The following is a 54593-nucleotide window of genomic DNA, read 5'->3' on the forward strand; positions in this document are numbered from 1 at the left end:
CATGATCTAATTAGTGTGGAACCGACACGGAAGTAAATATTATCCTTTGTCAATAAATCATCAAAATAGGTTTGGATTTTTAGTAAATAATGAGATAAAAGAGGATTTCTTATATGTTTTTTTATGTTACCGTACACACACAACAGCAGTAAGTTTGACGATTTCTCTAGCAATTACTAAATACAATTTGCATCCTGGTCGGTCACAATAAATTCATTATTAAATTATGAAAAATATATATTATATTATATTTGAGGTTTAGGTAAATTATGTCAGTAAAATGTCAAGTACAATTACAATTCCTGGGGAATAGTCTATGCACTTTATTTTACAGGAATATAACGCAGGAATGAATGTCACAAATTTATTTTGTATCACCGGTGGCAGTCAAATCATGCCATATCTATAAGCGATGGTCACTTATCATTAGGTAGGCTATTAGTTTGTTTGCAGTACAAGTTACAAAATATCATTGAATCACTAATACATTGATCTGCACAGTTCAGAATCATCAGTGAGATTATTAATCAGAGACAATACTCCAATCTCAGCTTTCCATCACGTTTGGAATGGACGGTTTATGCTCTGGTGGCACTATTTTTTTTTATGAATGATAATGGAATGGAGCACCCACCTGCGCTAACGGTTTACGCTGGCGGGGCACCAGTGAGGGATGATAAGATGAAAATGAGGTCAGGCCAGTTAGCTCATCGTAACAAATTCACCAGGTATTTATCACGATGGTTTCCAGGGGGAACCGCGTGAAGGTCAACCTGACATGGTACATTGCTAGCAATAGGGTCAGCAGTCCACGTTACTAACAATCACCTTACCCAATGGTGGCACCGTTGGAGAGTGATAAGATGAGCAAGTTTTCGGGTCAGTTAGCTTGTGACAAATACACCAGTAATTTATCAAGATATTTTCCAGGGAGAACCGTGTGGAGGTCAACCTAACATGGCAAATTGTTACTAATGTGGTTGCTATTCCTCATTACTAACAATCCCATTCCCCCGCTCCTCACATATTGGGCAATGGCGATTACCTAATGATTGGTGCCTAATTATTGTATATAACTGAGGATACACGAGTTCTATTCACGTTTGGGTCAATTTAAGATTCTAATACAAACAGGATTCTAACACAAATAAGATTATAATACAATAAGATTCTAATACAATTAGTACTCCATGTTAATCCACTACCATCCAATTATCAAAGATTTTAAGAAATTAATACAAATTTACTTCAGAACTCCATGTCAATCTATTCACGTCCAATAATCATACAATGATAAAAATAAATCTGACGATATGATTTTAATAACATCCACAAGTACACTTTCTTTTCTGCGACGTGACCTAAATTAATATCCATTAAACTTCTCTCGCATGCTTTATTTTCTTGTGACAATAATATCATTGTTTGACAAGTTTTAATTTGAGTAAATGCTATAAAAGAATGTCAATGTCTTAATCCATTGTTGACTGCCCACGTCGTCACGGCCTCGGGAATAAACGCGATCTATCGGTCAAGTGCGTTCACCTGTCTCACCCGTAACTATTGGAACTCGTTTATAAGTCGAATAGATAGATAGATAGATAAATTATTTATTTAGAATAATACAGATTTTATTTTATATGCCGTAAAATTACAACACTTAAAAGGAGCAATACAAAACAGTTGATATTAGTTCTAGGCAATCAAATGACAAAAAACGTAATGCAATATGGACACCCTGATAACCTAAATTAAGTATTACATCTGAGCCATAGGTTGCAGTACAACATCTCCACCAAATATACATATAACAATAAATAACACTATAAATTAAAAATGAACATAACACAACAAAATACACTTCTTAACTTCAGACAACATACGAGTAGAAATAAACGTAAAATAAAATATATCTACATAACAAAAAGAAAGCAATGATAACATATACATATGTTCTCACTACTTTGTTTTTGTTATGTGTTATATGACGCATATGAATGAAATAAAAAAAATATTACGCATAATTATTATTACATACAATGTGAGTAGATATTTATGAATGGAATCTATATATAAAACATTTCTATAGCCATATCTCAGAGTATATTGTATATTTTGTAGCAAAGAATATTTGCAAATATTAATTTTCCTCGTTCTAATATATCCTATAATGTAGAAACTTATTCAGAATATGTAACATGTAAAGATTATGTTTATATTTTAACTACTTCAATTCTTTATTATAATGAGTTGATAATTTTAAGGTGACTTCTAAACTCGTCATAGAAAAAGTTGTTTGAGGAACACTTTTATCGAGATTCGAATGAGATTCTATCGTAAAGGCTTGCGTTTGCGCAGAGTGAAACAGAGACAAAACATGCACAGTGAGAGCATTCACCATTGCAATCTCTCCAAGGCAACTCGTATGGACGTAAACAGTAAGAAATACAGCCAACGAAAGTTACATAGGTGACATACGACGTTTTGTCAACTGGTGATGTGATACGCGCAGACACAACTGGCGAAGAAACTGAGTTCGGCATAAATCAAATCCGCGTGTGCTATCCAAGGATATATTAGAAAGAAATATTGTGTGTGCAATTATTAGTGTCTCCAAGTGTATCTTATGACTTTTTTCCACGACATTTTGTGTGCAGTAAAAGTGACGAGACATGTAATCGGCGTCCGACGCAAAAGGAGATAAAAAACTGGGTTTGCGAATTTCTCTTTCGATCCGTTCGTATTTTCGGCGAGTTTAACATGGATTCCGATGGATTTGCTATGTAAGTATTTGCATTGTTGTTCATTAAAGTTTCTACAGTACGTTTTTCACAGTTAACGGGTAATTCAGAATTGTTTACATATTACTTTTTCTAGAGCGTGTTTGTTTTTTATATGAATTTTGTAAACGTAATAGATAATTATGTACCGATGAGTAATAGTTATATATTTTTATAAATTAAACATATATTTCATTTATATTTGTATTAGTCATGTCTTCCATCATGATTACGTCAATTGATAAGTGCTTAAACTATATAGAGTAAGTAATTCATAGATAACGAGGTTATTTATAGATTATAAAACATAATAATTGTATATGCCAGCGATGCATGAGTAGGGGATGATAGAATAGTCTGGTCAGTTAGTCCATCGTGGTGAAAGCACAAGGAATTAACAAGATGATTTCCAACTGCACAGCAAGTCCTCAAGTAGCCACTACACACAACCTTTTTCCCCCTACCCTTCATAATTTTGGATAGTTATTATATAATTAATTTTTGAGAACACGTCCATAATACTGTTGTATATTTTAAAGTGTATATTTAAGGAATTTCGTATGCCTTATAAAACAATTTAAAAAATAAATAATAAACATTTATAATTTGTATTTCTGTTACAAATTGACAGAAATATTAATATACTACCTGACCAAGGCAACTTCGTCTGCATTATCATTATATGTCGCCCGTATGGCCTATATGTTATTCTGATGTATACGCTGTATTGTTGCAAAGTTTCATCAATTTTCATTAAGTAGTTTTTGCGTGAAACAGTAACAAATATGCATCCATCTATCCTTCCTTACTCACGAACTTATGCGTTTATGATATTACCAAGATATAATATACACAGTACTCAGTCCATGGTTACTAATCAAACCTACACGTTCGTAATAATTTCATTGGGCCTCTTGTCCTTTAAACCGTAACATAATTCAATGCATGTTAATTGATACTAGGAAATAAATAGAAAGTTGGACTATAACTACACGTTGAGTACTAGAAATGCGTGTTTTAACAATCACCTGACATATATAGAAATTTACATATTTCTGTCTCTAGCAGTTGTGTCTATTTTTGTAGCTGTGTATTTTTGTAGCACAATGCGGCTGGTGAGCTACCAATTTTTTTTATATGAGGATGAAATGGTGCACCCGTTGTGACAAATTCATCTGGGATTTATCACGATGGTTTCCAGAGGGAACCGCGTGGAGGTCAACCTAACATGGAACATTGCTAGCAATAAGATTATCGGTCCATGTTCCCTCCGGTGAGTGGAGGATGATAAATTGAGCCTAAGTTAAACCGATTAACTCGTCGTTATGAATTAATTAATTAAGAAATGACCAATACTTGCCAGGGAGGATCGCCCGAAGGTCAATATATGATGTATTGCTAGCAACAATACCAGTGAGTTCCATTTCTTGGACTTTTTCTTTCGATTCAATGGCAATTAAATGTTTTTATCGCAAAATGTTAGGACGACTTTTGCGCATTGGGTGCATTTTCAACTCTTCTTTAGAGCAGAATGATAGGCACAAAGGACAGGAAAGTAGGTGAGTCATAGTCTGAGATAGTTCTCCGTAGTCGCAAGCTTCCCTTGAAATGAAACCCCATTTCACTAAATTGTTCCTCCAACGGCCTACCTGGATACACAGTCTATTAAGGAATTTCCCATTAGGCCATTGTAGGTCGCTGTCTGAGGGCAGGTGTTCGGCTGGTTTGACTTCCACAGGTTGTTGGTTAGAACTCTTGCCCTTCTCAAAAAGCTCTTCCTGCCTTTTAACGGATATTAGGAAGACAGTTCAAATTCAAATTCAAAATCATTTATTCATATAGGACATTTTAGCCACTTATGAACGTCAAAGTTTTACATAATAATTTTAATTTTTTCCTTACCGTCCAGGCCGGTATATAGATTCAATTGAGAAGAACTGGCAAGAAACTCAATTGAATTACTTTTTTTTTAAAAGCCAGTTTATTTACAATGTATATTTATATAGGTGTCTATGTCTAACATTAAATTATTATGAAATTGGTAACGTGAATCGGTATCTTGTTTCCTTTTCTCTGGTTTCGCCCGATGCCAAATACTTTCTATATTGAAGGGAACGTATGTGTATATTGAATATCAAACCAAACACCTCCGTACACTTCTTGACATTCAATATATTCAAGATACCGATAACAATAATTCCGAAAAATTACACAGCGATATCTAATTCCAAGCTTATATTATGGGTACTAGACAACTGATTTAAAAACATAGATTATATTTTTGTAAATAAACATATATACATAGATACATAATATACATAAAAAACACTCAGACCGATACAAATAATCATACTCATCGACACAAATGTTTTGGACCGTGGGAGTTATCAAATCTGCGACCATTGGAAGTAAAGCGAAGTGTCGTCATAAAAACAAAGGTAATTGTGTCGTCTGTTTCTACCTCTGTATTTAATACAAACAATTAATAATTTCAATAGAATTCTAAAATAATTTAAAGCAAATAATTAAACGATTTAGAGAAAAGTTTAGTACAGAAATTTATTACATCTGTTTATATTTCCAGCTACGGATTAGGAACGAATTCCGTCTATTTGAAGTGTATTCGTGGAAAACTCGATTTGAAACTTATTTTAATTGGTATAAAAGTTAAAATTGAATAAATTGTTTCCCTTATCTTATAATAGAACTGATTATTTTTGACATTTGCCTTTATAAAATGTCGCATATTGTCTGCATTTCAATAATCATATTGACGAAAAATCATTCATTACGCTTGATTCGATTTTTTTAAGAAGAGATTTTTTTTATAATTGACTACGACGCCATTTAATATCTAATATTTTATGAATAAAATTGTAGGTGGCCTTTTTGTAAGCTATATTTAGTCTGTTGTGCCATACATGTTGAATATATTTTGTTAAAATTTGACCCTAATTCTAACAACTGTATTTAAGTGAAACCTTACAATAAAACCATATTTATGTCGTCACGATTTTACGATTTTATTATAATATATGTAAGGATAAAAAAGTAAAGTTAATTAGAAGATTTCACTAAGTACATTTACATGTTTATACTATTGTACTAACTTATATAATTAAGTTATAATTAAAATATTATGTAAAATAGTACTACTTAGTTTACAAAAACATAAAGGTACTTTCTTTTGAAAAATATTTTAATGGAGTAGGCACAAACGTAAAACTCGAAAATAATTACACAACATTTAGTAATCATTTATTCATCTTTGAATAATTCAGCTACGAACAATCTATTAGGGTAAAAAAGGTGTAACTCCCATTTTTTTTTGTAGATGATAATGGAATTACACACCCGCCTGCACAAACGGTTTACGCTGATGAGCCACCAGTGGAGGATGATAAAATAAGCATGATGTCCGGTCAATTGGCCCATCGTAGCCAATATTGTTCCTTTCTTCCTTTTTTCCTTTGACAATTCACACAGCGACATCTAGTACCAAGCTAAGCAGAGCTTGTGTTATGGGTACAAATAAATATATACTTTTTTGTAAATACATATATATAAAAAAAGTAGATACGTATTTGTAAAGACACACATAATATACATAGAAAACACCCAGACGGATACAAACAATCATACTCATAAATACAAATATTTATACCGTGTGAGGAATCGAATCCGCGACCATCAGAATTAAAGCATTGTGCTAAACCGTTAGACCACTGAAGCCATCTAATTAATCATATACCAATTTACCACGATGGTTTCCAGAGGGAATAACAAAAAAAATAAGAAAAAAAAAAAATTAAAAATAAAATAGTGAGGAGGTCAACCTGACTGTACTATACATTGTTAGTAATGGCGTGGCTATTAGTCCACTTGCTAACAATTCCCTTCCCTCTATTATCCCATTTGTAAAAAACGTCGTCCATATAAAAAAGGACAGACTGCACAAAGCCTGTTGCCGAATTAGATGATTAAGTTCACGATTCACTAGGATTGAAACTATTAATCAATGATTGTTGGGATTCAGACCGATTGATTCGTTCTTAACCTAGCTATGGCCTTGTTTAATCAGTTTAATCAATCGATCTTATTGATATTGACTGAATAGATACAATTTTAGTTCTTACGTATTTATGTCATAAAGCAGATTTTACATTGACATGTTTCAGATTGAAAGGCATGATACCAACAGTAAACTTCAACACCTCTCAAAATTACATGCTTCTGAATAATATGATACATGCCGTCGCTGTCTGAGAAATTCACTTTACAGTTCATGTTTATCAGTGATTTGCTTTAATAGGATTTTGTGAAACGGGAGGAAAATCAATTCAGCATAAACGATGAATCTGTAATCCTTACTAATATTATAAAGTAGCTCTGTCTGTCTGTCTGTCTCGCTTTCACGCTAAAACTACTGAACTGATTTAAATTAAATTTTGTACACAGATTGTCTAGATCCTGAGAAAGGACGTAGACTACTTTTGAATACGAATATTTTTTTTGGGTTAGATTATTTAATATTTTTTCTTTATTTGGTTAAGGTCAATATAACACGTGGACGAAGTCACGGGCACAGCTAGTCTAAAATAAAACAGTTTGTGTAAAAGAACCTGATTGACTTCGCAATGATTTTTTTTATTATAGATGAAATTATTACTAACAATCCTATTTGAATACGTGTGACGGCGATAGGTTTACTCATTGCTATGATTAAACTAATTGAACGATGTATTTATTTTTTACATTTTAAGAAAAGAACACATAAGATTTTACATACCATTTTTACATTCCATTTCCCGTTCAATTCAAATGGGGATCGAAATTACGTCAGCCTAAGCCGAAGTTCGAACCCCTAACAGTGCTCTCAGACTAAATCCGTCAGGCAAGAGTTGGCATTCAGCCGTTACAGAAGTCCTTCCGCGGGATTGGAGTGTATGTGCACTCGCCCCCTATCATCCGGTGAAGGTGTAAAGGAACAGCATTAGAGTAGTCCGAAAAAATTACATACCATCAAAGGCTGAAATAATCATAAAATACTACTATATAGATTGAAATTTATAATAGATCTTCAGGATACACAAATACTTATAATAACTGTATACAACTGGTATAAACTTTTCAGAAACATTAAGCATTAGAACATAACAAAATACCTACGCGTTTAATATATCACTTTCACCATATTACTAGAATTGCGTACATACAATAAACAGAATTATTCAACATTCAGCTTCCTATTCTCAGTTACATTTCAATTTCATTTCTGAGTGCTTACCTTAAGCGCTTATTACACGATATGCACAGTTTTAGTGATGAAAAATCAAATACACACACGCATATACAGCACGTCGTTTATCATCAGAATTTTGTTAAGAGACACTGCTTTTATTATGATTAATGAGTTGAAATTGGAAACCTTTGGAAATTCCTAAAATAATGCCTAAATATATCGAGAAACATTGGAATCATTACAAATAGGTGTAGACAGTAATGTATGTTTTATGCGAGAATTGAACCTGTAACCAACTGTAGGAAATCCAGGACCTACCATAAACCACCTACATCGTTGACAGTAAAGTACCAGAAAAGTGAATTAATTGGAAATTATCAATTTTTTTTTATATACATTTATATTTATACATGCAAGTAACATACAAATAAAATGCTTTAACAAGAAACCTAAGTTCTACTAAGCTCAAGGCTTGTGTGACAGAAATCAAATATCTTTAAACACAGAAACTTTTACCTTTTCACGGACTAGGATTCCACTAAACTAACTAAACTAAACTAAATTAATCAACATTACATCTGAACAATCTTTACATAGTATAAAATGAAGTTGTTACCGCTGTCTGTTCGCTTAGATCTTTTAAACTACACAACAGATTTTAATGCAGCTTTTAGCAGTAGATAGTGATTCAAGAGGAAGGTTTATATGTGTAATACATGTACACCCGTGCAAAGCCAAGGCAGGTAGCTACTAATATACAAAAAGAACAATAAAAAAAATACTATTTATTATTACTTGGATATCAAAGCTGACAGGTGAACTATAGTGTAATAAGGCCTTTATAAGCCGCTAATGATTCTGGTAGATTGTTTGTTTCTGTACACAACAGTTTAAATTACTTGTAGTAAGTAACTAAGTAACTATCAACGGTTTTCGTGGTGTACTGGTGTAGTTGTTTCGTATACTGACTCACCTTCAGAAGGTTACAGAATCGACTCCCACATAATACAGACATTGTTTTCTTTCGTACGTATTTTATATAGATTAGATATTTCCAAAAAGATCTTTCTTAATTTCTGTTTATTCATTCCGGTCGCCAAGCAGCTTGCTTTGTAAGATGTGTTTCGGATTAAGGATAAGATTTGATAGTGAAATTATATTATATAAGTCCAAATTTAATGTTATCTTAGTTCTCCGAATCTGTGAATGGTATCACGGGTATCACATGATGAAGATGAATGATGATCATGCAGTTCATCATTATAGGTAATGTGACCGTAAGAGAGTTTACCATTGCAGTTTAATAAGAAAAAAATACTTCCATAGACTCTCAAATCGTGTCAATATATTGATCAGTTCGAATTCGGCAATTTGATATAGATTAGACAGATGAAACCACTTACCCAAATCTTTTATATTAATGTTTCTTGGATGCTATAATGCATATTTCCATTTAATTTGCAGAAACTCGCTGTAAAAACACCTAGCAACACAAGTTTTGCATTATAACCGGTTCGCATGGAGAAAATATCATTTTGAACTTAGCCTACATCCAGTACGGAACCGCCCATTATATTAACATAAACCCATCCCATACGGTCCCATTGACAAATATACAACGTCATTATCAGCTATTTTTAATCATTAACATAGTATATGATATGAGACTACCGTTAGAAAAAAGTAATTGAAATGATTTGGCGAATATTCATAAACATAATTTAATAGACTATTGACTATTTATTAATATAATACAGAATCTCATGGCCTAGTTGTTATAATCTTCAGTACATTCCTCGTCTTCAGTCTCTTGATCGTGTGAAAAGGCTCCCAAGAACTATGTTGCTATGGATTAGGATGGTTAGAGAGTCGGTTTGTATATTTCATGTACCGCTTTATCTCGTCATGAAATATTGGCACATTTAAGTACTCTTCATTATTCTATTATCTCTACATTTTTGTATGATCTTGTGCATGGTAAATTTGATTGTAATACTCTAACAAGGCAAATTTATTATCGAGTTCCGTTTCGCACGAATAATCGAGCAACACGCAAACATCAACTGTTCTCTTATACTAAATGTCGTACTAATTCTGGTAAGCGCATACCACTTAATCGAATATCTAACAGCTATAATAGTGACTTTAGTGAAATAGATTTATTCTCCTGTAAACTTTCTTCTTTCAAAAACCAAATAACGAATGAACTGAGGCGTAAATATCATCTTTCGTAACTAACATAATAATTATTTGTAGTATTGTAATCTACAGTGTATTCATCATAAATTTTTTAGTTTTTTTTGTATTATTAATATAAAATAGTTTTGTTAAGAGTTGGTAGTGGTAGTTAATTAATAAGTAATATAATCTCTGTAACATCCTTAGGCAGTATTTGTTATAATTATAGTAATCAGTGGTTAACGTAGTGGGTGACACATTTGTTAAAATTTATTAGTAAATAGCCATAAGTCATATATATAATGTGTAACTGTTTGTTGACCTAAATAATTAAAAAAAAAAAAAATTATTCGAGAACCATTAATCATTTGCTCCAAATGAATGTAATAAGGAAGAAGTAGATGATAATGATGATGGAGCATTTGCTATAGTATTTTAGTATAAACAAAAAATATATAAAATAATAATAATAATAAAATAAGATAATAGTGAAAATAGTAATAACCCTGCACAGTTCACACAACGCCAGGTAATCAGAGCTTGTGTAATGGGTGGTAGTCTGAATGAACTGCCATCTGCGGCAGATTCATGATGGTTTAGTCCTCCGAAATAGCAACATATAAATGGTAGCATTAGTGTCCGGAGACTGTCATAATTTAATAGACTGGTTTTATGTTCCACTATAATATCTGTCGTAGAACAGTATGTAACAATGTTTTCACTCTCTATAAATAGCAACAAATTTTATTAGATAATAAAATTGTCTGTCACCAGTAAAACAGCTGTCGGTTGCACTTGCAACTTTATAAATACACGAGTGCTGACTAATGTACGCGTTGGCAGTTTATGTGACTTGACCATGACCCCCTTGACAGTAGAGTTGAGTAGCTAGTGAAATTTCACTTCGTATGTGTAGAATTTTCATATACATAATCGTTCTGATTGTATTTGACGCTTTGTTGTTAATAATGATGAATATTGTCATGGAAAAGATTATTCTAATTAGAAGCATTACACATGCTTAAAAAAGACTAAAGAAGTTCTATAACTATATATATAGTTTTATAACAAAATAACATGTCAACCGTTACATGTAAATACTAATATGTTGATTACTACAAAAATGCACACAATTACAAAATAATTCATTGATGGTTATACATTTACTTATCCTTGCGAGTATATATACGTACTGTCATTTGACAAATAACGTTTTATTTTTTTATTGTAACGTAGAAAATTAATAGATGCCACTTATTTTTGTTTTATCAATAAAAATAACAACCCCAGATTTCTTAGTATCATACGTACTGTGTAGGACAGATGTATGCAGGTTATACTGACAAGTTCTTCACTTTCTCATGAGAATTCGTGGAAGACTAAGTTTTTGTCTAAAAATATTTAAAGTTTAACCAGGTTTCAACAAATACCTCTCTAGTATTAGCATACGTGAGCATATTTATTTATTTATGAGTTTGAATCAGCGACCCCTGTAGAAAGTGACCTCTTTAACTAACCAGGTCTTCGAATCTATACATAATAAATTTACAACGACGTAAACGTCACAAGGTGAACTAGTATAGGCAGAAATATGTGACATCCGTGCCAATAAAATGCAAAATGAAAAAAGCTGGTCGTGAGTGTGTTGGACATGCTCTAGTAGGGTTCAGTAGGTATTTGAATTTATTTGTTAATATATAATTAATGTTTTTTTTATGGGCGATGGAATAGTCTTTATGATTACGTTAATGATTTACAATGACAGTCAACAGAGTGGAGAATAATAGAATGAGCATGAAGTCAAGTCAGTTACGCCATTGAGGTGAATTCTCCAGGAAATTACAAAGATGGTTTCCGGGGGGGATCACGTAGAGGTCAATCTGATACATTTCTAGCAAAGGGTCTATTATTCTCATTACTACAATTCCCTTCTCTCTATTTGTTGAGATTGTTAATTGAAATAGTTATTTTATATACTTTATATGCTGTGTTCGGCACTTAGTACCCGAGATTTAGTACAGACAATAGTTTATAACATTAATCTTCACAGTTTATACTGCACGCACACTCAGAAATAAAGTCACACTTTTATTCATCATTTTCTTTTCATCATCTTTTAATTTGTACAGTTTTTATTTCAATCATACTACATATTTTAGATGTTTTTGTATAAACTCAATAAATTAAACGCAGTATAAAATATTTCCTTCGAACTCCATTAAACTATAATATTACGTATTCATTTCATAAAGTCTGGTGAAAATATAAATATATTTACGAACGCACTCGCGTAGTACATGTAAATATACATACAAACGCGCGGTGTTCGGGAGAATTTATAAGCTATTTTTTTACCATTTGCCTGCGGAACTATAAAAAGAAGATACGGCTTCGCGCGCCTCGAGTGTTTCCTACTTTCAACTTGTCATTCGTTTGCAATAGATAACGTGTTTGAAGTAGGCCTACATACATATCTTGTCGAAATATATGTAAAATATGAAGTAATACTTTATGGTGAAACAGAAAAAAGTAAAAATAGACCATAGTGAATCTTCTACATACTCGTACATATCTCATCGAAATATAGTAAAATATGAAATAATACTTTATGGTGCGAAATAGAAAATGGTAGATAAAAATAGGAGGTAGTGAATTTTGTTATTTATTCCAAGAACTTTGTTGTCTGTACTTCACAAATAAAGCGCTCGATCTTGAATTAATATTCACAAATGGAAAATGCATTTAATAAAAGCATCACGGTTATACGTTTATCATAAAATAAAAATATGTTCATATAAATAAGTTAGAAAATTTAAAATATACATATGTAGGTATATATATGCTAGGTCTTTGCCATCTAACGAATAAATTTCTTTGAGGGTCAACAAATTTATTCGTTAGACTCTGGTTATTAGGTCTACTAATATTAATATACCGTTGACAGTCATAAGATATTTTCATTAATTCATAATATATGAACATAAATTGATAAATTGATCGCAGACAGACCGTCATAAAAAATTATTTAGCTTGAAAATCCTTAACTAAGCTTAAAATACTTGCTCATTTATATCGGAATATTAAATAATAATAAAAAAAATATTTTTCATAATGGTAAAAACAGCATCTAAACTTATTCTAACTGTAACCAGCGGTCACGGTGGGCTAGCATTTAGCACACCTCCTTACTTCAGATGATCGCGGATTCGTTTCCTTGCAGGGTATAAACATGAGTATGACTTTTTTTATCGGTCTGGATATTTTCTATGTATATTAAGTATGTATTTACAAAAAATATATACCTATATATTACTATTAGTTGTCTAGTACGCATAAAAGAAACTCTGCTTACCTTGGAACTAGATGTCGCTGTATGGTTGTCCTGAGATATTATTATTATTCTAAACTACAAATTCATAGAGATAGTAGTTTCTTAAATATAGTATATTGATAAATAAACAGGACTGATAAAGTTAAAATTTAAAATATAAATTGACACACGTCTTATCATCTGCATCTTCCTTATCCCATTTATTTGGAGTCGGCGTAAAACACAGTCCATCCATCTCTTTTTCGGCCTTCCTCTGCCCTTATATCCACAACAAATGTAATATTTTTGATATTCGCTAGATTCAAACTCCCGACCCTTGAGTTTAAATTAGTAAGAATATCTTTTATAAATGTTTTGTGTCACATAAAGGTACCTAACCAGTTTTTTCATCGTTTCTTGGCGATATTTGTCCGGGGAAAGTTAAATGGTGCGTTAAACGCCCGTTGGGTCAGCAGTCCGAGTAAGTGGTACAAATTGTTGTGCATCGTCAAGGGTAAAATGTTCGGTGAATACAGTGTTTATGGAGGTTCAAGTTCATATTTACACTAGACTAGAACATTGTTCTAAAATGTATCGATGAAAATAAAAGTACTTACATATAAATACTCAATTTAATTTCATACTGGGACGACCTGACGTGGTTTTGCGGTTCAGCACAACGATTTACATCAAATGGTTGTATTGATTTAATGCATTTTTAGTGTATAATTGTAAACCTATATCAAGTAGTAAGTAAGTAAGTAAATAAGTAATACAATAGAATAGAATAGAATAGAAGGTATTATTAATAAAAAAAAATGTTTCAGTGAGATAGACTTTATAAACAGTCATCAGCCTGAGTCTCACCTATTTTGACGGCCTCGGTAGGTTCGATGCCTCGCACGGCACAAATATTTGTAGTCATGAATATGATTGCTTGTGTCTGTCTGAATATTTTCGATGTATGCATGAATTAACAAAAAATATATATTTTAATATTTCTATCAGTTGTCTAACTCATACGTTAGCTCTGCTTAACTTGGGACTAGATGGTGTGTGACTACCGGAGCCCCCGGGCGTTCCTCCGAACGATCCCCCATCCAATTCAAACGGAGATCAAAATTACGACGGCCTGAGCCGAGGTTCAAACCCCTAGTGGTGCCCTCAGACTAAAATCGTATCCGTCAGGCAGAAGCTGGCCTTCAGCCGCTCCATAAATCCTTCCGCGGGTTGGAGTGCCATCTCCACTCGCCCTCTAACGTCCGGTGAAGCTGTAAAGGCCAGCTGCGGCCAACAGCATTAGAGTAGTCCGAAAAAAAAACGTGTGTGACTATTAGCCATGTGTGCTGTCCTGGCTTATTATCATTATTGTCTAGATATATATACGTGACTGAGTTTACTTTTTTCTGTCCTGCCCGTCTCTCGTCATACTCAACTAATTTCTTTAAGATCCGTCCAACCATTAGACATTGTTATGGATATTATATTGAATGTACCTATAACTTATATCTACGTGCCATAGAAATGAAAATTTATTATTAATACAAATAGTAGTCATAAATATAAATTGGCACAAATCGACGAATAACTTTGTGTATAAATTTAAATTTCTGACTATATATGTGGTGATGGAAACACCTAAAACTGTCGATCGCTGCCACGCTCAATTCAAACGACTAGTGCATTACAACCAGTCGAAGTAGGTAATTGACAATAATAATATATACCTCTGGATAATTCACACGATATTTGCTAGTCCTAAGGTAATCAGAGCTTGTGTTATGAGTACAGACTACTTATATAATACTTGAATGACGAGCGTGCATGGCAAGTAGTTCATGCGCGGGATTTTCATTTAATGTTAAACATAGACATCTACATAAGTACATAATGTAAATAAACAGTCTTTTGAAAAAAAGATATTCAGTTTCTTGCCAGCTCTTCTAAGTTTAATCTGTATATTGAATTGGACGGTAGGGAAAAAATTAATAATACAAATAAAATACATAAGCGGTTAAAATGTAAATATGAATAAATTATTTTTAAACAATTTTTAATTTTATTTCTAAATACATACATAATATACATAGAAAACACCCAGACCGATATAAACAATCATACTCATGAATGCAAATGTTTGTAGAAAATAACCCCCAGACCGATACAAACAATCATACTCATGAATACAAATGGTTGTACAAAATAACCCCCAGACCGATACAAACAATCATACTCATGAATACAAATGGTTGTACAAAATAACCCCCAGACCGATACAAACAATCATACTCATGAATTCAAATGGTTGTACAAAATAACCCCCAGACCGATACAAACAATCATACTCATGAATACAAATGGTTGTACAAAATAACCCCCAGACCGATACAAACAATCATACTCATGAATACAAATGGTTGTACAAAATAACACCCAGACCGATACAAACAATCATACTCATGAATACAAATGGTTGTACAAAATAACACCCAGACCGATACAAACAATCATACTCATGAATACAAATGGTTCTACAAAATAACCCCCAGACCGATACAAACAATCATACTCATGAATTCAAATGCTTGTACAGTCCGAGCAATAGAGCTGACGCCATCAAGACTGACAATGCCTCTGGTCACTCCATCTGATATAGTAATCGTGACGGTATATGATTGAATGAGACCAATGCCTCTGACCACTCCATCCAATATAGCCGTCGTGAAGGTATTATTGAATAATGAATGGGACTCTCCGTCACGTACTCCAAAACGTTACATATTAATTAGCAGACATACGGACATCCTACTTAAAAACAATCAGTATTGCAGTTAAACGGTGAAAGTAAATTCCGCTGTCAATGCACGACTACGAAAGTGGTCGTGTTAGTGGCCTGCTGTTACGAAAATCTTATATTATATATACCTACAATATGATTGTCGCGTATATATGTATCTATGTTATAAAGCTGAAGAGTTTGGTATAGGTTTCGAATAGAAAAATTATAAATCATGTATTATATATATATAGAATATGATTGTCGCGAATATATCTATATATACTATACTAATATTATAAAGCTGAAGAGTTTGTTTGTTTCAACGTGCTAATCTCAGGAACTACTGGTTAGAATTGAAAAATAAGCTATATAACATTACGCTACGACCAATATAAACGAAGCATCAGTGAAAAATGTCGCAAAAACGGAGAAAATTATTTCTATTTGAGGGCTTCCGTTGCATGCGCTGCGCAAACGAAGTCGAGGGCACAATTAGTGATAAAATATCAAATTCGCTCCTAAATTCTTTGAATAAATTATACAACTATCATCGATTTAAAAAAAATAGATAAAAGTAAGTTTCTATAGAAAGACTTGCTGATCTAGCAAACGTTGTTTTGCCGTGTAAATTAATATAGCTGAGTATTAATATAGATAACGAAATATGGGTTGACGGTAGTGAAAATTTTGGATTATAAATAGTTTTTAAATAATATATATGTACTTTTTATATATACATATAAAGTACATAACAACCTATTCTCAGACATACCGAATATATATACAAATTTTCATACTCGGTTGGTATATTGAATCTTTACATGACGATCCAAAAAGGTGTGTGACTTTAAACGACTTTCATTTACGAATTCGGAATATGTATGTGAAATATCTCATTCAAATTTATAACATCATAAGCCAGGCGGTTTAGCACACTGCCTTACTTTATATTTTGTTAAATTGATGTTATACCTACATAATACAGATATTTGTGTTTATAGTATACCTGTTTGTCTAGTATAATGTGAGTGGTTTTTTTTTGTGTATACATTTATGGAATATTATTTCGAATTTATTTATTACTCATTATTGAAGCTTAAAAAATACAAAATACTTAATATACTTAAATTAATTAAGTTTTTTGTATTTTTTAAGGTGTAGGTACAAATGTGTGTGTGTATATATAAATAAATATAAAATCATGTCTTCAAATCTGGCAGATACCAAAAAGAAAGCTTTTTGGTATCTTTGTATTTTTTTGGCATCGGGAAGGCAACAGTGTGATTACATTTAAATGTGGTTATATCAATAGTTATATTTTCACGACATTAATTGACAACGCCGCTAACCACCCCATATGAGTGTGAAGGGTGTTAGCAATATACACTAATATTCCAATTCAATGTACCACGTCAGGTTGACCTCTTGAAACCATCACGATAAATTTCTGGTGGATTCACGATGGGCTAAGTGACCTGACCTCATGTTCGTTCTATCATCCACTAATGGTGCCCCGCCAGCGTAAACCGTTAGCGCAGGCGGGTGCACCATTTCATTATCATCCATAAAAAATCACCCCATTTAGGTGAAGCTATTAGATTTCTTTCTTATTTTCTAAATTGATATGATGAGTTAATACCAATTTCACTATTATTAAAACGAACAACTCATAAATATGTATACAAATGTCAATAACCTACAAAACCGAGCAATAATAACATCTTCGCATTTAATAAATAGATAATCAAGCTACAGACAGGATTGGCAAATATTAAAACCAAAGCATTCTCGAACGTTCCACATTATTAACCCAACCCTTTGTTTATATGACGAGCATGAATAATGAAATATCACCAAAGTAAGATTTATTACAAGACTTTCTTGTCGTAACTTGGAAAATTGTGAAATTGCTTAACTTCGCCTCATCGAAGACGCTTTATGTCCGCAACTTATAAATTAATAGATTTCTACCCCTGAAAGACACTTCAATCAATCATTAACTTCTTGTTGACAAGATATTAACTAGTAGATTGAATTTAAGTACTCAAAGTTTTCAATTAAGCGTCTGGGTTTATTACAATGGTTAGTTAGGTCTACGAGTACACCCACAAGCTTCCACAACTGAGTAGGTCGAAACAGGTCGCCCTATAAACGAAATCGATCTCTTGCTTGCACTCTATCATATATAGCAGCGACGGTCCGCCCTGTAAAGTTACACACTCTTGTACCTGCGGCAATGGTGCTTCTAGGGACACCGTGTGATTTTTAGTGAGTAAGAATCCCACACATTCCTCGGAGGCAGGATCTTTTGAGGATTTTTCCACAAGATAAAAAAATATTTACAAGTATATTTATTATCACTATAAAAATAAGTAAGATGCCAAAGAAGCAGACTGTCCATCTGATATAAAATGTAAACAGTTTATATACAAGAACTTATCATGAAACTCCCAATAAACCACATATTCGTTGACATTTCATAGGATTAAAATATTATGCTTATATACCCTATAATTTCACTGCCACCCAACCATATTCCACTCTCCAACAGAAGAATGTGTCATCATCACATCAAGATTTTTGGCGGTTATATATATATATAATATATATTTACAAAAAAAATATCTAAGTATTTATATCCATTCTAGTACCCATAACAGAAGCTCTGCCTAGCTTGGGACTAGATGGCGTTGTGTATATTGTCCAGGGGTATAAAGAAAAGACAAAATAGACAAATCTAGTAGTTCATCTCTATTCGTCATGACGTGGTGCTTTACTAGCTTAACTTATATTAATGGTCATGAATTCCAATCTGCCAGACACCGAGAAACTTTTTGTTGATTAATCGGTGATAAATTTTATTGAAGAATTTCTTTAGTTTAATACTTGAGTTTCACTTCAACAGCAATCGTTAGAGTTTTAAGTTCTTTCACATACATAACCGCATATTTGCAGATTTCAGCAGATTCTGCAGCAACGATGTTTCGCTATCAAAGTCTCCTTCGTATTGATTTGTTAGTTTTCATATTACACCACTGTATGCTAAAATGTAACTACCGTCTATGCACTTATTCTCAAGATCATAAAACTTTAGAGTTCTATACAATGGGCTATAAAATTTACACGTGCTTGTCATGTATATATGTACTACATATATGTCACAAAGCGAAAGCGATCTGCCATGCTAGCAACTCGCTAGTATCAGCTGTCTTAATAATGAATTAAAAATATAATGCTAGTCAAAGGTGGATAGAAATAAAATGAGAAAGATATGATAAGGATAACGCCAGGTCAGCTCATCGTGCACCCACTAGGAATTAACCACGATGGTTTCTATGCGAGACCACGTGGAGATTGACTTTTCAGGGTACATTTTAAGTCATGCGACCACAATTAAATTAAAAACCCTTTGATAATCATTTAGATCTAGGTACTGCGACCTACTGAGATCTATGTGCTTGTCCTATTTCAGAGTGCGCTATCAAAATCTGTTAGGTAGGATAATTGAAAGATATTAGATAGAAGGAGCGGTGATTTTTATCTCCTCAATATTGTATGTGTGCTTTCCAAAGGTTATATTTCGTTTATTTATGAATGGGCTACAACCACAGAAGTGTAGTCCTTTATAGGTGAACAACTTCATACTAAAAATATTTAAATTGTCGTTCAATAACAAACCACACTGTTGTATAGAACTTTACGCTTTAACACTTTTGCACACTTTTTACTGTATGACTGCATATGACAGGATTCGATGCGGTTGCACTTTGATGAACCCGGTTTTAATTGGACCATGCCGCATTATAAGGTAGCTGGCCCACTGGCATACGGACGCGGTGCCGGCAAACTGGTTTAAATAGAACACGTATTATTTAATAGCGAATAGCTTTGGGCTGATTTATCTTGATTACGGGGGAAGAAGATAATAAGTAATAGGAACCACTATACAGTGGAGGTAGAAATAGATAAAAAATGCATAAATTGGAAAACCGTAATTCTTGGAATTTTTTTTATACTTCTATGGTGACCAACATGCAACGGCACATCTGATAGTAAATGGTTACCGTAGCCTATGGACGCCTGAAATACCAGAGGTGTTACGTGCGCGTTACCGAGCCTTAAGGAACCATAATATACGCTTCTTGAAAAACCCCATGCTGTAGTCTCATGAGAAAATCTCGGCAGGTAGTTCATTCCACAATGTAAGTGTATACTTATTTCTTTCTTCTATTATTTAGATTTATGGTTAACTTTACAGTAATAAGTGATGCAACAAATATAGATATTATAAGAGAAGAGGAAATTGTTACGTATGGGGACCAGTAACTCTATTACTAATAATGTCAGATGATCCCGATGTGGTCTCACCTAAAAACCTTATGTGGTTAACTATGATGGACCTAAGCTTATGCTCGTTATAGCCACTACATTCCATATATATCCGTCAAAACATTAATCTATTCTTCATACTACATCCAAAAATAAAGTACAACTCACATGACACTATGTGACTTCTACATCGAGTCCCAGAATATGTAGCCCTGGTACTATAGATTTTAGAACAAGTAATGGACATACATATTTCTGTAATTATACATAAGACTCATACAATAGTACCAGAAACTATTCACCAATACAAATGTAATTTTATTATAATCTGCATTCATTTAACAGAAAATTAGTATTTTATAATAAACTGCAAAAGTCAACAATATCGGCATCAAATATACCGTTATAATTCTGTTATCATATACATTGTTTGGTATGGACAAATAAATGGCCAGACTTCGACAGGCACTTATTTATTGTTACTGTTATTCTATACGAAGGTCAAGTAGGAAATGATATAAGGCCTCTTGTGACATAACCTACTACTTCCCCTGGGTTTACTTTCACATGTCTAACACTGAGGCAGTTTCTCTTTCTTAATATTCTATGAACTTGACCGCGCGTCACAATCGAAAAACGGGTTCTTCGACTTGTTTAGAAAGAATAGCTTTGCTACCTTTTGGCCATGGGTTGGTCCGAATAATGGAGACATTTTGATTGACTTCAGTGAAAATAATGCCCATTGTCGAACCGTATACTATATACCATTTGCCATCAAGTGAAAGAGTTTATATTAAAAAATCTATTCCAGTAAATCTACCAGTTGTCTAGTATCCGTAACCCGAGATCTAGTTAGCTTTGGACTTTGTGAGTTGTTCACAGTTATTTATTTATATCAATCCACCTCTCCCTTAGTGAGTAGAGATGAAAGTACGAGGAGAAAAGGAATTTGGAAGTAAATAAAGGAAGTTATTTCGAGGAAAAATTTTTGAAATATGAAGAAAATCTTTATTTATTTGGTAGGTTATTATTTTAACCTTGTTTAGGATATCGTATGTAGGTTATAGGTTAGGCATGGTAGGTTGTTTGTCTATATGGCGAAGAGCCAAATCGTAAAACCTAATGGAACCAATAATTTCTCAAACAAGGTTATGTAAATTGACAGACCAAGGTTATTGGATTTAAACAAGTAGGTACATTAATTAACTTTGAAGTGGGGTTGATTTAAGGGTGCCATATGAGTACTTGAAACTGGAGTATTGATGAAAAATCTATGAAGAACTTCGAACTAATATACATATTTTAATTATTTTACTGTTATTTGGAAGTATGAGGACCTTCTAGAATTCGTAAAGCTATTTTCAGCGTTGATAAAATAATAATATTAATATCTTAGGACAATTCAGACACCACCATCTAGACCTAAGATAAGCAGAGGTTGTGTTATGGGTACTAGATAACAGATACAAATACTTTTTTTTTGTAATTACATAAAAAACCCAGACTAATAGAAACCATGAATACTCATATACTATACGTGTGTTCCAACCGAGGAATCAACCTCGCGAATATCTGAAGTAAGGCGATGTGTTAAATCTAAACCACCGAGATTCCATCATTAGTCTAAAATGTTTGCAGTTTACATGTCAAATTTATGACATTTCAATTTTAGTTCTTCGGAATAGCAACACGTGTGTTCACGCGCACTACATGATAATGTGATGTCCTTAGAATAGAATATATCTTTCTTGCTATATATCTAAAAAAAATCCCTAAATAAAAGTGGTCTAAGTTACTCCTTATTACATAAGCTACCTGCCAAAAAAAGTCCCGTCAAAATCAGTCCATCAATTTCAGAGATTAACCGAAACAAACAGACCGACCGACAGACAAAAATTGTAAACAGTGTTATTTTGGTGTATGTACCGTATTTATATTCATATGCATGCAGTAAAAACAGTTATTTCAATAATACAAACAGACACTCCAATTTTATTTATATGTATAGATTACATTTATTAATTATGTCTATGAACTATGAACTTAGTGCTGTTAATATATATAAGCGATATTTACCACCAAATATATATTTCTCAAACACGGATCGAAATTACGACCACCTTAGCCGAGATTCGAAACCCTGGCGGTGCTCTCAGACTTAAGTCGTATCCGACAGGCGGCAGACTTGGCCTTCAGCCGTTCCATAAGTCCTTCTGCGGGTTTGAAGTATCATCTACACTCGCCGTCTATCAAGACCAAGATCTGTAAGGTCAGCTGCCGCCAATAGCATTAAAGTAGTCAGAAAAAAAAACTTACTCTTCCATCATAAAACATATCACAAGTTTATTTAAAATGAAGTATCACGTAAGCAACTATTTCGTTGAAAGTACGCTGCAATCGCATTTAATGGATTCATCTTTATTCATGTTTCTACTGAATTGAACACGGGCTTCACGGGACGCGAGGGATGGAAACCATGAAACTTTTATCTATTCAACGTCGTTGTTTCAACGGCCCACTATTCAATAGGACAACCATTTTTAATTTCTAAAAAGGTTTCATATAAAATTCGTTTGTTTTGGGAACTAATCGGTATATTACTACTATTGGTAGTGATAATACTTTAGTGAATTGGAAGTTTGAAACATAAATAATTTGTAGGTATATATTTATAAAAAATAAGTAATTTCTACCAGATGCTTAGTATAAGCTATGCTTAGTTTAATAGTAACCTGGTAATAATATTATAATATTATTACTACATACATGTAAAATAATGAAAAAGTAAATAATACCGAAAACTAAACTTTGAATTGTCGACTATACACGAATACTCGTAGAGTTAGCATCCCCTATGGTACACTATTCGCAATTTCTCTATAAATATACATACAATAGTGGGGAAATAATTATATCCAAATTAAAAATGTTTTTCTTTATGACTTACCTATAAACTCGCCAACAATTTTCTATCACTTTATATTTAGCTGCACATGAAATAATCAATATTCAGTAGCTATACTTATATTAATATTTGCTTAAAGGCTATTTTTACCATTTCTTGCAAATAACGACAACGTCGCTTTTCTGTTCGAAATTGTTCAAAGTGACATTAATTTGTTTGAAAAGTTTATTTTACTGAAAACGTTGTGATCTACAAATAAATTTAATTTTAGATTGAATCATTTCACTTTCATTGGGAAAATTTAATTTCGTAACATTCATAATTAATTTTAAATAACAAATGATATAAATAAGCCTTCACTGAATAAGGATTACACTGATGTTAATTCTTTGAACTTTTTAAATTTCTGAGTCACAAATAGATCTATTGATTACTGATATGTAAGTATTTAACAGGAGGGCTAAAGACCTTGTAGCAAAGCTTAAGATGAATGTCTTATTGTATTCTACCATTATTAAATAATAAAAAACTCGACACAATTTATAATGTAACAGGCAGAAATCAGTTTCAGGCAGGTTGATCTTGAGTCTGTAAGTCCTTAGGCAGGCGAAGTTCGCCACCTTTTCCATTCAGTAAATCTGTGAAGATAACGGCCAATATAAAGAAAGAAAAAGTTGACACTGCTTCTGACTAGTTGGGTAACAAAGAATATTATCTATCTACTAATAATATAAAGCTGAAGAGTTTGTTTGTTAGAACGCGCTAATCTTAGGAACTACTTGTTCGAATAGAATAATTCAAGCAAGGCTTTAAGCTATATAACATTACGCTACGACCAATAGAACTAAAAACAAAGACTCATCATTAAATAGCCCACCTCTATTTGTTTACCATTCTAAGTCATCGAAAAAAGCAATAATTTGAATTCCGTTTACACAGTTTTGTGGCAAACAACGGCTCACGTAAATAACACCCTAATAGTTCTGTAGATTTCCAGCAAATGGACTCCACAAACAATCTATTAACGTTCGGGCGAGGGTAACCGTTTTAGTACATTTCCACCGTAACATCTGCTAGATTCTTCAGGGAAATGGATAGGTATACTATATCGTAAATGGCATAGACCTATCTAATGAAGCGCGAATAAAAGAGGCATATATCAAAGAATCACCACGTCACGATCTAATATCAAAGTTTGCGTTTTTCCTTTATCTTTCATATGCTTTTATTATAATAATAACTTGCTTCGTTTTTGTCAATACATGATATGAGCGAGAAATGACAAACTTGAAATAAAAAGAGCGTTAAAAGATAATATGTTTTCTGTGATAATATTATGCTTGTAATAGTTTGTACTAATATTGTATGCCACCCAAATTGCTGCCTAAATATTAAAATCGAATTGCATGACATTCACAAAGTATATGTAAACGAGAATTGCAACTGTGTTTATGATTAGATTAAGGACATTTTTATTAAATAAATGTTACTATTCCGTAGAAGACTATTATAATGATGACCATAAAGATTTCAGTTGATCTATTGCACTATGCTTACAACTTGACATAACCAGATTTCTTGCTTAAGTTGCTATTATGTTGTAGACAAGAATTTACTGTATAAGTTCCTATTGTGTTATCCTACACAATTATTAATTACAATAAAAAAATATTATAATTAAGTTATTGAATAAAAAGCACTGCAAATTAATTTGTAAGTTGAACATTGTTTACGTGTTGCTAAGGTGTATAATTGATTGATTAATTCTTTGTCTCATGTTATGCCACGGTTACATATATTACAGCATCACCGTCGCCATGCGCATTTATTGCTGCCGTCCAGGTACATTCTGAGTCAATATAATATTTAGTTCAAAATAATAGTGTATATTGTATATTGACATTATCTTAACAAACTCTTAATATAATAACTTCAATTAATATCCATGTAAGAACTAATATTTATTTCACAAAGACACATTCATTGGAAGATTTTTAAAATTCTAAATTAAACATTTTACTTATACATAGTAATGATTACCTAATATTACGAACACAATATGGTCCGTGAAAGTACATGGAACTGTTACGAAACAAATAAAAAATTTTGCATCGCTACGCGTAACGGAACGCATTGCATACAGATAATAATACATCAACGTAAAATGAAACGTCTCACTTTCACTCAGGCAGCACATTGCATACTGATTAAATTTTTCTGTGGCACGCATTTATAAAACGAAAGACGCAGAACTGTCCAAGAAACGGAACGTTTAGACGCTGACAAGCATGCTAACGAACCACAGTACAATAATCCTTTTAAATGAAATCTAAACGTCATCCACACACTTATCACCAAACCTCTGAAATTCAGAAGCTAACGACGAAATTATACAGAGATTTTTTAATAGAAATATATGATAGAATATTTGGAAAATTTCCACGAGAACCGGAAATAATGAGTTCCGCTAGGATGACGCTGCTTTGTTTCTGTATATACCGGCTATAGACGCGTCTTCATTTACTTAAATTTCATTTTGCATATTGCATTCACGAAAACAAATTACCAAAGTAAAGAAATTCTCTAAACATATTTTTAACTATCTTTATATACCTATTCTACAATTTAGAAATTTTTCTAACTAATAGTATGCCCTCGTTTTGCGAATATTTCGGCGATTTTTACCACTTTTATCAATAAAATAAGAACTTTAAATACACAGGTTACCTAGTCCTGTTTTATAAGATTACAACAATAAAACAACAGAGTACTCTATGTTTTATAAGAGTTGGCATCGCCTTTATGAGAATTGAACCGAAATCAATGTATAAACCAGTACCTAAAAGTTCTAAAAAAGAAGGCTGAACACATATGCCATGTTTAAAGTAATAGTATCACAGTTTCATACGTAAAAATAATGATATCATGGACACCTGTCTTAAATTTTTGAAAACTCTTTAAAAAAACGAAGCACAGCACTATAATGAATTATAAAATAAAACAAACTTTTATCTAATCTTTAAATTTTATATCTCTGTAGAATTTATCCTATATCATATACAGAGATAAAGGAGCTAAATAAATACTTATATTCCTCACACTTCCCACGCACATAAACTTTAGAATTTAATTTCCAAAGTCGTAATAACTTCTCACCAATATCTCGATACAAGTCCTATAAATATATACCATAAATTTATTAATAGCTCGGATATTGCGTCTATGATATATATAATATACCGCAAAAAAGTTTTAAGTTAGAGTATATTTAGTCTGGCCATAAATACCAAAATAGAAAATAATACTTTTTAAATATGGAACACGTCACTAATTTTTTTTCTCTTTTGGCTCTGGCGAACACGTCACTGTTGTTCGTTTTTATTAATTTTTCACACTTTGGTGCGAATAATTGTTAAAATTTCTTAATTAAAATTTAATAAAATTTCAAAAATAATATTGTATTAAACGAACAATACTTTAATCATTTTACCATAATAATATTACCAACAAGCCAATTTTAATCGATATAGTTTACGTAAGTGGTATATTGAATAACTGAATTATAAAAAGTAAGAAGTTAAATATGAAAAATGATTAAAACCTTAAGAATATATTTCACATCTTTACATACATACTATAAAATTAAGGTCGCTGCCTTTAGCTTAGATCTTTCAAACAACGCAACGGATTTTAATGCAGTTTTTAGCAGTAAATAGGGTGATTCAAGAGAACAGTTTATATGTACAATATATTTATATTCGTGAAAAGCCGGGGCGATTAGATAGTAAATTATAAATTTTAGATATCGATTGCAAAAAAATATAAACTCTTTCTTCAATCGTGTAAAATTACTTTTTCTTCAATAGTTTTTGTAAAATTAAGTGATTTTGTCCATACAAAATCACTTAACATAAAAAAAACAAACGAAAAAAACAAGTCTCTAATTAGCGTCTTTCTCATTTTTGACTTTCTTTTTAAAATGGAGTTTCAATTAAGTTTTCTTAGAATTGTTTTTGATTTACACCCCTGCTTGCATTCTTTCTTTTTCCTTCATATCGAAACCTGAATTCGAATTTTCGAGGAATTTATCCTCGAAAATACGGGTGTCGGATTTTAATGAGTCTCTTCTCGCTTTAAAAAATAAAAATAAATAGTAGGTACTTATCGAAATATCGGGTTATCTAAACGTTGACATTACTTTATTTAGGTATGTTTTATTAAATTCGAGCTCTCGGACGCCCTTGTTTGTCTAGCGGATTAGCACACTTTACTTCCGATAGTCGAGGGTTCGATTCCTCGTACGATGCAAGCATTTGTATTCATGAGTACGACTGTTTATATCAGTCTGGGTGTTTTCTATTTATATGATATTGATAAAAAAAACATCTTTATATCAGTTATCTAGTACCCATAACACAAACTCTGATTACCTTGGGACTAGATGGCGCTGTTAATGTTAATGCTAAACAAAATATCTTTATTCATGGGTCTATTACAGACACTTCCGTAGAAGTCTACATCACCACATCTACTCAAATACATCAAAATTTCTACTTTCAAACATTATATACACTTATTTTTACTGCACTGAAATTGTTAATTGCTGTTACATATTTATTATTGAGCTTTATGTAATTAACCCAAATTTTTAATTTTTTAATATGTCCTTATATAAAGGCAATGAAACTATAGTCATACAGCTTTATATCATGTTATTGCTTTTCACATAATTTCCAATGAAGTAATTGTATATCACTTTCTATTGACGCATAGAGCTTCCGTCGCTAAATCTATGAAGTTTCTTGTTACAATGGAGTTCGATGAGACGATTTACGGCACAAAAAATATTCTCACTGTCACTCACGTTATTTATTATTTACTAGTGTATCCCATGGCGCTTTATTTTCGAAGTATTATAATGTTGTTTCCTATGGAAAGAGCCAGGTTTTTTACTATACACAGGTTTATTATTTTTGTATGATAATGGAATGGTGTACCCGCCTGCGTTAACGTTTTACGCTGGGAGATCACCGGTGGAGGGTGATATGATGAGTAGCTCAGAAAATTAAACATCGAAGGATAATTAAGGTACTTGACTGATCCATTACTAACGATCCCTTATTTTTTGATCCATGAATATGTAATGGTACACAGAAGTATACACACTAGCGCTGTCAGTATTCGCTGACGAGGTTGAAGTGGAGGATAATAGGATGGACATGAAGTAATTTCTATCAGAACTTTCAGTTTCCAGGCGGACAGTATCGATGTCGTCTGATGGAGTATATTTCTGGCAAAATACCCACTAGTTATCATTATTAGCAATCCCCTATTTCCTAATATAAAGTCATTAGAGTATGCGACTGTAAAAGAAACACACAAAAACAATTTTAATTTTAAAAATACGATACTAAATTTTGTATAGCAACTACCGTCCCTGGCTACAAGTCCTACAAGCAGGCTGTAGGTAAAATATTAAGTTTATGTTTATGTTTGTTGATATACAGAAATTATATTAGAATTTACTTGAAAAGTCTTATATAGATTATAATTTTAATTAAAATGAAAATTGAAAGAAACAACATTGTGATGGAGGGTGGATCAAAAAGGTTACTGAATGAAACGCTACAAACAGCCAATAGTTACTTTGACTGAGACTAACGTATATTATAATATTTCTAAACTTATAGAATGAAGTGGAACAATTTGTTTTTTGCTTAAAGTTAAACATAACATACCTACTATTCTTTCCCACATATTTTTCAATTCTACCTAAAGATTGTCTAGAAAAAACAGCTTAGTTACAAGACCGCCTTTTGTGTTACTCTTCTGTCTATAAACACTGTGCATTAAAGTGTAGAAATAAAGTTAAAATTTTCATTTATTTATACCTTTGCACACAATGTTGTATACATCGTGGACTCAACGCCTGGTATTAACTACAAGTTTATTGAATTCCATTTTATATATTAACTGACTGACTTTTATGAATCGCTGGTAATATGTATGTATACATATATATATATTATAATATTTATGCGATATAATCTGTATATCTAAAACTATACGTAATACTGCAAAAAATGATAAGCGACGCCGGGGCTTTGTGCTTGTAAAACCTGGTGCCTTTTATTTTAATAGAATAGATATTTTTAATATATTCTTGTTATCACTTTCCTTTTTGAACCGAGCTATTGTTTGCAAAATATATTGTATAAATATAGAAAATACACAACGTGTAATTAAATACAATATGGAAAGTATAGGTAATTAATATTAACTATGTTTTCGCAATATTGGTAAAACAATAGTACGCCTTACAATTGAAACTTTTGTAATATTATTATTGTAGTTCAAATATTAAGTACATATAAGGTTAATGTAGCAGAAATCCTTATTATACTGTACTACATGTTATATTGAAATTTACATTATCATCCATAAAGACCATTTTTCATTGGACACAATACAGAATTATAATTAGGGGTCATCCATAAATTACGTAATACCGATATCAGTATATTATACCCCTCTCCTCCTGCCCCCTGTCAAAGGGGCTGTGACCAGCTATGACGAAGGCTGAATGCCTTTGTCGTAGCCGGTCACATTTTAATAGTTAAAATTTCGTGTTTTAGTACTCATACGAAATTTAAGACGTGGTAAGCGTCCTGGATTTCTTGATTTTACACGTTACGAACTTTTGCTTTTTATTTTGTTTGTCACAGTTTATCGTCTGCTTGATGTTTATTACTCTTTCATGCAGAAACTACTCAACGAATTTTCATTAAACTTTACTGTAATATAGCTTATATATCAGAATAACATATAGGTTATAATTCAAAAACATATTATGTAAAATTAGTGAAATATACGTAATTATAAATGTCAAGTAAGTGTGATACAGACGAAGTAGCGTTGGTCACCTAATTATAAAATATTTTATTAAGATTAAAACAGTTTTGTTTATAATTTTAATCAAATATACTTTTTTCGTATTCATCTCATCACTCTTTACCCTTACATTCAATTTATTATTTTAAATATCGAATGTAATACACATCATTTTATATAGTATAAAACAAAGTCGCTGTCGCTGTCTGTCCCTATGTATACTAAAATCTTTAAAAAGATAGAGTAATTCAAGAAGAAAGTTTATATATATAATTCATGTACACCCGTGCGAAGCCGGGGCGAGTAGCTAGTACTATATAATTCTTTCGAATCATTGAATCAAAGTTTTTATTCGAGCGTTATATCAAATCCGTTCTATGGTCGGAAGGATGGGTCTGCTCTATATATAAAGGAGCATTCAAAATGGGTCCATTGTACCGTTTTCTATATAATTTGACGTTCACGGACTGTTGAAATCTTTGTTCGGAATTACGCAGGCGAAAGGGAATTTACTATGTGTATGTAGCCTATCTCGTATTAATAAGGCATATAATCTCTCATTCATAAAGACATTTTTTGTTATTTAACCAATATGTTCCTTTTCGTGATATCTTCCTTATGAAACATAAGTGACGAAGTACTCTAATAAATTAGTCTTCATAGGAAATTAAAATTTTTATGTAACAACTAGTTAGAATACAATATTTTCTTCTAGAATAAGGCCAACTTTTGGTAATAAAGTAATTATGCTAACAATATCATTATAATTAAAATATAGTTGAATTTGTGTAGTTTAAACTGTATAAATATAATAATAATATCTGAGGACAATTTACCCAACGCCATCAAGTCCCAGACGAAGCCGAACTTGTGTTGTGGGTACTAGACAACAGGTTAAAATACATTTTGTAAAAACATAAATAATATACATAGAAAACACCCAGACTCGTGAACACAAAGTTTTTACCGTTCGAGGAATCGAACCTGCGATCACCGGAAGTAAGGCTGTCTATTAAACAGCTAGACCATCGAGGTCATCAAATAAAATAGTAGTTGAAAAAAACTCCTACTTATTCAGATTTCATTATGAACTGTTATATATTTTATATAAACAATCTTTTATTTTATATTAAATGTTATTTATTTACTACTACGTAGTATTACATGTAATATATATTACAATTGCAATTCATTCTTAAATTTATTAGCACATGGTCAACAAAAATGACATAAAAATAGATGCGAAAATTACAAAAAAGGTTTTTAAACATTAATTAGGGACCGAACAAATTTATTTAGGGCTTATAGGTAAAAAGGGGCTTTTTGTGCGCCCGTGCAAAACCACACACTTCCCTTTTAATACAGTCGGTTTCTCGAGACCTTTCTAGCTGGGTAGACAAACAAATACAGCCCACATTAACTGGTTGCCTACCGCTTTGTCATTCAAGCCCGTGTTAAGTAAATAGACACTCTGTTTTCTAAAACTGCTCATTTTGTACTAGTTAACCTTTGTCTACGAGTAATATAGTAGTTCTGTTTATAGAGAACATTTCCTAGTAACTGTTATAGCGATGCAGATATTACGAATGCTATATTCAACAAAATTAAAACACTAAATATAGCACTTAAATTTCATATTCATTTTTATTTTTGGGCTTTCTCTAATGCTGGCCGGGGCTGGCCTTTACAGCTTCATCGGACGATAGGGAGCGAGTGCAGATTGCACTCTAAACCCTTATGACTTATGAGGGGCTAGGGGTACGAACCCCGGCTCAGGCCATTGTAATTTCTATCCCCATTTGAATCGATCGAAGGTAGTAAAAAATATTTATAAAATGTAATAATATTACTTAATTTGATAATTATGGATATAAAAGTGGCAAGGCACCAGATGATAATAATATGAGCATGAAGTCAGGTTTCACTTCCAATTCAGCAGAATTTACCCACAAGAGTTTCTGGAGAAACTGAATGGTATAGTATATTAATATACTAATTAATACCATTTTTTAATACATACTTAACATACATGGAAAATACCAAAGGATACAAACAATCATACTCATAATTACAAATGTTTCTGTCGTGTGAGGAATCGAACCCGCAACCTTCGGAACTAAGGCGATGCTTAAAACCGCTAGACCACCGACGCCGTCAATATGTATGTAATTGGGCCACTAATCTCCATTACTAACAACAACATTCAAACTTTGAGATGGCAAACAGGCTTGTAATACTTTTCGGTTACCCGGAGAACTAAGATATCACCAGTCACCGAAAGTTGACCTTCAGCCGCTTGTTTTCATCTGGTGAAACTGTAAATGGTAGCTACAGCCAGTATTAGAGTAGTCTAAAAAAGAGTTTCATTTATTCATAATTTAAGACATGTGCTCTTATCAGTGGAGCTCCCGCCACCTTACACGGTCATAAGTCTTTTCAGCTGTTGATACGACACGACTCCAACTTTTTCCTTAATTTGTTAGATGTCTTTCGTAGTGTCATATCATGCGCCCAAAATTTTTCCCCGTCTATTCTCAAGAATATCTATGATCTGTCTTTTTTCTTTAATCCTTTCAAGCACTTCCTTATTCCTTGTTTTATCTTTCCAGCTAATTCTTTCCATCCTTCTCCAACATTTCATAGGCTTCCAGTTTGTCTTTTTCCTTTTGTGTCAATGTCTACGTCTCACAGGCATACAAGGCTGTACTCCAGATGTTAATCTTGATATGTCATTTCCGAGAGGACTTTGATAGCTCTCAAAAGATGTTTTTGATCATAAATGAAAAAGAGTAGCGTGATTTTCTTAAAGTTATTAAAGTTTTACTTTAGGTAAAAGAGAAGAGACTACTATAATAAGAAGTCAACGAATCTGTAAACAGTAGAAAGCAGCGACCGCGCGTACATCGACTTAGCATTTGCATTAATTTACGCCTCTACTCACGCGCCATTTCTCTAACAGTCACAAGTTATGAGCGACCACTTATGTTCTTTTTCAACCGACTTCAAAAATGGTGGGAAATCTTAAAATCTACTGTATTTTTCAAGCATGTTACCTTAGAACTCGCTTGTCATGGGTGCTATATATCAGGAGCTGACCAGAAGTTATTGAGCTATCCTTAAGAATGCTATTAAAGACGGTTATTTTTCGTAGCTTTGAATATACGTATAATTATTTATCGTAATTATGAAAGCCACCGTCGAGATTTCTACAACGGCTTTATTTTCCGTTGTATTTCATTAACACTTACTGGAAATAATTTTACATGCTTTTATTGCTGATATGCTATGATAGACTAGTGATAGTTACGTATATCGAACTAATGGTATGATAATCATTAAAATTAATTGTTCCTTCAATAACATTCGTATTAAATTTAACGTATCTGAAATACCGACTATATGAACACTTTAATGACATAGACATGACCTTTCAATAATATACATTCTATCTCATCTTCAAAACCTTAAATATTTTCTTTCTTTCTTCAAACTGTTTTCTTTCAATCCCAAATTGGCTAAACATAATAATAATATAGCTGCGGAAACAGTAAGAAAGGTCAGGTTCAAATATATTTATTCTTTTATATTGTTGTGTCGCAATTGTTTCAAAGAAATTTCTAAATAATTCATGTTTGGTATTCACCTCATTTAACCTTAACAACCTATTGACATGCCATTAAATATGCACTACAAATTTCTTCTATCATAATGAGAATATAACCTACTATTACTACCATCGTTTAGGTCTAGAGTTTTCTTTTTTTACTGTAATCTATTTTATCTTTATAATCGCTTAATATAATATTCTAGAGACGAAGGGGAATGACGTACCCCTAAAATAATTATATATGACAATAAAGCACAGTATTATGTTCTATGACGCTACACACAATTATGGTATATAATTATTTTAAAAAATGAATAATCTCTATCTTTCATCATTTACTCCATACAATAATAATAATAATACACATTGTAGACAGTGGGTCGCGACGATTTAAGACTAATTTGTTACGAATAATAAATTAATTTGTTATTAATGTATTGCTGCATATTCAAAAGTTAAATGGTGACAACGGTTTAATAAATTACTTTGGGTTACTTTTATTGATAATTGACAACCAAGTCAACGGAATAATTTATTCTATATACTAGCAGTGCCCGCGGTTTTACCCGCATAAAATTTGTAGTATGTACATACTTGTTGTATGTGTTATTCTGATGTAGAAATTATATGACTGTAAAGTTTTATTAAAATCAGTTAAGTATTTTTTGCGTAAAACAGTAACAAAGCTCCATCCATCCATACTCACAAACTTCTGCGTTTATAATATTAGTAAGATAAAGTACAACCATGAGTAGTACGAAAATTAGTTCAAGATTAAAATGAAGAAATTTTAACTATCATAAAAAGGGACAACCAAACCTTTTCATTTGTATTTAGGGAAGAATCGCGTATACAAGAAAAAAATATATCTACTTTTTGGAAATCTTTAAAAATATAAAACATCTACTTACTGTAGCTATTCCGTCATCCGTTTTAATTTTTCAACCTATATAAAACTTTTTCCAATACGTACAGGAAAATTACATCACTTTGAATACTTTCAAATTGCTCAATCTAATTTCGAATTACTTATTAACAGGGCAATCAATCCTTCCATTCAAATGGAAATTGAAAAGGACGCATTAATCAACAATTATGCCTTTTTCAATCCCAAAGTTAATTCTAAATGTATTTCGTCTGTTATAATTATCTATATCTATAGAAATCTCAATTTTTTTTGCATTTCTTTATGTATTTGAAATAACAAATATTTTGACATATTTTATTGAATTAGGTGCTATTTTGCGGAAGTCTATTTCACTGAACGAATTTACATTATTTTGAATAATTCCGCTACAATTAGTATGTGCGTGAGGGTAAACACAAATATTCTGGCTATTCCCTAAACTTGGCTAGGCAACACTAGGTTTCCAAGTTATATCCAAACTCTATTCAATGTATTCAATGTCAAAATTCAAATGGTGCCTCATTCAGAGGCGGAACAGATATGGGTATATCATATATCAATAACAGACTGACTTTGATCACCTTTAGAGAAGGTCCTAACTATAGCCAAGTTTAAGCACAAAATATTTGTAGTATCACACATACTAATTGTAGTGGAATTAAACAAAATAAATAAATCTATTCTGTAGCAAATGTTGATGGCCCATATCATTACAAGTGGCAACCGTCATGAGCATACATAAACAGCTGCAAGGACAGACGTCATCATATGAAGTACCTACGTGGTACTTTTCAGGCATTGGCATTCCAGTATACTACAGTGCCATGTCTGCGTAAACAATAGTTTTACAACCTATTGATATCTTATACGATATCTTCTTCTTCTTCAACTAAAACAGCTGACACAGCAAGTTACTTGGCGGTTGAATTAGATGAGGCAATGACACGCAAACGATTTTATAATACGTCTGCCAAAGTTAAATAAAGAGCAGCTTCATTTAATATATATTCTTTATTGCACAGATAATACAGTAATAAAATAATTTAAAGAAAATGTGAGCAATAAGAGAGAATAAAATACTATTTTAGATTCTAGATGAGTCAGTGACTATGAATAAGTGAGTACTCGTGTTTTTACCCGATTCATATAGATAGATAACAAAGAATCCATCGTAAATAAGAAATTAGACAATCTACACATCTTAACTCGAGTGCTTGAGATCGTAACATCGCAGTCGTAAATGTTCAGTATTGGGTCGTAACGGGTTCTAACATTAAAGTGTCTCGATCGATGCCTAAATCCTGAACGATCCAATCTCTATCGTAGAATATCTAGTCTCGACTTATGACTATAATAGGATTGTCTGGAAATAATTTATTGATACTGTTTTTACGTGACTTCAAGAGGATTATGTTCTTGGACACATTTCTATGAGTATGTATATTTAAAGAATATACATACATTTTTGTATGCTTCTGAAACATGAACCTGGAAATCGCACTTAAAATCAAAAATAGTTTTTTTCGTGATGTAGTGATGGCGCAGATTGTTAGGAATTTCATTGACCAAGCGCCGCAATAAAGCATATATGGTATAACTGGGTATCAGAACTCATCTCTCTACTGTATGCTTCCAGCATCTGATATCTTTGTTCGGCCACGTGGGCCGATAATTTGAAAAATTGTATAATGCTATAACACGGATGGTAGAATGGGCATAGGTAGGGCGCCTACACGATTGACTGATTCAGTTTGAAATGCCGTCGAAATGAATATGGAAGTTCCGCGGGTTTAGATTACCATCTGCACTGACCCCCTATGGTCCGGTGAAGCTGTAAAGGCCAGCTGCGGCCAACAACATTACAGTAGTAGATAAAAAAAACATTCATCAACTTGTACCTAAACCGAATAATGAAGTTATATTCACCAAATTTTATGTATATTATATATTACCTAAAATTCATAACACTGCTCTAGTTTTACTTATGATTATTCAAGAAGGATGTATATTCCGCTCCAAATATTGCTACTAAATTTTCTGCCAATTCTCAAGGGTGACTAGGTACAGCACACAACCACTCAATAGCGCACACTATTGTAAAAAAGTAATAAATATAAACACACACTAAAACAAAAGTGTTACAAAAACATGACGTGAATAAAAGCAATAAATAGTTCATTTACTACGACGGAGGGGAAATCGTGCGCACAACAATTCAAGTCTTAAATCCTCTAAGGTTTATATCCGTTTCGTTACAGACTTTACGGATAAATAGTAAATGTACCTGATATCATAATACATGTATCATTTATTTATGGATATCCCAATTTAGTACTCATATTCCCGAATATATACAGATAAATATTAGACATATTATTAGTAACTAGAGTCTTATTCCAATTCTTAGAAATTTAAAATATCTAATCTACAAAATAAGCATGTAATACGCACACATAAAGATAATTTTTTCTGTAACCTGAATAATATTCGTAAACAAAACACATGGCGACATCTAGTCTCAAGCTAGGCAGACCTTGTGTTATGGGTACTAGACAACTGATACTAATACGTAAATGTATATTCATAATATGCATAGAAAATACCCAGACCAATACAAACAACCATAATAATGAATACAAATGTTTAATCGTGCGAGGAATCAAACCCGTAAGTAGTAAGTGAGCTTTAAAAGTAAGGCGATATACTAAACCGCTAGACTACTGATGCCGTCAAAACAATTATTGTATATAATTGTTTTGTTTATAATTGTTTTAATACTTCTATACATGTGTTTATCAGCCCCTCCAAACCAGCTAATAAAATTGATCCAGCTAGGATCAATTTTATTAAATTTTATAAGCCTATTTCAAAGTATTGCTATATGGTATCAAAATATAATATGCCGTGTTCACTTAATATTCATATATATAGTAATTGCAATATTTTAATCAAAACAACCGTTTACTATTTCGACCACAAGCAGCAACTTTTGCTTAGAAAAATAGAATAATCATCAAAATCTCTTTACAATTTACAATAATATCACGTAAGACTTATTAGAAGGGAATTGAGAATTTTATTTTCATTTTAAATTGGTTAAAAGTAATATACCACGAATTGATCAGACATACGCATTTATATTACCAAAGCGAAGCCACAAACTTGAAAAGTAAAATCAATTTGTCAGCCACAAAACGAAATTATTTATGAAAATCGCCCCAAACAAGACTCCACTTAACCGTGAAACGCTTTGAACAAAAAAGTTCTTTAATTCATTTCAACAACAAAATGATCATAGGGTTTCTGTTATTAACCTACACTTATAAAATGTTTGTTCTTATAATTTACTACGCACTTATGAAATTATGAAGTCTAGAAAACTATTTGGAACATTAGAGTACTCCGAAAAGCTAAGTGGAATCAAAACTTATTTTGTCATGTAGGACATTTTAGCTAGAAAAAAAAGTTTTATAGCTATCTTGACGTTCACATTTTCATCGTGCGAGGAATTGACTCCCTACCACCCTCGAGGTCGTCAAATATCGCAAAAATATGTATATAAATCCTTACCCTTCATATATGGATAAATTAATAGGATGGTCATCTCTGAATACTAAACTATCGCACAACTATAAACTAATTTAAACAATTCCACGTATTCAAAGAGAGTTTCAGCAAAAACCATAGGATTACATAAATTAATATCAACTAAATGGGGTTACGAATAGTTGATATTTAGTTTATTAATCAGATTTTGAACTCGGTGATCCGATTAATAATGAAAAGTTAAAGTACTGATGACTCCGTTTATAATTGAAGTGATAGATTAAGTACTTCATTTGCATCTCATTCATTCGCTGAAACTTTCACAAATAAATTATTTTTCTACGCATTATATCATCCTTACTAATATTATAAATGCGAGAGTAACTCTGTCTCTCTCGCTTTCATCCCAAAACTACTGAACAGATTTGAATGAAATTTGGTACACGTTATAATATAGTCTAGACCTTGAGAGAGGACGTAGGCTAATTTTAAATGCGAGAAAAGTGTTGTAAAGTTTTGCAGGAGGAGATGAAAAATGGTACAGAATTATCGTCATTTTTAAGGGTAGAAGCTTGAAACTTAATTCTTAATTAAATTTATAAAGGTTACTATTCCATGCTGACGATGTCGCGGGCACAGCTAGTTTATTTACATACTTTTTTTTACCCCGTGAGAAATGTTCAAAATACCATCACACCACAGCAGGGGCGGCGGGGTGCAGGTGTGTGGGACATAGAAAACATCCTAGGTACCCATTAACCAAATTGACACCATAACACCTAGTTACTGTTCGGTGTTAATCAGCTAGAAATCATAATTATTAATCGATTTTATATTATAGTTATCATAAATGATAAATGTCAATCGATTATAAATAAAGTCATAAACATAGACATGAAATAATATCGATCTTAATCAAGATATAAATCATTATTCATATTGTTAACTTCGCAATAAATTCAAGATGCTGTAAGCGAACAAACTTAACTGTTAGTCCATTAATAAGGTGGATTAATAGGGTGTTGGGCTTAAAATATGGTTGGAAGACAATAACGACTGGCTCATCTGTCATACTCGTGAACGGGTGCTGTTAGTAGGCAGTCTGCTTTAGTTAATTAGGGCAGATATATTATATTAATTAATTGTAATTGTACAAAAACAAACAAACCTTTACGACTGTTATCACAGATGGATAGGCAGTCTGGTGACAATACCTGACTGACTACTATTAATGTTGTAAACGCAACACTTAACATACCCACATGTCCCTGGGTAAACATGAATCCGATGTACCGCCGCCGCGCCGTCTCTCAAAATTTTTTTTAATTTGATACGGAACTAAATTCATGGTTTCGTCTAATCATATACATATTTACATATATTCCCAAAGAAGCAAAGTGTAAATTTGAAAGTATGTTATACACTATATAAAAAATGGAATTAAAGCTTAAAATTCTACTTTATACATGAGTTAAATGCGTAAAAATTGCACTAAACAGAGTTCCTATAATATCTACCTATTTAATTTAGATTTAAAGAGCTGTATGATGTAGGTTCCTTTGCCTGTAACGAATCAAAAAAAGATTGTTTTTTTGATTCGTCACAGGCACCTATAATAAATATCCTTAAAACGATAAATATCCTTATTTATTCGAACCTAAATATGAAATATCGTATCCCTCATACATTTACATATATCATGTACATTTTCCATTTTTATCCTCGGTTTATAGCCCATTAAATCTCCGATGCGAAGTTAAACAAAGAGTATCGATATACTGTGAAAGTATTATCGTAAAAGCTAAAAGCCTAACAATGCTATGTTCACACGTGTATAACTAGGTTAATGTCTAATTAAAAATCGTTTTCTTTTATCTATTACATTGTATCGAAATAAATATATTGACAAATTAACAGTCTCGATGGTCTAGCGGTTTGACTCACTGCCTTTAATCCAAAGATCGCAGGTTCTACTCTTACAAAATTCAAACATTTTTATTCATGTCTGCTCGTATTGGCCTATATTACTATATATAATATTCATCATTGCCTTGCCTCTATTATTATTGGGTGCAGTATTATTGACGGTGCAGTATGTCATCTTTTTCTACAGATCTCTATCGGGTCTCATAGTTAAACATATGTTTAAAGTATGTTTAAAAATATATATATTTAAATATTTTTCAGATGCTTATTTTTTCTATTTGGCGCTCTCTAAACTGCAAAAAAAAATATAGAGTAAACTCTATAGATGTCTAAATACACATTGTAATAATAATAAATAATTTTATTGCAGTTATGAATAGAAATTCAAACTAGCGACGTGCTTAAGGTTTAAATTAAAATTTAAAGTAACACTTAATAATAAATAACTTAATGGTAAGATGAATTAGTTAGAAAGAGTTACGATCCTCTTAACAAAAGAAACAACAATCATTATTAAGTAACGGTAGAAAAACAGCCGATCTTCTTAGCAAACCGAATAAGTTTTTACTAATTAGCGGGATGTTAGGAAAAATAAATTCTTAAATAACAGTTTTCTATGTAAACCAACGTACTTAAGGGGTGTTTTTAAGTAGATAAACAACAATCATCGCATAAATACTATATATATTGTCTTTGTAGAAATATAGTATAATCTCACAAAACTTTCAATACATACGAGTATATTACGATACTAGCTGTACCCGCGACTTCGTCCACGTGGAATTGAACTTTATTTTTCTTTATAAAAGTAGCCTAAGTTACTCCTTATTACATCAGCTACCTGCCAAAAAAAGTCCCGTCTAAATCTGTCCAGCCATTTCAGAGATTAGCCGGAACAAACAGACCGACAGACAGACAGACAAAAATTGTAAAAAATATATTTTGGAGTATGTACCGTATTTATATTCATATGCATATAGCATATGAATATAAAAACGTATGTACGTAATAATGCAAAAACGGTTATTTCAATATTATAAACAGAAACTTCAATTTTATTTATATGTATATAGATGAAGATATATATAGATGATAATATATATAGATGAAAGATGTATAGATTAATAAAAATAAACCTGGTAAATAGATAGATTTACATTATTTATATTATGTAAATATTATACATCCGGATTTTTTCTGTTATATCCCGTGTCACTAAGCTATGTTGAAAACAAAAACCTAAATGATAAGCAGCCATGAGGAAAATTGGGATTCACAATATATCTTATCTAATTAATGTATTCTCCCATGAGAGACGGTATTATCTTTGTTCTATGCTTTTTATTGTGACGGGACGACCGAATACTTTCTCGGAAAAATCATTTCTTTCAGCAGGCTTTTTGCTATTGTAATTAGTCTTACTAAGCTTGTCATTGCTATTATATACAATATACATTTTAATTTTAACTTTGATCTCTTTATTTATATTATTAATACCTATTATGTACCATATCATCCATTCCATCCCATTTACAGCTACTTTTAATTTATAATGTTACTACATATATATTACATTAATTTAACCTTATATCATGTAAAAAATATGATGAAATCTCCTTTTAAAAATACATGTCATAACTTTTAGTGCTTATATATTAATATCGTAAGATCGAATATGGTAATAAAATTTGGGAAACCGATTCAAAAGGGTACTACAAATATTATACCGGGCCACCTGGCCTGCTTTGTATCAAAAATTTAAAGGGGATAGAGCCGTAACTTTTCTATAGTGAAATGTCTTGTTTGAATTTTCAAAATCATGAAGTATGTATTAATAGAAACATAATTTCATTGTTACAGATGTTCCAGACAATTACTGTAGCAGACTATTCTTCTGAAGTAATCTAATCAACAGTCGGTGATGAAGTTAGCAATTATAACATTCGATGATGGATCTGATAAAAGAAAAAAGAGTTCTAAAGACGACCAGCACACGATACGAATGGAGGTTTGCGGAGAGAAACCTCCTAGTCACATTGTATATAATTTTATGTGCAATTCAATGTAATTGTCTAAATACGGAGCACAGTCAAAATGAAACTATAACCAAAACAGGTGTAAATGTAGATATAAAAGTAGATTCTAATCATTGCCATAGTTGTCAAACTAATAGTAATAAATTTAATAACGATAACAAAACTACAAAGAACAAAATGGCACCTACACAGGCCGAACATTTTGTAGACGATGTTATTATTACCTTAGGTACATTTACGAAAAGATATTTACTTGTTAATACGACTGAAAGCGAGCTTGAAAATGAAGTAGAAAGTATATTTGATAATGTATTAAGGAACGATCGATACCAAATTATCGATGGCGTTGAAATAAAACCAATTGATAAAGAAGAGAAAAGCCAATTACAAGATAGAAGCGCTGCTGTTTCAGAAGGCAGAGCTCTATTTAGTAAATACACATACGAATATAGAATGCTAGAGAAATTCAAGAATTTCGTAGAAAATCATGTTTTGTCAATTAATCTACCAAAAGCAGCTAAATATATGGGTTTTAGATGTAAGTATATTTATTTCATTTCGTATAATGTTTTAATGCCGTTTTCTGCTTTAATATTTTTTTAATTTCGTTCCAATATTTTTTTTTTATTTTATATGCAGAAACAAATATATTCATAAATTTGGAATATAAGTATTTTGTCAATATTTTACTCCATTTTATTTGTGAAATACCTGTATAATATTCAAAGTTATGTTAGGTATTGAAACTCAATATAGATCTCTTTTAAAATAGAAACACCGAATGTAATTAGAAAGTCTTCATTTAAAATAGTACAAAGTAGTAAAAGAATGTACCTAATTGTAGAAACTGAAACAAATGAGTTTAAGAAACTTTGATTCACAGTTCGTGTTTTTAACTTTCAGCATTCGGGCTCAACAAATTTTTTGTACCCTTACTAATTGGGGGACAAGTTTTGATCAAGTCCATTTTATTCGCAATGTTCCTGCCAAGCATCTTGGGAAGTTTTGGCAAGATTCTTGGCAAAGGTAAGCAAGAACAGAAATGCTTTATGTCCATTTAAGGTCAACTTTGCTTTTACGTTACTGTAACTTCTAATTAAAAGTGATTTCTAACAACTCAAAGGAGGAAATTGCTTTGCATCGCTAATACAAACTTGGAACAAACAGTCTGACGCTTAGTTTCTGAAAGCGAAACTTCTTCACAATACTGAGTATTACTGTTAATATCTAATTAAATTTAATCATATCTTTCAAGAAACAAAATTTTATCTTTGATGTATACTGAAATTAGTCATTGAAGGAGAATTAAATGTATACATAGGACATAATAATAATAATCTTGTTGTAATTTTTAGGCTACTTTAATATTATGAATCATTATAAATCTTATTTTATGTAATAGTAGATAGTAACAGTGATATATGTTTTAAAAAAGCGCAGAACTACATTTTTCATAGAAGTTTCGCTTACATGTATAAAGCAATCATAGAAATGTAACTGAATATATTGTCTGTTTGATTTGAGCTCCTTCCTTGATTTGACAGAAAATAACAAAATATGGAACTATATAGGGCATATATTTTTAATAAAATATTGTTTAAATAGTCTTTACTAAAAATCCAAGAAAATAAATAGTGCATTCTTGTACTTTTATGCACGTGTATAGGTAACAATTTTTGCTTTCATACAACAAATATAAAATAAAAATATATCTGTACCTCTGTTAATCCAGACGGGAGGTTAGGGGTATAGTAAACTATCACCGTCATATTGAACATAATACTTAACATGTCCAAAATTTCGTTGAGTATATTTACATCTAACGTGGTAGTGGACGTGTCTCTCGAATTATTTTGGTTTCTTATCATAAAATAAAAACTACGTACAAAGTCTTTAGTATCACACACCCACACTCGAAGCTTTAGCATCTGATTGGATTTTAAATCACTAATTAAGCCATGGCGTTCTAAATTTAAAATATTATTCAATTTAATTTCCAGGTATATCCCAGCTATCAGCTACCTCCAGTCAAGCGAGCTACCCACCAGCAAATACAGATGATCAAGCAGGATACAGCAATGATAACAAGGATTTCATGGGTTACGAGACAAACCCTGCAGGGTCGTATGCATACCCTCAAGACGGCAACGGATTCTACAACGCTGATCCTAATGATAACAATGATTTGTCTAATATCGATATGTCTAGGTAAGTCTGTATTTTTTGTGTTCATATATGGAATGCATTATCATTGTCATTGAGGTTTGGTTTTGTTAGTATTCTACCTAGTTTTTGGCTTGGAATACCCTCTTTGAAGAATAAGTCTTTATATTATAGTAATAAAGTTTCTCTCAACTTATTCAAAACATTGCTTCAAAAAATTTAACGCCAATTTTATTCCCAACAAGTGCATTGGCCATCAAATTTATTCTGCTCTCCAAATTACATTTCCACTTATTTATCCGTTCCGACCAAACATGTAGGCAGATTACCGCCTGTTACAGAAGAAGCCAATCTCGATTATCCAATAATAAGAACAATTTGCAAATAAATTGCCTACCAATGTACGTCGTTCCGTATTCAATTTGTGGATTTCGGCGGCATTTCATCAACCGTTTTACGTGTCTAGTATGTTGTTTACATTCTACCTTTGTTCATTACACCTAAACAATTTCGTATTTAGATACTTCATACGTACGCACGATTTCATTTTACTAATGCTGTAGTTAAGAATTTATATCGATAGATAAATGTGTGTGTTTGTAACAAATATACTTACATTCTTACTGTATAATACAAATCTATTCTTTTTTCGAAATGTAGAGAAAGAGAGCTTTCTGGCATCAACTCTCTGACTCATCAATTTCAGCAGATAACTTTGTCATATTTATTTCGATAGAAGAATGAGAGGAAACATAGGCTAAGAGGCATGACATCTTACTCTACAATGGCAACTTTTGAGTGGTATCACGGGCATTACATAATAATGGGATATACGCAATTCATGTATAGACGACAGATCGATCTAAAGAAAGGCGGTGCGTTAAGCGGCTAGGCCACCAAAGTTAAGCTTGAAAGTATAAAAAAACCCATTCCAAATTTGTTAAAGCGTTTATGTAAGTCGAGGTAGTGCGTTCTTTAAAATATTGGCCTGATATATCCGAAATATGCCGATAGCGAAAATTGAGCACCATTTTATCATGATGCATAAAACCCAACTAGTGTCCTTAACCAATTTGTCAAATCCGATCAAATCAGGCCTACCGATCGGCCGATTTATTCTGTAAAAGAGTTCCAATCTAATGACATCGGATTTCGCTATTTCGTACCTTTTTATACTCTTCCATACTATTTCGAAACTTTTTATCTCACGACATAATATTTTTTTATTTCGTAGTCTGGGTTAGTACCCAGACATTAGTATGTTTCAAAAGGACGGTATAACAATGGATTGGATTAAATTTTATATTGAGAATTAACTCCAGAGTAGACCTCCTGATGACAATCGTATCTGTCTGTGTTTAAAAATATATTTTCTATGTATAAAATGTCGTTAAGAATTTCTATTTATTTTTTTCAGATATGGCGACCAGAAGGCATCGTACCTCCCTACAAAGAATGGATATTACCAGAACCAAATAAATGCGGCTAGCAATAATTATAAGGTAAAATAGCATATGTCGATATCTACCTCGTATTTAGAGGGCCTTTAAAGACTGGATAGAAAGTTAAGATAAATACTATATTCACATCAGATAAAAAACATCGCTCCTAAGAATATCGTTCAATTCCTGTCCCTGACGCGTCTAGGTAGCAAACTCTATAAATGAGTGAGCACAATAGATTCTCTCCTCTTTCCTTTTACATATACTAATATACAGAAACGTTATACTAATATTAGTGGTAGTGTAATTGAATTATAAATGTATTTTAATTTTATTGCAGGTGTTCCATAAAATCCCGGCTTCTTCAATGATATTAAGTAATTATGATCCATTCTACTCGCCTCTTCTCTCGCGGCTTGATGGAATATTTGCTAGACTCGGTAAGTGAATTAATTTTATTAATATCAGTATTAAGGCCCGATCACATAGGTAAAGCGGAAACCTTATATACTCGTCCGACCGTCCAACACGGGCTTCTATTTCAAAACCTACTAACGCTAATGAATTTAAAGTAACATTTTTTAATATTGTTAGCTTAGTTATAATGGAAAAGTCACTGCTCTCAGCTTGCTTTGTGCAGTAAATTTACAGGGTACAGTTGATATAACATCTGCGTCCATAGTACTGTTCATGTATAAGTATAGTAACTGCAAGTTTTACCGATGACCGTAAGCTTGTGTGCCATATAAAGATCATGTACTTCTTCCTTATACCATTCATTTATAGTCAGCGTAATATGATTTTCTCTTCTATTCGTCATCGTTCTGTATAAATAATGATATGGCAAGAAAGGAAGTCAATAACGACATGACTGCACCATGTAATTCACTTCCTTTCTTGCCATATCATTATTTATACAGTCCATCCATCTCCTTTTCGGCTTTACCCTGCTGTTATAATCTTTATTCCTGCGTACATAAGCTTCTTTATCGTATCGCTACATGTCATACATGTTATAGCTATTTATCTGTTTTATGATAATTAAATAGGGTTTGCCTAAAATCTCATAGAGTTTAGTTATTAGTGTTTAACAGTATGTTGAAGTAGCTACCGCTCTAAGTTTTCAACATTAATCTATAGAGTCTCTTTAACGGGGCCTATTCATCAATGTCAAGCGTGACACGGCAATTTATAAACTTCTAATAGCCTGTTAACATAATTTACCAATCGTGCCCAATCGTGCGAACAGAAACCAATCCTTCGAATACCTCAAGTCCTGACTTTTCTATCGGTAACCTACTTCTGTTGAAGGCGATTAATCGATTACGAAACTTACTAGTAATTGAATATGTAACGCTGTATCTTAATTTAATTACAGCCTAGGTGGAGGCCTGGGTGGTCTAATGGTTTAGCACACCGCTTTATGTTCTTTAGCTGTGCCCGCGGATTTGTCTGCGTGAAATTTATAGTCTATATGTTATTTTGAGGTATAAGCTATATTACTGTAAAGTTACATCAAAATCCGTTCAGCGGTTTTTGCGGGAAAAAGTAACAAACATCCATCCATCCATACTCACAAACTTTCTCGTTTATAATATTATTAAGATAAGATTTGTATTTCTGAGTATGAAATTAAATGTAATTTTGTTTGTATTGGTCTGGTTGGAATATAATACTTTCTACCAAAATATGTATATTATAATATATGTTTATTCGGGACTGGGTGCTGGGATATGAATAGTGTAATATAAATTCTGTCATTATTAAACGATAACTTTTTTGACGATTTTATATAATCTTGTAGCGGAACGAAGTTAGCCAGGTCTTGTCCTGTAGGATTACATCCATCTCGCAATTAACTGAGTTCAATCTACATGTAGTCTGAAACATGACGATCTCGTTAATCTGCAAATTGGTGTTTCTTGCTTCGACAAACTCTAACAGCGATTATAGAGTTTCCATAAACCGATATTGGAAATTGCGTACGCCATACAGGCCGAAATTGGTTTCAAGCCTAAACACTGTCTTTCCATTCCTGTGTTAGTTATGTGTACAAAAATAGAATTCATAGTGTAGCATCTTCTATCAGTTTAAGAAGAATAATTGTATTTGACAGAAGATTTGGCAGTACGGTCTTGTATCTTAGCCTTTACAATAGTCGATACATTGTTATATTACTACTTACTATTTGTAATTATATAATTTAATGAATATCTTCTTCAAATAAATATTTTTGTAAATGTGTATGTACACAATAATTTTTTAAAATTACATTTTAACATGCTATAATTATATTCTTGTAGAACTATCCCTAAAATAGTAATGTAATTTTTATTACATAATCAATTATTTGGAAACCACGAACCATATATAAATATATATACTTAAAAGATAATTTTACTTACACAATATACTACTTGATCTTTAATGAATTTTTTTGTTCACTATAAGACTTTCTAATTTCGCTATGAATACCTTAATAAAAATAAACTAAACACCTACTAACTATTTCATCCCAAATTTCACATTTCACACATTTGTGTGGTATCTACCTAGACTAAAGTTAATGCATAGAATTTTTGTCGTAACTTTACTGGAGTAGCATATAATTTTATGTTTAAAATACTTTCACGTTGTAGGTATGTCTGTTTCGTCATCCTTTCATACGACATTCTTTACACATGCCCGAACTAACAAACAATGCTATTATTATATTGTTTTTTTTTTATACATGAACGTGTCTTGTAACTTCTAATATATACCTACCATAAAATACTGTCTGATCCGCGCAACTCTCTATGTGAGTAATATTTCCCCCGTTTTGACTACATTTTTCTTTGTAACTCCTCTCTTATTAGTCAGAGCGTGATTTTATATAGCCTACAATCTTCCTCGATAAATGGGCTATCCAAGATAGGACGAATTTTTAAAATCGGTGTAGTTAATCCAGAGATATCCCCCAAAATCTCACAAAGTCGCAAATTTTACCTCATTATATTTTTTTATTTTATTTTTAGTGTAGATTTATTTGAAAGATTCCTTAATTTACAATTAAATATACTTCTTTTTCAATTACGATTCAATAGAGAATTCAATCATTTCGATTCAAAATTCGAATCTGTTTAAAACAAGAAACATTTACTGTCTTCCATAATTGAATGTTCTATCCTCATTGCCCTAGGTCTGGCCCCGTCGGAGTCCATGGATGACCATGGGGGCATGCAGATTGGGGCGCAGAGCTTGAGCGATGTAAAGCTGGAATCTTGTCGGGAGCAGCTGATCTGCCTCATGTATGCCAGTCCCGCAAAATATGCACCATACAGCAATTTGATATCAGCGCAATTGAGCAGGTATGTATATAAATTAATGGTATAGTTAAACGAGTTTTAATACGAATCATTTTATGGTAAATAAAAGGCTAGTACAAACTAGTCGAAACGTCGATAGATGTAAATACTTTTATGTACCATAAAATTGTTCATGTTAAAACTCTATTAATATCGTTTAACTATTTTAATAATTTGCATAAAATGTTTACTTGTTACATAATGAAATACCAGACAACATAATGCAAGTTGAGTTTTGGGTATCTGTCTTGAAATAAATTTGTAACTTATAAAAAAATAAAATAGCTTTACAATAAACTGTATCTTACTTTATATTTTGCTACATACATAATATATTTTTAAATGTGTTATTCTGTTATATAACCTATATTACTGTAAAGTTTCATCAAAATCCGTTCAGTAGTTAAAACTTTCATGTTTATAATATTAGTAAAATATTTTAATAAGAAAGTTTAACAGCTGTAACACTTGTAGAGAACTGAACGAGCTTCGGCGACCGGTATCCGACAACCCTGAAATCCTGCGGTTCTTCCGATACATGCGGGCGGCGAGGCGCGGGCAGGAAGGTGTAGACTGCATGCGCGCGCATCCTGCTTGTTCCGCCAATGCTGCGCCCGCGCATACCATGATTGCAGCGTACCACGACATAAACAAACTCGTCACTGCTAGAAAGATTAAGAATTAATGAGTAAGTAATTAATTAATGAAATAAACAATAAACTGTTCAATTAAAAAAAAATATTAAATTAAAATAATTAATTTTAAGATTCAGATTTAATGAGTAAGTATTCAATTCTTAAAGTGAAATACACAATAACCCTGGACACTTTACACAGTGCCATTCAGTTCTTACACAAGTGGTAGATACTTAAATAATTTTTTTATAAATGTTATTAAGTAAAACTTACAGTATAAATAAGTTCAGGTCTTATCTTACACACGAACTTATATATGTGAAACATACAAGTGAAAATTAGGTTTAAGATTTACCAGCGTACTTGTAGCAATGGTTCTAAAGCCGCCCGAAAGTATCCATCCATATGAAGTTTTTTATCTTATTTTGAATGGAATAATTGTTTTTATACTTGTATAATAATCATTTGTTTTTTTTTTCAGGCACAAAAAGCGTCGCGTGTTTCTTTCGAGTGAACATTAATAAACCTCCTGGACTTTTGTGTGTAAATCTGAGTGTAAATTATATTATACATTTGACTTACAATTGCTAATATCTTCGTCAAGTTTTTTTTTTATTGCTCAATATCAATTCAGTGCCGGTGTTATATTTTATTTAATAATAAAATTGTTCTGAAGTAAAATCAGTGTATAAACTAATATATTTATATGGTTGTCTATTTATTTATCTGGATGGATCTTAATGAAATTTGTTGTGAAGATAGACAAGCTATCTACATAACGAAGATGGACATACTTTATCCTTAGTCTAAGTAACAGGCTACTGTTATATTTTTTACTTAAAACCTATTTAAGAACGTATAGGACGCTCTCAACGTTAAGACGTTATTATATTCTATTCAAAACTAGATTTTTTTTAATTAATTTAGAAATTATTATAATTAAAAAAAAATACGTCCATAAACGGCTAAAATGTCCTATATAAATAAATTATTTTTGATTTTATTTGTACAGTTATATAAACACTTTAATACTATGTCACTATAATTTTACTATACAATACTAGTATTTTTGCATAAATTTTCAATAAATCATTATTAAGACCAGACATAAGAATATTTGCATAAAACAAAAACTATATTTTACTATATAATATATTACTAAAGGCAGACAAAAACTTGTCCGTTTTATGGCTTAATTTATCAAAATGGCACTTAGTGACTGTAAAGGGAGAGAACGATAAATTAGTTCATTAATTAATATTTCTTACTTGCTTGTAATTTGATTTATATCGACTGAGTCACTGTATTATATAATTAACAAAGAAAAAAATCTTTACTCATATAAGTATTATACTTCAGATATTAACGAGAACTCATATCTACAATCAGTTCGTATTGTCGTTTAAGCGGAGAAGAACTGAAAAAAACTGCTCTAACTCTTTGATGAAATGAGACTATACATGGTGACAATAATTCTTATTTCCTTATTAATGTTATAAATGCAAAAGTAACTCTGTTTTTCTGTTTATCTCGCTTTCACGTCAAAACTACTGAACCGATTTAAATGAAATTTAGTTCACATATAGTCTAGATCCTGAGAAAGGACATAGGCTTCTTTTTAATGCGAAAAAAGGATCGAAAGTGGAGATGAAATTTTATATCGAAGTATTGTCATTTTTAAAACTAGAAGTTTAAATCTTATTTTTTAGGCTGTTGATTAAAAATAAATTAATATGACATTCAAAGTTTATAGAAATGTTATTCATAAGGGGATAAAATAAAATAGGGGATGAAAGTTTGTATGGAAAATCATCATTTTTGAAGATAGACTGATGAAGCTTTTTTCTTTGCCTTTTCTGGGTCAGATTATTTAATATTTTATATTTACTTCGCCAGGGTCACTATTACACGCTGACGAAGTCGCAGGTACAGCTAGTACAAATATAAAGTAAATAGCTGCTACCACCCACATAAATCTATTAAATTTATGTAAAAAAAAAAGAAAAGATAACAATATAATCTGCAGACAGCAAGGCCACGTACGAGTAGTATCGCAGGTCCACATGATAACGTGATGTCTGTAGTACTACTCAGGTATATAAGCGACGGTTACCACCATCAGGTGTTCCGTCAGCTTATTTACCATTTCAATAAGGTAAAAAAGCCTTAACCTGAACAGGTTAGGTAAACCTGTCCAGGTTACTGCTAAATCTAAATAAAGCAAGAAGTAACCTGTTCATTTTAAGGCCTTAAGATTTAAACCTTGTAAAGGTATAATGATTCTAAAAAATGCATTTTTATTTGAATAAAATTAACTAATTATAATATAAATAAATTTATTTATTAAAAACAAGGCTATGCGTTGCAAAAAAATGTAATTGCAATTATAAATGCATAACGACGAAGAGATGTTAAAATAATTAAAACACGAATTTGTGTAATAGTTATTCTTACTTAAGTTATTTATTATGTGTGTATGACTGTAATTTATTGTATGAATGTGTGTAAGAGTTTGCACTATACCGTCTACTTATTTAATTTACACTTACACCTGTTTTTTTTTTCTAGAAGAAACACATAAGTAACTAATTTAATGTTTTATTTTGTATTAATTGTTTATATTGTTTTTTATTATTTTATAATGGTGATTGTTTATTCGACGAAGCTCTTGCAAATTATAGAAATAAAATGGATTTTTGTATGTAAATAACTGGAAAGAAAAATATACAATATTTCTATTGGTTGCAAGGTATAATTTCAGTTGGTCATTTTGCATTTTCCTTTTTAGCGTAGCGTAATTTATTTTTTGTTTGTTTATTGTTTTGTGAATATATTTTTGTAGTCATATTGCTTAAAATGTCTATAAAATTATAATAAACTACTAATATTTTTATTTACTAAATCGTTTTATTTTTCTTACTTCTAGCTATATTTTCTTATACCGAAAGCATGTAAGGATTCTGTTATGTTTTGTCTAACAAAATATAATTAAATATATTTTATTATTGCAAAAATCTAATACAATATTTTAGAACATTGATATATAATATATATTGGAATTTATAATTATGCGCATAATTATAACTATCCAATATTAAAAATATATATATAACATTTTTTTTATATTAGTAAGCATTTGACGGCCGATATGTATCAGTGGAAGATACTCTTCCGATCACAGATAATGAGATGAAGGTTAATAATTTATATATATTTCATTTTATTTCATCAGTTAGTACCTACAGTATTCATAGTACAGTTTTAGTAATATGAACTATGAATCCATTGCTACCAATATGCCATGTATTGAATTTGCCACGATGGGCTAGCTGACCTCATGTTCATCTTATCATCATTCATTGGTGCCCCGTCAGGGTAAATCATTTATGGGTATTAGACAACTGATATAAATACCTAGTTTTTTTTTAATTACATACATAATATACATACAAAATACCCAGACCAATACAACCAATCATATACACGAATACAAATGTTTGCACCGTGCGAGGAATCGAACCCACGACCATCGGTAAAGCGGTATGCTTAACCGGTAAACCAACGAGGCCGTCAAAAAAATATTAATCTCTGCTTTTGAGACTAGATTGCTCTATATATGTCTCTGATGATTTAAATATATAATAGTGATTCATACTGTAAGATGATAATGAATAAGAACAGAACAGAATCCGGGAAGTGTCTAAACGCACTAAATGTCCCCACCAATTTCTTCTTAGAAAGTTGGACTAAGATGCACCGTCGTATATTCAAACGTAAACAATAAGAAACAGAGTTGAAAATAGTATAACATAATATAGTATGAGTCATGATAATCGTCATTTTATTATATAAATATTTTTGTATGTTTTTCGGTCAGTGTTGCAAATAAATGTGCCACGTTATTCTCTAGGGGTCATCGCACTTTTCTTTATAAAGGTCGTCACTTGTCAGTGAACCTAGAATTTTTAACTATGTTTACTTTACATTTTACTAGTGTATACTATTGCCGGAAAGTTAATAAAAAGATGAATATGATTACATGTAGTGTTATTTATATTAGTGTTATTTAATTTCTATTTAAATGAAATATTAAAAATATAGAGATGAACAACATTTGTTTAAAAGAGCAGTAGACAAGTTTCTTCACCTCACTGTGGAATCACCTACCAGTAATGGTATTTCCGAACTGATACGTTATGGAAACCATCAAGAAAAGTGCTTATTCCTTCTTAAAAAAGCAGCAAAGCACCTGCAATTCCCCTAGTGTTGCGGGTGCAGTAATCAGTTACCACCCGAGAAGCCTCAAGAGCGTTTGGTTTTTTTTTTCAAAAACACAGGGAAACCTGGTTAAATAGGATCTCAAGGGACCGAGAATTATTTACCAATTATATAGGGTATCCATTAATCTTTTTATCTCGTTGTTTTTAATAACTCTAAACAGGGTTGACTTTTATATTGTTATACTCCCTACACAGTTCATCATACGACTTTCCACAATAATCTGATAGAAATTGTATGTTTTTAGATGCTGATAACGTTTTATATTAACATTTGAATATTTTGTACACTT

The 54593-nt window shown here is 31.8% G+C and overlaps 1 protein-coding gene across 1 annotated transcript; it reads left to right on the plus strand.

Moving 5' to 3' along the window:
- The first annotated feature begins 2410 nt into the window (after nucleotides 1–2410).
- LOC131845456 (uncharacterized) lies at nucleotides 2411–50693 on the plus strand. Its single transcript, XM_059194521.1, has 9 exons — nucleotides 2411–2783; nucleotides 42261–42974; nucleotides 43340–43462; nucleotides 44437–44644; nucleotides 46017–46101; nucleotides 46382–46481; nucleotides 49223–49391; nucleotides 49863–50076; nucleotides 50505–50693. The coding sequence occupies exons 2-8, from the start codon at nucleotides 42347–42349 to the stop codon at nucleotides 50071–50073; spliced, it is 1524 nt and encodes a 507-aa protein (XP_059050504.1). The 5' UTR covers nucleotides 2411–2783; nucleotides 42261–42346; the 3' UTR covers nucleotides 50074–50076; nucleotides 50505–50693.
- The last annotated feature ends 3900 nt before the right edge of the window (nucleotides 50694–54593 follow it).

The sequence above is a fragment of the Achroia grisella genome, unplaced genomic scaffold, assembly GCF_030625045.1.
Source record: "Achroia grisella isolate CSIRO2021 unplaced genomic scaffold, CSIRO_AGI_Agris_v1 utg474, whole genome shotgun sequence".
Taxonomy (NCBI): Eukaryota; Metazoa; Arthropoda; class Insecta; order Lepidoptera; family Pyralidae; genus Achroia; species Achroia grisella.

Bases quoted from the DNA above. Each gene is read 5' to 3' on its own strand.
- LOC131845456 (XM_059194521.1), top strand. From the start codon at position 42,347: ATGATGGATCTGATAAAAGAAAAAAGAGTTCTAAAGACGACCAGCACA. The intron at 43,463-44,436 runs GTAAGCAAGAAC...TTTAATTTCCAG, and splicing joins TGGCAAGATTCTTGGCAAAG to GTATATCCCAGCTATCAGCT. The intron at 46,482-49,222 runs GTAAGTGAATTA...TCATTGCCCTAG, and splicing joins TGGAATATTTGCTAGACTCG to GTCTGGCCCCGTCGGAGTCC.